The sequence below is a fragment of the Gorilla gorilla genome, chromosome 23 (assembly GCF_029281585.2).
Source record: "Gorilla gorilla gorilla isolate KB3781 chromosome 23, NHGRI_mGorGor1-v2.1_pri, whole genome shotgun sequence".
Lineage (NCBI taxonomy): Eukaryota > Metazoa > Chordata > Mammalia > Primates > Hominidae > Gorilla > Gorilla gorilla.
The window spans coordinates 19,652,467-19,724,555 of NC_086018.1; the positions used below are offsets into that span (position 1 = coordinate 19,652,467).

A 72,089-nucleotide genomic window follows, 5' to 3' on the forward strand; every position below is an offset into this window, starting at 1 on the left:
TTAATCACAATTTCAAAGACATGGAGACAGCATAAGGTCCACTAATCATTGAATGTTTACAGAAAATGTGGTGTATAGCTGCAATGGATGCTGTTCAAATTCAAGAAGAATTAGGCTGGGCACGGTGGCTCCCGCCTGTAATCCCAGCACTTTGGGAGGCCAAGGCGGGCGGATCACAAGGTCAGGAGTTCAAGACCAGCCTGACCAATATGGTGAAACCCTGCCCCTACTAAAAATACCAAAATTAACTGGGTGTGGTGGCAGAAGCCTGTAATTCTAGATACTCAGGAGGCTGAGGCAGGAGAATCTCTTGAATCCGGGAGGCAGAGGTTGCAGTGAGCTGAGATTGCGCCACTGCACTCCAGCCTGGGTGACAGAGGGAGACTCTCTCTCTCAAAAAAAAAAAAAAGAAGAATTAAATTTTGCTATATGCAGCAACAGGGAAAACCCTGGAGGATATTACACTGAGTGAAATAAGCCAGTCTTAGAAGGGGAAATGCTGCACGGCCTCATTTATATGAGGTATCTAATTTTTTTTTTTCGAGACAGAGTTTTGCTCTTGTCACCCAGGTTGGAGTGCAATGGCGCGATCTCAGCTCATTGCAACCTCCGCCTCCCTGGTTCAAGCGATTCTCCTGCCTCAGCCTCCCGAGTAGCTGGGATTACAAGTGCCTGCCACCACACCTGGCTAATTTTTATATTTTTAGTAGAGACACGGTTTCACCATGTTGGCCAAGCTGGTCTCGAACTCCTGACCTCAGGTGATCCGCCTGCCTCGACCTCCCAAAGTGCTGGGATTACAGGCATGAGCCACCACGTCCGGCCTATAGGAGGTGTCTAATATACTCAACCGAACAGAAATGGAGTAGAATGCTGGTTGCCAGGGGTAGGGAGAGAAGGAAATGGGGAGTCACTGCTCAAGGGCTATGAAGCTTTAGGTTTGCAAAATGAACAAGTTCTAGAGATGTGCTGTACAACACTGTGCTTACAGCTGACAACACTGTTTTATGTACTTAAAATTTTATTCAGAGGGTATATCGCACATTAAATGTTCTTATTAACATGAAAAAAGGATAGAAAATACCATGAAACCACTTACAGAAAGCTGCTGTGCCTACACTAGTGTTACCACAAAGTATGGCAATTCTCTGTCCTTTGTCTTGGGAGAAAGTTTTGGCCAAGAGACAATTTAGACAAAAAAGATAATTTACTGAAGAAAAACAGAGAGCAAATAGTTTATTTAGAGAGACAGTGTACTCTGGAAGATAAGGCAGAGCGGGCTGCTGATAGAGAATGAGCCAGCAGCCCGAGAAATGTGCACTGAGTTTTTATGATATTGGACTTTTTCTTGGAGTTCCCACCTCTGTTTTAAGTCTCCACCTTTTTTTCTTTCTCTAGTTTTTCTGCTTCAGCCTTAAGTCCCTGCCTTTTCCCCACATAGTTTCCAGCCCAGGCTGTGGGACCCTCCCTTAACACACACATGGGCCCAGTGTTTGATAGGAATTCTACCTAATGGCTGCATTGCTCATTACCGCCACCCCAGGAAGGTTGTATGGTGGTCAAATCTATACTTATTGTACCTGCATCTCTCTTAGAAATTTCTCCTTTGCTCTCACCCCCATTGTCAGCATGCAGCTAGCTACATTCTCACAGGTTAACTTCAGAGTGAGTGAATACTGGGTGTCTTAAGGGGCTTTGTTCTGGCATAGGTATTTACCCTAATCTCTGTTCGTATCTAGCATGTGTGCTTTGGGTGGTCTCTGGGGCGTGAGATTTTCCAGAACTCCCTTTTCTCAGGGGCTGCCCCTCCTGCTTCTGTCTAGCTATCTGCCTACTCTAAAGTTAGTATTAGTATGAAAACTTTTATGAAAAACATTTTTTTCCAAGAAAAGGGAGGCATTTTATACTGGTGAAATAAGGTGTTCAATGACAACACATAACAACTGTAAATTGTATGCACCTAATAAAATAGCTTTAAAGTATTTGAAGCAAAACTGTCTCTTTTAGCAGAAAAAGAGAAATAATCAATCCATAATCATATACACAGATATTAATACAACTCTCTTATTAACTGAGTGAATGACATGGGAAAAAAAGAGTATACATACAAATATGTGAAAACCATGATTAACAAAATCAATCCAGTGACACCAGGAACCCAAGCCTGAAGGGTAGTTGCTTGAGTATGCATTCATGGATGAATGCATCCAATGAATCATCACAGGAACAAACAATTGAGGCCTTCGTTTATTTATTTCTAACTGATGTTAAGTTTTTCCTTCCTATTCTGTGAGTAGAGGTGGATCCCTGTGGAAGGAGCTGCCCAGGTCTTTGCTCCAGAAGCTGTCTGCATTCTCCCCTCACTGTAGCCTCCTCACATTAGGCCATTGTTATATTTCCCATATGTCCTTCTCCTAGTAATCCAGGAGCCCTCAATGCAAAGGCTGTTTATTAATACCAGTAGCTCAGGACAGAGCAGGGGCATGGCTCATGGATGGTTTGGACCAGGCCCTTAGGTGACTGCACTCACATGATTCCCACTGAGACTGCAGTCTGGCCAGTGAGCAGCAGGGGCACTGTGGGTCTGTCTCAGGGTCTGCACAGTGGCTATTCATAGCTGTGCCAACCCCTAAACTCCCCAGGGCTGGGCAGTGGAGCCTGCACTCACTGAAGCCAACTCAGCTGCTGCATCTTCTCTGGGTGTGGTCCCAGCACCCACTTGCTCCCAGGTCCTGCCAGACTCTCTCACCCACCAGTCCCCAGGTCTTGAATAAATGCATAGAGTGGGGTGGGGGCAGGCAGTGGGTGGGACACATTTGCATCCATAACCCTTCCTCTGTGAGGCCAGTGGAGGGGATAAGAGAGGCCTAGGGCAGCCACTCCAGCTCTGGACCTCGGGAAGGCTGTGTCCACCATGGCCGGGGCCCCTGCTCCTCCCTGCTGCTCCCCTCTCACTTATCAGGTAGGGACAGGCCTCAGATTCCTGGGAAAGCCTCCCAGTCTGAGTTCTTGCCCCGTGTGCCACTCTCACATTTCATCCCTGCTTACTCACCCATGAGCATTTGTGTTTGCAGGTTCCCCCCACCTCGGCCTGTTCTGACTCAGCCACCCTCCCTCTCTGCATCTCTGGGAAATTCTGAGGCTCACATTTACCCTGAGCTGTGGCTTCACTGCTGGTGGCTAGCACATATCCTGCTACCAATAGCAACTAGGGAGTGCTCTCTATTATCTCCTGAGAGATGATATATCTCCAGTGGGATAGATATCTCAAGAGTGGGCTCCTGATAAAAGGATAAAGTTCAACCCTATTTATTCATTTTCACACTCTTCTTTGCCCTTTTTCCCTGAGATAATGCAGCAGAAAGACCCTTGCCAGATTTCGGCATCTGCTTGTGGACTTCTCAGGCCACAGAAATCTCAACCAAATAAACTTTTAGTCTCAGTACGTTACCCAATATATGGTATTCTATTATATCAGAAGAAAATGGAGAAAATGGACTAGGACAGCACGTGTAGAACAGTCTGCTAATCTGACTCAAGTAAACACCATGGCTCCAGGGTCCCCAGTCACTTTTCTAAATCTAAAGATGCCTCAGCCAATGCAGTAATTCTGCACATCTCTGGGCTGCAGCCGGAGGATGAGGCTATTACATATCTCAGCAGCCATGGCACTTCCACATTGCTCCAGATCCCCAGGGAAGTGAGACTAGGACCTCCCCTGTGTTCTCTCTGCCTGGTGCAATCACCACTGTCCTGCCTCGGACCAACTCTGGCTCAGGGATTGACTCCTGTTATTACTTTTTCATCCAGTGCCTAATTTTCCTAGGATATATAGATGTAAAATGTATTCTTTTTTTCTTAGTTAAAAAGTTAATTTGATATATTTTTCATATCTTTTCCCCTTATGATGCCTACAGTGGAGTAGGTCAGTTCTTAGAGCTAAGTTTCCCTCGAGGGAGATTACAGAAGAGGAAGGAGATGAATAACCTACGCATGCTGTCCTAGTCCATTTTCTTCTGATAGAATATCATATATTGGGTAACTTACTGAGACTAAAAGTTCATTTGGTTGAGATTTCTGTGGCCTTAGAAGTCCACAAGCAGATGCTGAAATCTGGCAAGGGTCTTTCTACTGCATTATCTCAGGGAAAAAGGGCAAAGAAGAGTGTGAAAATGAGTAAATACGGTTGAACTTTATCCTTTTATCAGGAGCCCACTCTTGAGATATCTATCCCACTGCCAGGATAAGGGCACTAATCCATTCATGATGGTGGAACTGTCATGACCTAATCACCTCTTAAAGGTCCTGCCTCAAACTACTTTTACCATGACAATTAAATTCTACCATGAGTTTTGGAGGGGATATTCAAACCATATCACATGTCCAAACTAGGGCCTAGACCTGACTTAGGGATGTGTGTGGTCTGAGAACTTCTGATCAGCTGGTTGGTCCAGCATGCCCCAACCCCAGCTCCACTGACCAGCTCCAGGAGTGAGTGAGGTCACCTTCCTCACAACTGCTCATTCCAGACTGTCTCTGAACTGTTCATTCCTCTTGAGGTTCAGAGGATGCAGGTCTTTGTGGTTCCAGGGATGTTGGGCAAACAGTCTTTTCCACAGTGGAATATGGCTGTGCTTGTGACTTCGCAGTGTGCAGAGGACACTCAGCACCTGCCTCTCTCCCCCACTTTGTCAGGCCCATGATTATCACCCTCTCCTTCATCCCAAGTTCGTCTGATATGCATGCCAAGACTTCAGTGAGCCTGGGGACACATAAGGATGATGATACTAAAATGAACAAGTTCCACTTCATAATAGTGGCAGAAGATCAGAGATCTGTAAGGGAGTTGTGTCCCCTGGGTATTTAGGAAGCAACTCTAGGGACATCTTGCTCTGCTTCTCCCTTCTCTGCACAGGTGAGAGAAGGAGCCTGTGCAGACAATTGTTCATTAGAAGCTCCTGCCTTCTTCCTCTTTTCCACCCCCCAGGACTGGATGGGGCCTTTGTAATGGCTTCAAATTATAGTGAGAGTCAAACAAGACAACTGGTCAATGACTCCAACATCCCTCTCAGGGCTGCCTGACATGAGACAGGATGGATTGCATCTGATACACCCCCCACCCTTCTTTCTTATCGGTATATTAGGTTTTCCTTATTGATGTGAACACGCTCTATATTATACAAAATAAGTTATATTTATATTTCAAACCTGTGATGATTTTTAAATTATAGTAAAAATATACATATAAAATTTACCATCTTAATCATTTTAGGTGTACAGATCATAAGTATTAACTATATTCACATTGCTATGCAACAGATCTGCAGAAATTATCCATCTTGCAAAACTATAGCTATTGAATAACAGCTCCACATTGTCCTGCCTCTTGTGGTGGTTTTAAATACAATGCAATACATACTAGCTGAAAATGGAAAAAAGAAGTATATGAAAATGTTAAATGCATAGCACAAAAAATGAATAATAGGGTCACTTTGGTTATAACTTTAAATGAGAAAACTCAAAGTAAAACAACAATCATCTATGATATATCATATAAAATGCACAATAATTTAAAAAGTTTTAAATTTAATATTAACAAAAATAAATGTAATACACCACATAAGTAGGTATTCAATAAAACTAAATACAATTATGTTTAATTTTTTTAAATTGTGAAAAAGATCCTATTAACTTTTGAATATTTAGGCAAGGAAACCAAGTACATCTCTTCTTGAAAAAGTTTGATTCCAATTTTTTTTTTTTTTTTTGAGACAGAGTCTTGCTCTATCACCCAGGCTGGAGTACAGTGGCGTGATATCAGCTCACTGCAAGCTCCGCCTCCCGGGTTCACGCCATTCTCCTGCCTCAGCCTCCCGAGTAGTTGGGACTATAGGCGCCCGCCACCGTGCCCAGCTAATTTTTTTTGTATTTTTAGTAGAGACGGGGTTTCACCGTGGTCTCGATCTCTTGACCTCGTGATCTGCCCGCCTCGGCCTCCCAAAGTGCTGGGATTACAGGCGTGAGCCACCACGCCCAGCTAGTTTGATTCCAATTTTAACAGACAGGTGTTTTTGACAACCAGTTTATTTTCTTACTGAAATTTTCTTTTTCTTTTTAATTTTAAATCTTTAATTTCCGTTTTCACTTATTTTCTTCTTGCTTCCAAAAGGAAAGGAGTGCGTAGCTCTGTTGCCTGTACATCGTCCACAGGCCCTGGCTCGGGGCAGGGTCCCCTGGGCCGCCCGGGGGTCCACATGCAGCCCCTGGGGGCCGGCGCGGGGTGAGGTCCGGGGGCCGCCTTATTGCTGAGGTCCGGCCGGTTGGGGCCGCCGCTAGGCGCGCTGGCTGGGCAGCTCCTGGGAGATGAAGCGACGCAGGCGCTCCAGGTACTGGCTGTAGAGCTCGATGTCGTTGTGCCCGGCGCCCTCCACCCACAGCGGCTCCACTGCCTTGGGGCAGCGCTCGTAGAGCGCCAGCCCGTGCGAGAAGTCGATCACCTCGTCCTCCGTGCCGTGGATGATGAGCACGGGCGACGTGATCTTGGACACCTTCTCGATGTTAGGGAAGGCGTCGAAGCAGTAGGTCTTGGTGTCGGGGAAGGCGACGCGCATGCCCGAGGTGAGCGGCGAGTGCAGCACCACCGCGGCACACTCGTAGCGCGAGGCCAGGTCCACGGTGGGCACCGTGCCGATGCTCTGCCCGTACAGGATGATGCTGTCCGGGCTGATGCCGTACCTGGCGGCGCCGGAGCAGGGTCAGCCGCGGCCTCCGACGCGCGCGCACCCTTCCCACCAGCGGGCGTCCCCGGGCCCAGCTCCCGATGCGACCCTCTAGTCTCCCCACTCAGCCAAGTCAGTGGGTCAGGCCCAGGCTCCACATCAGTCCCGAGGGCCACCCCCAGCCCCCAACACTGCGGCGGTGGGCGAAGCCAGCGGCCCCGCCCCGTTCCCTGGCGCTGCAGTTCACTGGCGTTTCCTAGCTAGGATCTGCAGGGATCCCGCCTACGGAGTGCCCCTGGGGCGGGGGTAGGGGAGGCCCTGGCACCTCTCCTCCTGGTCACCCCTAGGTGCACACTGGGAACTGTGTGCCCCCCACATCCTGAATGCTTCACGCCTTCCTGCCCGGGTTAGAAAGCCGTTCCTGGTCCACTGGCCAGGACAGCGGACACTCTTCATTCCTGCAGCCCTTGCCCACCCCCTTGGCCATGAGGAATTCAGGCAGCTGTGTCGCCAGATGTCTCCACCCAATTTTGGACTCTCGGAGTCCCCACGCCCAATGAGATGCCAGTGCAACCCAGGTCAGCATCGAAGGTGGTGGCTGCGGAGGTGGCACCCCCTCCCACCAGCACCTTCCCTTGGGAGTGGACAAGTCCTCGGCCACCTCAGCACCACCAGCTCCCACCCAGGGCCACCCCCACCCCCAGGTCATTGGTGTGCGGCCCCTGACCCAGCTGATCCAGCACCAGTTACAAGGCCTCCTCGTGCCCAATCCCAACCACGCGGGACCCACCTGCCACCCTGCCCATGCCGGGACCCCACAACTCTCCTCCCACACGCTCCAGGCTCTGATCCCAGGCAGACGCCCGCTTGCAAGGCAGGAGCATGGGCAGGTGTGCGTCCCCTCTGCCTGGCATTCGGACTCCACCAGCAGGGCTGTCCCTGTCCCTGGCCTGGAATCCCAGCCTCCTGGCAGCACTCCACAGCTCACCACTCACCCATGCCCCAAAGGATGCTGCCTCGCTTGTGCCTGTGGCCCCAGCTCTGCCTCAGCCTCCCTGGCCTGCTCCCTGGCAGCCATGGTCAGTAGTGTGCTGAGCCAGCCCAGCCCTGTCACCTGCTACAGGCAGGAGCCCCAGCTGCCACCTGGATGTCACCACTCAAACGAACAGGACACATCCCCAGTGGAGGCCCTGGGCACGCTCTGGCCTCCCCCTCACAGCTCTGGGCCTAGGTTCCTGCAGGACAAAGTGGCAGCAGGACAGATGGCCGAGCAGACAGAGCTCAGAGCTGGCCATGGCGGGTGTGACTCTGCCAGTGGCCCAGGCAGTAGAGACAGGAGGGGCCGAGGAAGTCGCATGAAGTGGTACTTGGTGTCAGCGCCCCACACTGCTGGGAGGCCCCCAGAGCCAGGGTGGTGCCAGGGGACCAGCTCCCAGGCCCACAGCAGGGACTGCCTGCAATATCACCAAGGCAACGAGGACCCCACCTCCCCAGGGCCTCTGACTTCTCAGAGTTGTGCCTGGTCCCCTGCGGGAGCAGGTCAGACCAGTGGGCTGGGCAGGGCCAGGACGAGACAGCCCCAGTGGATGGTGAGCAGGAAAGGCCACCAGAGGCCCACCCGGGTCTCCTCGTCCAAAGCAGCACTGGCCCAGGCGGTGCTCAAACACTGGTGAAGGGACCAGGCAAGCGCAGGGCTGGGGACCTGGATGACTAGGAGGGCTGGATCTGGAATCCAGGCTGGCCCAGACCTCGGGTGTGTGCTGGGGGTCTGCACCTTACCCTGCAGGCCCTGCCCCAGGATGGCCAAGCTCTGCAGCCACAGGGCCTCATGGGCCAGGCTTCGGGACCTGGATGCAGCAGCCTCACCTCACTTGGCCCCAAGTGCTGCCTCGGCCGATGGGCTCCCAGCCACACGTGCACAGACCCCCAGACCACCACCCACTCCCTCCCGCCGGGTGGCATCCACGCCCCTGTGACAAGCTCAGCCCCTTCCCGTCCTCAGGCCAGGGGTTCCCAGGGAGCCTGGCTCCACAGGCCAGGGTGTGGGAGGACCGCCTGGCCACACCTCAGCCATGTGGAGGTGGCACCTGCACACCCAAGCTCGCCTGTCCGGCTCTCTGGCCCTGTGCATCCACTGTGGCTCCCCTCCTGCAGCGCCGCCCCCCTTCCTCCCAGGGAAGCCCGCCCCCCGGCCCCCGGCCTGGTCCCCTCTTCGGTGTGCCCAGGCTGTGCTGCCCCCAGGGTCGCCCTCACCTGGTGCGCAGGGCCTGTCAGGCGGCGTCGATGTCCGCCTAGAGGTTCCTCTCGGAAGGCCTGCCCGCACTGGCACCGTTGCCGGAGTAGTCGTAGAAGATGTTGCAGTGGAGGCGGGAGCCCAGGCCAATGTAGAAGCTGCTCATCTGGCCCAGGTCCATGGCGTTGCCGTGCGAGAAGAGGACCGTGTACCTGGCACCAGGCACGCAGCGAACATACATGCAGGAGACGCGGTTGCCGCGGGCGCTCTTGCTGGGGAAGACCTCGATGGTGTCCAGCTCGCGCTGGCTGTACTGGAAGTCGGCGCGCTCCGTCAGGTGCAGCTTCCAGCGCCCGGGTGCGCCCGAGGAGGCCCGCAGGGTCCCCAAGGGGGCGGCCCCGGCCCCACTAGGTCCCGGCTCGGGCTCAGGCACCACGGAATAGGTGGCCTCCGGCGGCAGGAAGGCGAGCTTGGCAGCGATGCGGCCGGGGCAGGGCGGGCAGCAGAAAAGGCAGCAGAGCTCACTCAGCGACAGCCCATTCATGGCGGGCGCCGCGCGGGCCGGACCTCCACCGGGGCCCCAGCCAACAACGCCGCCCGGCCTGGCCCTGCAGGGGAAGGGTGGGGGTGCTCCGAGTCGCGGGCAGAGGGGAGAGCGCCCCCCCAGCTACCGCCCCAGACGGCAGCCCCGTTAGGAGGCCAGGGCCCAGCCCCATCGCGGTCCGAGCCGAGCCCCAGGGAGCCTCGCAACCACAGGTCTCCATGTCGTGCCGTGGGAAGCCCACCCCGGCCCGCGCCCCCGGGCCCCAAGGCCGCGCTCCATGGCTCCCGGCCGCCCGCCCGTGCGTCCGTCGGTCCCTCTGCGCCCCGGCCCGGCCTCCTGCACCGCCACCGCCGCAGCTCCCCCACGGACGGAAGTGAGTTTACTGAAATTTTCAAGCCACAGAAAGAACAAAAGAAGTAATATCCATTATATCTTCCAAAACAACAGTACCTGGAAGATCTGGAGGCAAAAATGAAGCCTGAGAATAGCAGGACATAGACATACTTCATAACATAGACTCACAGCAGAATAATGGTCATGTTGGTTCATTAGGGAAGAAAACACTAAACAGCTCTTGCAAATACACTCAATATACAGTAAGATAGCTTGTGATTTTAACGAGTTAGCAAAGCAGAACAATGAGGCAAAAGCAAACAAAAACACTAAAAGAAATCCATTCTCTAGAAACATTTTTAAAGACTTTGCTAGATTTACCAAAGAATTCAGTATTGACTTATTCTGTCTCCATTTTATTTCATAATGGAACCTGTCTAATTTTATGCTAAATGTATGCTGTAAGGACACCTTGCTACTCTGAAAAAATAAGAGATCAGTGGATAAAAGACCATATTCTGTTAAAAAAAGAGTGTGTTTTGATGCATGATTTTGTGACTCTACATTTTTAAGTTAAGGATGAAGAACTTGGTGATTAATTAAATGATTCCTCAGTTGCTCATCAATGCCATCAGATGCCTTGAGTATACTGTGAGGACAGCATCTGGAAGAAATGGAGGAGATCTGAGTAATAATTCAGATGGAGCCAATTTCCACAATCTTATTTTCCCATTACCTGCAGCTCTGAATTTAAACTAAGTCTCTGTTAACAACTTGTATTGTTTATCTGGGTGAATGACCTCAGAAGACACCAGGCAGCTGGATGCCTGCACTTCTTTCGTGCTAATGGTTCATATAGTCTCCTCACCCCCAACACTTTGATACTTCCTTGAAACTGGATTACATATGAAATAGAAACAAAGAATGCAGGTGCCATAATGACTCTCAGGAGTCACTGAATCTGTGTTCATGATGCATTACTGTGCCAGCTGCCTCCCTCTTCTTGTGAAGGCCCTTCTTTATTCCTTGAGATGTGCTCATCATGAAATAGCTACAAGCATATCATCTGCTTGCCTTGCCCGTTATAGCAACCATGAAAATAAATTTGCAGCATCATATATAGCCCGAATATTCTCGAAAGATGATCCTAATAGCTCTAATAACAAAGTAAGTTTTCTACAGAGTAGCTATATGTACATGCTCTCAGCTTATGTAAACTTGTGTTTTTATTGGTCTTAAAGCAAAATTTTTCCTAAAATTGAGAAAAGAACTAAACTTCTTTGTCATTATATGAAGAAACATACAGCATCTAATATTGTGAACTTCTCTATTTTAAGATGTTTTCAGACATCAAGACTGGATAATAGGCTGGGCGCGGTGGCTCACGCCTGTAATCCCAGCACTTTGGGAGGCCGAGGCAGGCGGATCACGATGTCAGGAGATGGAGACCATCCTGGTTAACATGGTGAAACCCCGTCTCTACTAAAAATACAAAAAAATTAGCTGGGTGTAGTGGTGGTTGCCTGTAGTCCCAGCTACTTGGGAGGCTGAGGCAGGAGAATGGCATCAACTCGGGAGGCGGAGGTTGCAGTGAGCCGAGATCATGCCACTGCTCTCCAGCCTGGGCGACAGAGCAGGACTCCGTCTCAAAAAAAAAAAAAAAAAAACTGAATAATAAAATTATTTAACAATTCGGAACATAAATTTAGAATTGAAAAAAGCTTTATACTATACTATACTACACTACTAACACATTTTGTTTGAGCATGGTTGCCTTTTAAGTTTTTGGCAGTTCAATGAAAATAATGGCTACTTGTGAGAAAACTGAAATAGACTAGGACATAGTAGATAGAGATAGAAAGAACAGGTAAATTAACTGTCTATGCCACATGGCAAAGAAAGTTTACAGTATGTAGTCATTAAATGTACATGCTTATAAATATATAACCAATGATGAATAATTTTAAATGCAGTTTAGTAGAATTCAGAACGTTTTATATTAAATATATATTTCTGAATGAAATATAAAATCTATTGAATGAGGGAGATACTTTATATGTGTAATTAATCTTATAAATAGAGAAGACTTTTACAATAGTTTGTACACTTTAGCTGTAAACTGTAATTCAAGAGATTCAGTAAGAGTAGCTTTTTGTAACTTAAATATTCTATATTTTCCTTGCATACATTTTTGCCTTTGATCATGTATTTTAGTTAACCTGCTAAGATGGTAGAGAATGTACATACAGTAAGCTTTTCAACCTGACACATAAATTCAGGTTATTTGAAAATGGAATGGTAAAGTGTTACTGAAGAACTTTTACTATGGTTCGCATTTGGTAATATTTCCTAATTATTCTAAAAACAAAATCCAAAAAAACCTTGATTTCATAACGTAAACTTCTGAGGTCTAAATTAATCAATAAAATATTTTTTGTTTTAATTAATTATATTTTATTTTGATGCTGTCTAATTTCATAATAGATTAAATACTAGCTGAGGCTCATTAGAGGTAAACTAGAGAATTATCATCCCATTAAGATAAATTTTGATTCAGGGAAGTAACATCTTAAGTTTACTAAATTTAAATTTAGGAGGAATTTACTAAATCAAGTACCAAGATTTTATTTCTGCACCAAATGGAAGACATATGTAAAATTTAAATACATTCCAGTACTCAATTTATTCTTTACTATCATGAGAATTAGTATAGACAGCATATTTTACACAGAGCATACAAAGCCTTATCTTCATTGAATTACAAGTAAAATATATGTATGTATATATAATTATATATGTAATTTAGATATTAAATGACAGAATTTACTTATTTACCTGTGTGTGATGGAATTTGATTCTAGTAATTATTCCAGGTATAGTAACTGGTTGAAAATGGGACATGAAGTAAACTGATATGCTTACAAGTAATTACAGCAAGCGAATTCATTGTAATGTCTCCAAGCAAAGCAAGACTACCCACATGAGATAAGAAATGAGAGGCTACTTATTTTGACCAAGTTAGCTCAATGACTTGGGGACCAAGGACTACATGCACATGGATGCTTCTTTTGTACCCCTACCCCTGCCAAAAAATATGTTTCCATGGCAATATTTGGGAACCCACTATTTCCCAATTGATGCTTTTATTTTCATATAAGACAACAGTTGATACTCCAAAATCAACTTACATTTTAATTAACCAAATACAATGTTCCTAAAGACAAAGAGAAACATTTCATAACAATAAGAGTTAAGCCAACAGAAAGATAGGGAGTATGAAAAAACAGAGAAAATCAATAAACCAAAATTAAATGCTTGAAAAGACAACACAATTGGCAAATGTTTATTTAGGCTAAGCAAGAAAAAAGCAGAAGAGACTCAAGTTGCTAAAATCAGCAATAAAAGAGAATCCATCACTGCTAGTAATACAAAATAAAAATAAAAGACAATGCAATGAAAATCTTATGCTAAAAAAATGAGATAGCCTAGATAGAATGAAGTCCTAGAAAGACACAAACTAAAACAGACTAAAGGACTAAGGAGAAATAGAAAATCTAAATAGACCTACAGAAGGTAAAAAGACTGGATTGTAATTTTAAGAACTTATAATAAAATTCCCATCTCAGGTAGCTATCACTCTGAGAAATTAGTATCAATTGTTCACCAACTCTTGCAGAAAATAAAAGGGGAGAGAACACTTCCCAATTCATCTTATAAAGCCAGGATTACTCTGACACCAAAGCTATATCACAAAACAATACAGACCAGTATCTTTCTTTTTTTTTTTTTTTCAGATGGAGTCTCACTCTGTCGCCGAGGCTGGAATGCAGTGGCCCAATCTCGGCTCACTGCAACCTGTTTCCTGGGTTCAAGTGATTCTCCTGCCTCAGCCTCCCAAGTAGCTGGGATTACAGGTGTCTGCCACCACGTCCGGCTAATTTTTGTATTTTTAGTAGAGATGGGGTTTCATGTTGGCCAGACTGGTCTTGAACTCCTGACCTCAGGTGATCTACCAATCTCTGCCTTCCAAAGTGCTGATATAAGTGTGAGCCTTATATCACGGTGAGCCACCGTGCCTGGCCCATTGTTTAAATAAAATTAAAAATCTTCAACAAAATACTGGACAAACTGAATCCAGCAACATATAAAATAGATTACACACTATATGCAGATGTGATTTACCCCAGCAATGCAACATTGATTTAATATTTGAAAATCAATGCATGCAAAAATCGTATTAATAGAATAAAACACAAAAATACATGAGCATCTCAACAGAAAGTATTTGAGAAAATATTACACATTTTCATCATAAAACACTCCAGAGTTATGGACAAGAAGATAACTTCCTGAAACTAGTGGTAGTTATCTATGAAACCCACAGCTATCATTATACTTACCAAGGAGAGAGTGAATGACTAATCAGAATGACCACTCTTGCAAATTCTCCCTTTTTCACCTTCCTGCGCTCATCACCCTCTTTTGCTCCTCCATCTTCCCAAAAACATTTTCCCCCATCTCTTCCCAAAGCCTTCTCCCCTCTCCTGCTGCTCACCACCATTTTATCCCCCTCCACCTACCCCAAAACTTTTTTCTCACACCCCCACCATCTTTTCCCAATGCCTTCTCCCCACTCCTGCTTACCAACCTCTTTTCCCCACTCCTGCCCCTCTCCCACATGCCACTCTTTTTTCACCCTCCATCTACCCCAAAACTATTTGTCTTCCCAATCCTCCTTCCCCTCATGCTCACCACCATCTTTTCCCCCTCCATCTACCCAAAAACTTTTCTCCCCACTGTCTTTTTGCAAATCCTTCCCTCCCTCCCACTCGCCCATTTTCCCCACCTTTACCAACCTCTCTTTACTCCTCCCACTTGCCACCCTCTTTTCCCCCTCCATCTGCCCAAAAACTTTTACCCACCATCTTTTCCCCACCCTGTTTTCACAAAACCTTTTCTCCCTCCTGCTCAGCCACCCGTTTTTCCCTCTCCTATTTGCCAACCTCATTTCCCCCTCCATCTACCCAAAAACGTTTTTTTTCCCACCGTCTTTTTCCTATTGCCTTTTTGCAATGCCTTCTCCTGCTTGCCATCCTCTTTTCCCGTTGGTACTCACCACCCTGTTTTCCTCCACCATCTACCCCAAAACTATTTTCCCCCTCTTACCACTCCGGTCGCACTGCAGTCGCCATCTCGGCCACCACCCACAGTGAGACGAGCTGCGGTGCCGCAGGCTTCAGCCTCCAGCATTTGGCAGGTGTCTTCCTTCCCCTTCTCCTCCGCCTTTAAGTTGGGCACAGAAGAGCTGTGTAGGCAAACAGGAAAGAACCTGGGATGGTCTGACTACCCCCTCAGCATACTTTATATGCGGAGTTATGCAAATGAGTTCTGGGACTACATGTTCTGATTGGATGAGAGAAAAACCTCTAGGCATACTCGGATTGGAGTTTGTTCTCATGTTCTGATTGGATGAGAGCGAGTCTTAAGATGACCAATCAGAACATGATAATAAAGTCCAATCAGAGTAGGCCTAGGGTTTTTCTCTCATCCAATCAGAACATGTAGTTCAGGAATTCATTTGCATACCCTCCCTATATAAAGTATGTTGAGTGGGCAAAGTCAGGGTCTTCCGTATATTCTCCCCGCACCGGGTCCGTGCTCGGCTTAGTGGAGGAAGAGGAGAAGAAGGGGAAGACAAGGGCGGCACAGTAGCTTACCTGCTGATGTTGGCTGTGGTGATGGAGCCTGCTACCGGAGCGGTAGGAGAGTGGCCCACAGCGGGAGCATGGCCAGAGTGGTGGAAAGACAGTGGGGCAGGTATGCTATCAGAGCTGCGCTGCCCACGGTGAGGGCAGATTGGGGGCGCTATCTGGGGTTGCATTGCCTAGACGGGTGCTGTGCAGTATCGGGGACTACGTTACTTGCGGAGGTGGAACAGGGGAAGGGGGGAAGGGGGGAGGGGGGAGGGGGGATGGGGGGGACACTATTGAGGATGGGATTAGGTGTGCTATCGGGGGCCGTGCTGATCATCAAGGCGGCTTAGGTGTGCTATCGGGGCGGGGGACACGCTGCTCCGAGTTGGGGGATGTTTTCCGGGGGCTACACTGCCTGTGGCTGGCAGGGGTTAGGGGCACTATCTGGGGCTGCACAGCTGGTGGTGGGTGGCGTGTTAGGGGCGCTATAAGCTACTGTGTTGTCTGTGGCCCAGGGAGGGTTGGGTGTGGGGTTGGGTGTGCTATCGGAGGCTACAGTGCTAGCAGACAGGTTAGGGGCACTGTTGGGTGTTGCACCACTTGTGCCAAGGGGTATGTTTGGTGTGCTATTTGGGGCTATGAGGAGCAGGTTGGGGGCACTGTCGGGTGCTGCACTGCCCATGGCAAGGGGTGGGTTGAGTGCACTATCAGGGGCTACACTGCCCAGGGCGGGGGGGGCGTGCTATCCTGGGCTTCACTGCCCATGGCGGGGGGCTGGTTGGGGACGCTGTCATAGGTTGCATTGCGGTGGTAGGGGGCAGGTTCGGTGTGGTATTGGGGGCTGCATTGCCAGCAGTGGGGGGTGGTGGTTGGGGGCACTGTCAAGCTAGTAGCAGGTTAGGTGCGCTATTGGGGGCTGCACTGCCCGAGGTAGGGGGGCGGATTAGGTGCGCTATTGGGGGCCAAACTGCCCAAAGCTGGCGGGGTTTGGGGGCTCTGTTGGGGGGTTGCAGTGTCAGAGGCGGGTTAGGGGCATTATCAGCTGCTGCACTACCCGTGGCAGGGATCAGGTTGCGGGCACTATCGGGTGCTGCAATGCCTGTGGTGGGGACGGGTTGTGGGCATTATCGGGTGCTACACTGCTGGCGGTGGAGTGGTTGGGGGTGCTATCGGGGTCACAGTGTCAGCGGCGGGGGACAGGTTAGGGGGGCTATGGGATGCTACACTGTGGTGGAGGGCAGGAGGTGGGGTGTTGGGGGCGCTATTTGAGGACTACATTGCTGGCAGCGGGGGGCGGATTAGGGGCACTCTCAGGGCTGCACGGCCGGCAGCAGGCAGCAGAGGTGGCAGTGACAGCAGTGGTCTCCACGGAAAGGACAGTCCTTTCCTCCCTGGACTCCAGGCTTTACAAAGCGATTTTCTCCTGCTTAAGTACAGAAGGCATACAGTGTTTCCGCAGGAATAGTGAGCACGGCAGGGCGCCCCACATCTGCTGTGGTTCCTTGGGTTACACCCTCTCGTTCTGTGTTGTGGAGACTGCCTGGGACCCCCAGGCACCGAGTAGCGTGCACCACGTGGGGGACGGGGCTCTCTGGGTGGAGGCTCAGGAATGAGAGCCCGCACTTGGGTGGGGAGAGCTGGCTGGGTCTGACTTTTTGCTGCTTCCGTTCCCCTAGGAGCGCAGCTCTGGTGGGCCCAGTGGTTCCTGCGGAGTGGGGAGCCGGGCACTGTGGTGTCTCCAGTCCCCACCACAGGCTCCGATTCATGGCCAGCTTGGGCCGAAAGGGGAGGGTGGGTGTCAGTGCCTTCGCTGAAACTGGCACCTGCCACCCAGTGGCCAGCATGACCAAGGTGAGGCTTTAATGCTACCACGCCCTGCATCTGTTCTAGGTTTTTCTGGCTTTGCCTGCCCAGCAGTCTGTGCCCACCTAGAGGAGGAGGAGGGGCCACCTTGCCACATGCTGGAGGCTGGAGCCTGCAGCCTGCAGATGGCACAGTACTACAGCTTGCCTCGCTGCGGTTGGTGGCAGTGATGGAGACTGCAGCTCGACCCCAGCGATAGGAGGCTGGAGGTAGGAGGGTACCTGGTGGTGGCCACGTGGTAGGAGCCTTGTAGGGTGGGGCTGGTGCATTGAGAGCAACAGCAGCAGTGGTTGTATTGGCATGGGCATTAGTGGTGGCAGCAGCAGCAGGTCTGTGAGCCGGGAAGGGGGTAGTAGGAGCTCTGCAAGGCCCAGCTGGCCTGGGGTGGGTAAGAAGCAGTGGGTGCTGCAGCGTGGGCCTCGTTGGCGGCAGTGGAAGTGCAGCCAGGGCAAGGAGTCCTCCCCCACTTTTATGCAGTCTCTGGAGGTCGCCCACCTCCTGCTGGCTCCTGAGCCAGGCATGAGTGGCAGCATTGTCTCATTCTTAACAAAATTTAGGGAATGACTATTTGTGTATCTTTTTGCTTGTTTTTTGTTGTGTTAATCTTGGACTTTTCAAATTTCATGAATCAGGGAGTGGATAAAAGGTATCATAATAGGCCTTCTAACTCTATCACCTGATTTTTTTCCTTTCTTCCAGTCTGTTTTTTCTTATCACCATCATCTTGTTCTTTATTTTCTTATGCTGCTGCCTATATTTCTGGTTTCTATTCTTGTTTCTCTTTCTGTTTCTCCTGCTTTTTGTTTTCTTTATCCCAAGGAATGGCCTTAACAAACTGAAACTGAGTTAAAAGTAAACTACTTGCTAGTGTGTTGTATTTTTAAAATAATTGGTCCATTACTGTGTTTTAGAGATGAGAAAGTAGTTGCATAATGATTTAGTTACTTGAATAGCTTTGCTTTCGTGATCCTGTTAATGCGTTGTAAGTAGTTATGCAAGGAATCAAAAAATGAAGCATCAAATAAAATATTGATAGCAAACAGTCATTTCATCTCTCTCCCATATAGTCTGGAGATAAATGCAAGTCAGGGGGTTAACAAGTTCCAAAAATTTATGAGATCATTAAGTGAACCACATTCCCTTCATTTTATTTTTCTGCCACAGTTTTCAAGAGCGTTGTCATTTGCATGAGCAAACCTTGTTCATCACCACATCTTTGCAACAGGGAAGGGAAGGGGAGGATCATGTGTATAATGTTTTAAGGCAAAAATTCACAACCAAAAGCAAGGCTTTATTAACTTTCACCTTCAAGAAGCTGCAGTGTTGAGCCCTGTTTTATTCCTAGTATTACTGCCTTTGATACGAACTCTTAAGTGATCACTTTAGAAGTTAATGCATTTTATTGACTGCTTTCAAGAAACAGTCTATATTGTATCATGTTTTTCAAGCCCGCAGAATTGTATAAGGCCTATATATACATAAGGCCTATAATTTTGACACTTTTTAATGATTTATAAGGTTATGATCATGTAAAATCCTGTTGACACATGTGAGAATATGCGTAAGTACCGCTAGATAGCTTATTTTGAAGAGATGGTTATTTTGAAGAGATAGAAATTGGTTGCAGTTCCTTAGGTGTATTTGTCAATGCATTGCCTCAATGTTTTAAAGCGTATAGAAGTTTGAATATGCTTTAATCTCATGTAGTCCTTTGTTTATAGGGTGTTTAATATTTTTAAAGACTAAAGATGTCACAGCCCCCTTTAAGGTTCAGTAATATTAAGATTGGAGATTTATAGGGTTAGAATCCAACAAATTCAGAGGAAAATTGTTAAATTATATAGCTGTAGAGCAGGAAATGAAACCCAGGTTCTAAGCTCTAAGGGGACCATGAGCTGCCATACAAGTGCATCAGTGACTGGGGCATAGAGTTGGCAGAATTGCAGGATGGTTAAGAGAGTGAGCTGTAGAGCCTCACTCTATGTGAACATGAATTTTATGTAAGTATGTATGTATTTATTTATTTTATTTATTTTGAGATGGAGTCTCACTCTGTCGCTCAGGCTGGAGTGCAGTGGTGTGATCTTGGCTCACTGCAACCTCTGTCTCCCAGATTCAAGCAATTCTCCTACCTCAGCGTCCCCAGTAGCTGGGATTACAGGTGCACACCACCATGTCTGGCTAATTTTTGTGTTTTTAGTAGAGTTGGGGTTTCACCATGTTGGCCAGGCTGTTCTCAAATTCCTGACCTCGTGATCCACCCACTTCAGCCTCCCAAAGTGCTGGGATTACAGGCAGCCACTATGCCCGGCTGTGAACATGAATTTTTGAACCGCATGGTGCTTTGGGTCCCAGCTTCTCCATCTGTACAATGAGGACAGTACTAAGGTTTTCTTTTTCTTCTCAGTTGACTGAATTATTTCCATAGTCTGTCTTGCCACTCTTGTTACCCATATGAAAGGACCTAAGGTAATTTCTGACAGCTTGGGACTCCTTGTGCAAAACAGAAGGTGCCACAGACCTCATTTTAGTAGAAACCTTTGTTTTCCTCTTGGAACCCCAAGAACTGTAAGCAGACAGGTCCATCTCAAAATCTAAGGCTCTGCTCTGTTTTGCTTTGCTTTACCTGACTTTTTTTTGATTTGGGTGGGCATCAAAAATTAGTAGGGGAGAGCTAAAGAAAGTTGTGGATATGAACATGTATTTATGGTAAGGTAAGTTATGAAGGAGAGAAATCTTAGGATCTTGTATGGCAAATTCTTGCACTAACGTAGATAATGACTAATTAGGAAAGCAGGAAATATAGGACAAGTCAGAAAAGTCATAAGATGGGAAAGAAAAGCTTACACCTGGTAGATCCTCTCCTGTCTAGAAGTGTCGTTATGTGTGATGTTTATATGAAGGAGCTCTAATTAATTGGATTAAAAGATAATGAAAGCTCTTAAATTGTCAGAAAAATAGAAGCTCTAATGCCTTTTATTTCACGTGACTTCAGCAATCTTTGGGAAATGAGAGTTTTAAAATTATTGGTGGTAAAAAGTCTTCAAAATGTAGACATTTGGTCTAAATTAAGTCAGAGGTTAAATTGGCTAAGTGCTTTAATGTCATAAACTGCTTCTTTGACTTTGGAAAATTGTTCAGTTTACCTAGTTTGGAACTGTTAGATTTCTAGGTAAGGCCTGGGGAGAGGTGGAGTTAGCCATGTCTCCTAGCTATGCTGGAAGAGTTAGACTTTATCTGCAGTTCTGTCTTGTATCCTGGACTCTGCACCTGGTATGTAATTGAAACTGCTTACATTGAAAAGAAAAACTATGTGTTTTTGGTTTTAAAAGGGGTGGGAATATGGTTTTTTCCAAAAAGTGAGTTTTGGCAAATTTAGAAAGTTTAAGAATTATTTTTAGTTGTAAGAAAATAAAGTTTAAGCAAGTTATAGAAGGTTTATAAAAATTAACTTTGTAAGGAATTGTGTGTGTGAGCAAGTTGACTAAAGGGACAGTAATGTTAGATGTAATAAATGCAGGTACCCTTCCACTTTATCTTCTGTTTCTTAGGTTATAAATATTCACTACCTACATTTCTAAAAACTCTTTCACTATAATATTAACACATAACTCCATTCTCCTTGTATTGCCTGCTTTTTCATAGTATCCTGAAATTGCATTAGTAGATTTAGATTCAGAAGATGGTGGGGAAGCATCTTATGAGTGTTTTAAGTAAATTTAAGGCAAAGGGTTTTCTCTACATGGGTGGTTATCACAGCATAACTTGTTGCAGCAAAATACTGGGTAACAACGTTTATCAATGAGAAATTGTTCGGATAAATGATGATTTGTGCCTTGCGAGGCTCAACTATTCAAAAGCACCCTCTTTTCCTCACTTGCTTTACCTTTGGTTCTGGGCCTGGAGCCTTTCAGAGGTTACTCAGGACAATGGACTCCTGTTTCCTGTGACTAATCTGGACAGCGGCTTCCTATTTCATTCTTCAGCATCTTCCAAAAATTTGTGAAGATAATTTTTTCCTTTGTGACCCATACTCTTGGTTTACTTTGCAGTTAACAATTTCATGCCTTCACTAGATTATCTGTTTGAAGGTGTGGGGTGTATGTGTTCATCCTCTGGAGGGAGCAGAGGAAAATAGCCACAGCCAAATGAGTAATCTTGCACTAAATATTCATTATAAGAATGTTGATACATTCATAGATGGTAAATCTGTCAGTAATTATTACTTGTATGATTCTTGGTTAAGACTGCACTCACTGGTGATAAGTTGCTGAATGGATCATAGGTGTTATACTTATGTGTGGGAATTGCATTCAAACCACCAACGCCTGCCTACTCAAGTTTTGTTGCCTTTTGATTAAAAACTCTTGCGAATGTTTCCCTGGCATGCAAATATGGGAACTGCAGTTTGATTCTAGGTAGAAACTCTTTGGTGGTTGAAATGCCATAATAAGAGACACAGCTGTCAATGGGCAACAATTCACTGTTGGTAAGGAATTTACAGTGCTACTTGCCATATCCTTCTTTATCCAGACTTTGTGCCAAGAAAATGAAATTCTTTTTAAAAATTTTTTTCTAGAGTAATCGTACAATATTGCTGTTATCAAGCCTGATGCTGTAATTAGTAGAAAAGGTCTAGAAATTAAAAGAAAAGTAGTATTTTCCAACTACGGTTAAATTAATTGTAAAATAACATCCTCTTAATTGTCAGATTGGAGACAAGCTTATTAAGAGTGAAATAAAACATAATGTGTTGCTGGTGCTAGGTACCTCTAAAGCCTTTGAGCACTTTCTTCTTTACAAAGGCTCAATCTACTCATGTGTCCTGTAAATAATCCTGCTCTGCCAGCATCCTATGTAAATTTAAAAAATTATAGTTCTTATATTAGATTGTAACAAATGTTGTTGTTCTTTAATTATATGCAATGCAATCTTGCTATAGACTCACATTAGCTTGCCTTATTCCCTGTATGTTTGTTGTAAAATGTATAGTCCTTTTCAATATATGATAGCTTAAGGATGGACTTAATATTTTGTTTTAGAACCAAAATCTTTTATCTTATATACAGGAAAATTACATTGGAATTCAGAGATCAGCAAACATTTCCTGTAAAGGGTGAAATAGTAAGTAACTATTTTCAGGTTTGCTCAGCATGTGGTGTCTGACAACTAAACTCTGAAGTCATACCAAGGCAGCATCAGTAATGTTTAAATGAGTGAATGGCGCTGTGTTCCAATAAACTTTATTTACAGAAACAAGTGGTGGGCCACATTTTGACTGCAGGGTATAGTTTGTGGACCCCTGAACAATGGCTTTTTCTGAAACAACACAATTGAATTGAGGTTTGAAAGAATGTTGAAGCAGCATTGTTTGTCTGGGGTAATACCTGAGGTTTGTCATCTCACACCAGGGAAATCAGAGATGTGGACACACAAGAAGTGAGTTCAAGAGTGGATGATTAATAGGTGAAAGAAAGAGAAAAGAGAACAGCTCTCTCTCCTGCAGAGAGAGAGAGGGGCACCTGAGTGGGTCTTCCGGTTTTGTGGTGAAAAGCACAAGGTTTTATAAAGGAGCTTGAGGAGGTGGTGTCTTGATTTACACAGGGCTCGAGAGACTGGTTGGACCAGGTGTGAACGTTTGCATAGCACAGGGAGAAGCTGGCCATCGCACCCTAATCTTTTATTATGCAGACGGGTTCTCTACCTTACCAGCACCATATTGTCTGTTCCTTACTGTACCTGTGGTTGACAGAGAAAAGGGAAGATGGAGCCACCATGTTGAACATGCCTGGCCCACAGGTAGCCTTTTCCTATTGGCACAGCTGCTGGCATTCCTATGAGAGCTTATCAATGTCTGCAGCCCAATTTTACAAGATGCTCTTTGTTAGAAAATAAATGATATGGGTTTTTTTTTTCATTAATAGGAAAACTTTACACTAGGACTTCCTTACTCTCAGTATCTGCCTAAATAATTTCTTTTTAATTCCTACATCAATGTTGCATGTGCAATAGAGAAGGTGACATGTAGGGAGCTGTGTCAGCAGGGGTTGCATATTTCTTGATGAGCTTCCCGTGATGCATTCTTCTTCACTTGTGGCTACATTAGCATTAATTAATGTACAATAAAGTAGATGGGTCCACAGGTCATGGGACATACACTAGCTCTGCCAATTACATGTTGATTTAAATAATATCATTCTCTAAGGACAGCTTTTTCCCCCCCAGATCCTGGTATGTATGTGGAGTTGGGGAGAGACACCAAACTGTACCCCATTTCCTCATATATTGCTTGTACTTTTAGAAGTGTTTGAAAGATAATATCACATACTAGTAGTTTACTGTTTCTTATTCAAGTTAGTTTTAATAGTCGCTAGGGTGAATGTTTTCAAAATTGTATAGATATTTGGGTTGAGGCGATACTATAAATTATGAGTTCATCTCAGTTTTTTTGTGCTAGCATAATGACATTTTGGAGACATAATGCATATCTGCAAAATACTTCACCTCTCTGGAAAACAGTAAAAGGCTGCATAATAGGACAGACAAAAATAAAGGCTTGGCGTAATGGCTCACACCTATAATCCCAGCACTTTGGGAGGACAAGGCAGGTGGATCGCTTGAGCTCAACAGTTCAAGACCAGCATGGGCAACATGGCGAAACCCATGTTTACAAAAACTATAAAAATAAGCCGGGCGTGGTGGCATGTGTCTGTAGTCTGAGATACTTGGGGGACTGAGGCAGGAGAATCGCTTGAGCCTGGGAGGTCAAGGGTATAGTGAGCCGAGATCGCGCCACTGCACTCCATCCAGCCTGGGTAACAGAGTGAGACCCTGTCTCAAAATAAGTAAAAATTTATAAAACAAAGAATGTTTCTAACTGTAATAAAGGAGAAATGATCAAGCTTAAGTGTAGCTTAGATTTAATCTTTGATTTCCAGGTACTATATTACTTAAAAATATGATTTGGATATTTAGAAGTTGTTCAAATTGGAAACTCAGGAGTGGGGTCACTGGTCACTAAGGTGTTGAATATTTTTAATACCTTAGTGGATATGTAATCAACAAAGCCAATGGAACCAATAGAGCATTTGCTTTCATAAGAATTTAAGTGTTGCTGGGTACTCTTAAATCAAGCTCACATTATTGGTGCCATTTAATATAATTACTGAATTTCTTTGAACCCAGTTTCCACTTTTTAAAAATTATTTAGCTCATTAGGCTGAAAACTTCTCTTTGTTACATTTTATTACACTTCAGTGTAATATGTGTAAGATGTACATTGCTTCTCTTTAGAAAGGTGAGACAAGTTGAAGCAGGGTTGGGCGTGGGTGGTTCCAGTTCATAGGTAAATAGGAGACAAACGGTTGCATTCTTTTAAGTTTCTGATTATCCTTTCACTGAATACGCAATTTACATGGGAGATGCCATAGAGGAATAGTCACTTATGCCTGAGTCTGGCTTAGTGAATCTGCATTTTACATAAAAAACTGGGCAGAGAAAGCCATCAGATACACATTTGTCTCAGGTGAGGAGAGGGATGACTTTGGGTTCTGTCCTTTGTCCCCCACCTGTAAAGATAATCTATCAATTACCAATTTATATTGCCAGGGTCAAATTCAACAGAACTGTTTTAGTGTAAAGATCTTGAGGCCCACAAGAAATTTCCTTTCTGAGGAAGGTATTATGAGGGAGGTATATAGCTTTTGAAATCTTTGTAGTTATCTTATTATTATTTTATTATTTGGGTTTTTTTTCTTTATTGACAAATAATTGTATATACTCACAGGGACATAGTGATGTTTCAATACAGAAAAGTTATAGTGACCAGAGCAGGATAATTTCATATCCTTTGTTAAAGGAAAATAAATCTCCGGGACACCCCACTAAGCCAAATAATAGTTATCTTATTTAGAAATAAAATGGGAGGCAGGTTTGTTTGATGGAGTTCCCAGCTGAGGTGGGAGAATTGCTTGAACCTGGGAGGCCGAGGTTGTAGTGAGCCGAGATCGCGCCATTGCACTCCAGCCTGGGCAACAAGAGTGAAATTCTGTCTCAAACAAACAAAAACTATAGAAAAGCTATCTGTGAAAATGCTTTTTGATGTGCTGTTTTATGTCACAGAATGCAACCTGTGTTTTGATTCAGCAAGTTCAAAACACTCTTTTTGTGGAATCTAAGAATTGATTATTTTGATCCTATTGAGCTTTCATAAGAAAATACGAATATCCAGTTGTAAAAACTAGAAATAAGCTATAAGCTATCTGTGGAATGCTTTGTGAGGTGCTGTTTTATATCATAAAATTGAACCTGTGTTTTGATTGAACAAGTTGAAATTACTCATTTTGTAGAATCTAAGAAGTAACGTTTTGGAACTTCTTGAGCCCTTATTAAAAAATAGAAATATTCAGTCCTAAAAACTAGAAACAACCCATCCGTGCAAACGCATTGTGATGTTCTGTTTTGTATCATAAAGTGGAACCTGTGTGTTGATTAAACAGGTTCTGAACACTTTTTTTTGTAGAATTTATGAAGTGGCATTTCTGAGCCTATTGAGCCCTTATACAAACATCCAAACATACAGTTTTAAAAGCTAGAAACAAGCTATCTGTCAAAATGCTTTGGGATGTGCTATTTTATGTCACGGAATGAAACCTGTGTTTTCGTTCAATAGGTTCAACACATTCTTTTGATAGAATCTAAGAAGTGACATTCCCAAACCTCTGAGGCCTTTAAAAGAAAATACGAATATTTTCCTCTAAAAACTGGAAACAAGCAATGCGTGGAAACGCTTTCTGATCTTTTAGTGTCACAGATTGGAAACTTTGTTTTGATTGAGCAAGTTCAGCGCACTCTTTGTAGAATCTAAGTACTGACATTTCCAAACCTATTGAGCCCTTATAAGAAAATATGAATATTTAGTCCTAACATGCTCTCTGTGAAAATGCTTTTTTATTTTTTTTGACACAGCCTTGCTGTGTCACCAAGCTGGAGTGCAGTGGTGTGATCTCGGCTCACTGCAACTTCTGCCTCCTGGGTTCAAGCAAGTCTCCTACGTCAGCCTCCCTAGTAGCTGGGACTACAGGCGTGCACCACCACGCCCAGCTAATTTTTGTATTTTTAGTAGAGATGTGGTTTCACCATGTTGGCCAGGATGGTCTTGATCTGTTGACCTCGTGATCCGCCTGCCTCAGCCTCCCAAAGTGCTGGGATTACAGACGTGAGCCACCATGCCTGACTGAAAATACTTTTTGATATGCTGTTTCATAACACAGAATTAAACCTGTGTTTTTGTGAGACAGGTTCCAAACACTCTTTGTAGAATCTAAAAAAGTGATGTATCCAAACCTTTTGAGCCATAATAAGAAAACATGAATATTTAGCCCTAACTGCTGGAAACAAGCTATCTGTCAACACGCTTTGTGATGTGATGCTTTATATCACAGAAATGAACTTACGTTTTGATGAAACAGATTCAAAACACTATTGTAGAATATTAAGAAGTGACATTTCTGAGCCTATTATGACCTTATAGGAACATACAAACATCCAGCCCTAAAGTCCACAAACAAGCTATCTTGGAAAACACTTTTTGATGTGCAGTTTTATAACACAGAATTGAACCTGCATTTTGATAAAAACAGGTTCCCAACTCTCTTTTTGTAGAATCTAAGAAGTGACATTTCGAATCTATTGAGCATTTACAGTAACGTATGAATATCTTGTAATAAAAACTAGAAACAAGCTATCTGTAAAAACACTTTGTGATGTGCTATTTTATGTCACAGAATGGAACCTGTGTTTCGTTTCAGCAAGTTCTGAACTCTGTAGAATCTAAGAAGTGACGTTTTTGACCTTATTGAGCCCTTATAAGAAAATACAAATATCCAGCTATAAAAACTAGAAACAAGCTATCAGCGAAAACACTTTTTGCTGTTTCATATCATAGAATTGAACCTGTATACTGATTAAACAGTTTCCAAACACTTTTTTTGTAGACTCTTAAGAAGTGATGTTTCTAAGGCAATGAGGCCTTATGGGAACATATACATAATCCAGTTCTAAAAACTAGAAACTAGCTATCTGTGATAACCATTTGTGATATGCTGTTTTATGTCAGAGAATGGTACCTGTGTTTTGATTCAACAACTGTGAGACACTCTTTTTGTATAATCTAAGAAGTGATGTCACCAAACCTATTGAGTTTTATAAAAAATATGAATAACCCTAAAAATGAGAAACAAGCTATCTGTTGAAAATGCTTTGTGATGTATTTTTTATATCAAATAATGGAACCAGAGTTTTGATGAAACAGCTTCCAAACACTCTTTCTGTAGAATCTAAGAAGTGACATTTCCAAGTCAATTGAGTTCTTACAAAAAAAATGCAAAATCCAGTCCTAAAAACTAGAAACAAGCTACCTGTAAAAATGCTTTGGGACATGCAGTTTTATGTCACAGAACGGTTCCTGTGTTGATTCAACAAGTTCAAAACACTCTTGATGTAGAATCCAAGAAGTGCTGTTTCCAAACCTATTGAACTTTTATTAAAAAAGTAAAAATATCCATCCCCAAAAACTAGAAACAAGTTATCTCTGAAGATGCTTTGTGACGTGATGTTTTATGTTACAAAATGGAAACTACGTTTTGATTCAGCAAGTTCTAAACACTTTTTCTAGAATATAAAAAGTGACATTTCTGAGCTTATTGAGCTCCTAGACGAACATACAAGTATCCACTCCTAAAAATGAAAAGAAAAACCTGTCTCTGAAAATGCAATGTTATGTGCTGTTTTACATCACAGAATGAAACCTGCATTTTGATGAAACAGCTTTCAAGCACTCTTTCTGTAGAATCTAAGAAGTGAAATTTCCAAACCTGTTAAGCCCTAATAGGAACATACGGATATTCAGTCTTAAAAACTAGAAACAAGCTATATGTGAAAATGCATTGTGAAGTGCTGTTTTATGTCACAGACTGGTCCCTGTGTTTTGATTCACCAAAGTTGAAACACTCTTTTGGTAGAATGTAAGAAGTGATGTTTCCAAACCTATTGAGCTTCTATAAGAAAATATGAATATCCAGCCCTAAAAACTAGAAATAAGATATCTGTGAAAACAGTTTGTGATGTGCTGTTTTATGTCACAGAATGGAACGTGTGTTTTGAGTTGACAAGTTCCAAACACTCTTTTTGTAGAATCTAACAAAGTGACATTTCCGATCTTACTGAGCCCTTATAGGAAGATGTGAATATCCAGTCCTAAAAATGAGAAAAAAAGCTATGAAATTGCATTGTGACGTGTTGCTTTATGTCACAAAATGGAATCTTTGTTTTTATTTAACACTTTCAAAACTTTTTGTAGAATCTTTTTTTTTTTTTTCTTTTTTTTTTTATTTTTATTGATCATTCTTGGGTGTTTCTCGCAGAGGGGGATTTGGTAGGGTTACAGGACAATAGTGGAGGGAAGGTCAGCAGATAAGCAAGTGAACAAAGTTCTCTGGTTTTCCTAGGCAGAGGACCCTGCGGCCTTCCGCAGTGTTTGTGTCCCTGGGTACTTGAGATTAGGGAGTGGTGATGGCTCTTAACGAGCATGCTGCCTTCAAGCATCTGTTTAACAAAGCACATCTTGCACCGCCCTTAATCCATTCAACCCTGAGTGGATACAGCACATGTTTCAGAGAGCACAGGGTTGGGGGTAGGGTCACAGATCAACAGGATCCCAAGGTAGAAGAATTTTTTCTTAGTACAGAACAAAATGAAAAGTCTCCCATGTCTACCTCTTTCTACACAGACACGGCAACCATCCGATTTCTCAATCTTTTCCCCACCTTTCCCCCCTTTCCATTCCACAAAACCGCCATTGTCATCATGACCCGTTCTCAATGAGCTGTTGGGTACACCTCCAAGCCGGGGTGGTGGCCGGGCAGAGGGGCTCCTCACTTCCCAGTAGGGGCGGCCGGGCAGGGGGCTGACCCCCCCCCCCCCACCTCCCTCCTGGTCGGGGCGGCTGGCCGGGCAGAGGGGCTCCTCACTTCCCAGTAGGGGCGGCCGGGCAGAGGCGCCCCTCACCTCCCGGATGGGGCGGCTGGCCAGGCGGGGGGCCGAACCCCCACCTCCCTCCCGGACAGGGCGGCAGGCTGGGCGGTGGGCTGACCCCCCCACCTCCCTCCCGGACAGGGCGGCTGGCCAGGCGGGGGGCTGACCCCCCACCTCCCTCCCGGACAGGGCGGCTGGCTGGGCGGTGGGCTGACCCCCCCACCTCCCTCCCGGACAGGGCGGCTGGCTGGGCTGAGGGGCTCCTCACTTCCCAGTAGGGGCGGCCGGGCAGAGGCGCCCCTCACCTCCCGGACGGGGCGGCTGGCCGGGCGGGGGGCTGACCCCCCCACCTCCCTCCCGGACGGGGCGGCTGGCCGGGCGGGGGGGCTCCTCACTTCCCAGTAGGGGCGGCCGGGCAGAGGTGCCCCTCACCTCCCGGACGGGGCGGCTGGCCAGGCGGGGGGCTGACCCCCCCACCTCCCTCCCGGACGGGGCGGCTGGCCGGGCGGGGGGTTGACCCCCCCACCTCCCTTCCGGACGGGGTGGCTGGCCGGGCGGGGGGCTGACCCCCCCACCTCCCTCCCGGACTGAGCGGCTGGCCGGGCAGAGGGGCTCCTCACTTCCCAGTAGGGGCGGCCGGGCAGAGGCGCCCCTCACCTCCCGGATGGGGCGGCTGGCCAGGCGGGGGGCCGAACCCCCACCTCCCTCCCGGACAGGGCGGCAGGCTGGGCGGTGGGCTGACCCCCCCACCTCCCTCCCGGACAGGGCGGCTGGCCAGGCGGGGGGCTGACCCCCCACCTCCCTCCCGGACAGGGCGGCAGGCTGGGCGGTGGGCTGACCCCCCCACCTCCCTCCCGGACGGGGCGGCTGGCTGGGCTGAGGGGCTCCTCACTTCCCAGTAGGGGCGGCCGGGCAGAGGCGCCCCTCACCTCCCGGACGGGACGGCTGGCCGGGCGGGGGGCTAACCCCCCACCTCCCTCCCGGACGGGGCGGCTGGCCGGGCAGAGGGGCTCCTCACTTCCCAGTAGGGGTGGCCGGGCAGAGGCGCCCCTCACCTCCCGGACAGGGTGGCTGGCCGGGCGGGGGGCTGATCCCTCCACCTCCCTCCCGGACGGGGTGGCTGGCTGGGTGGGGGGCTGACCCCCCCACCTCCCTCCCGGACGAGGTGGCTGCCGGGCGGAGACGCTCCTCACTTCCCAGACGGGGTGGCTGCTGGGCGGAGGGGCTCCTCACTTCTTGGGCGGGGCAGCTGCCGGGCGGAGGGGCTCCTCACTTCTCAGACGGGGCGGTTGCCAGGCAGAGGGTCTCCTCACTTCTCAGAAGGGGCGGCCGGGCAGAGACACTCCTCACATCCCGGACTGGGCGGCAGGGCAGAGGTGCTCCCCACATCTCAGACGATGGGCGGCCGGGCAGAGAGGCTCCTCACTTCCCAGATGTGATGGCGGCCGGGAAGAGGCGCTCCTTGTTTCCTAGATGGGATGGCGGCCGGGCAGAGACGCTCCTCACTTTCCAGACTGGGCAGCCAGGCAGAGGGGCTCCTCACATCCCGGACGATGGGCAGCCAGGCGGAGACGCTCCTCACTTCCCAGACGGGGCGGCAGCCGGGCAGAGGCTGCAATCTCGGCACTTTGGGAGGCCAAGGCAGGCGGCTGGGAGGTGGTTGTAGCGGGCCGAGATCACGCCACTGCACTCCAGCCTGGGCACCATTGAGCACTGAGTTAACCAGACTCTGTCTGCAATCCCGGCACCTCGGGAGGCCGAGGCTGGCAGATCACTCGCGGTTAGGAGCTGGAGACCAGCCCAGCCAACACAGCGAAACCCCGTCTCCACCAAAAAAATACGAAAACCAGTCAGGCGGGGCGGCGCGCGCCTGCAATCGCAGGCACTCGGCAGGCTGAGGCAGGAGAATCAGGCAGGGAGGTTGCAGTGAGCTGAGATGGCAGCAGTACCGTCCAGCTTCGGCTCGGCATCAGAGGGAGACCGTGGAAAGAGGGGAGAGGGGAGAGGGGAGAGGGGAGAGGGGAGAGGGAGAGCTGTAGAATCTTAAGAAGTGACATTTTCAAACCTATTGAGCCCTTATAAGAAAATGCAAATATTTAGTCATAAATATTGGAAGCTCTCTGTGAAAATGCTTTGTGATGTGCTGTTTTATATCACAGAATTGAACCTGCATTTTGATGAAACAGCTTCCACACACTGTTTTATACAATCTAAAAGGTGACATTTCCTAGCCTCTTGAGCCCTTATAGGAGCATATGGATATACTGTTTTAAGAACTAGAAACAAGCTAGCTGAGAACATGCTTCGTGACATGCTGTTTTATGTAACAGAATGGAACCTGTGTTTTTAGTCAACAAGTTCCAAACACTCTTTTTGTAGAATCTAAGAAGTGACATTTTCTATTTTATTGAGCCCTTACAATAAAATATTAATATTTAGTCCTAAATATTAGGAAAAAACCTACCTGTGAAAACGCTTTGTGATGTGGTTTCATATCACAGAATTGAACCTGCGTTTTGACAAAGCAACTTTCAAACACTGTAGAATCTAAGAAGTGACATTACTGAGCCTATTGAGCTTTTATAGGAACATACAAATATCCAGTTCCAAAAACTAGAAACAAGCTGTCGGTGAAAACGCTTTGTGACTTGCTGTTTTATGTCATAAAAATGGAACCTGCCTTTTGATGAAACAGCTTCCAAACAGTTTTTTTTTTAGAATCTAATAATTGACATTTCTGGCCCTATTGAGCCCTTATAGAAACATATGAATATCCAGTTCTAAAAACTAGAAGCAAGCCATCTGTGAAAATGCTTTGTGATGTGCTGCTTTTTGTCACGGAGTAATACATATGTTTTGATTCAACAGGTTCAAAACACTCTGTAGAATCTAAAAAGTGAAGTTTTTGAACCTATTGAGACTTGATTAAAAAATACGAATATTCAGCCCTAAAAGCTAGAAGCAAGCAATCTGTGAAAACAGTTTGTGGTATGCTGTTGTATGTTATGGAATGGAACCTGCATTTTGATGAAACAGCTTCCAAACACTTTTTTGTAGAATCTAAGAAGTGACATTTTGGAGCCTATTGAACCCTTACAGGAAAATATGAATATCCAGTCCTAAAAACTACAAACAAGCTATCTGGTAAAACGCTTTCTGATATGCTGTTTTGTGTCTCAGAATGGTACTGGGGTTTCAATTCAGCAAGTTTGAAACTTTCTTTTTATGGAATCTAAAAAGTGACATTTGAGAACCTATTGAGCCGTTATAAAAAATTCAAATATTAGCCATAAAAATTAGAAACAAGCTAGCTGTGAAAACGCTTTGTGGTGTGCTGTTTTATGTCAAAGAATAATACCTGTGTTTTGATTTGGCAAGTTCAAAGTACTGTTTTTTTCTAGAACTACGTAGTGACATTTACAAATCTGTTGATCTTTTATAAGAAAATATGAATATCCAGGCACAAAAACTAGGAAAAATCTGGAAAATGCTTTGTTACTTGCATTTTATGTCACAGAATGAAACCTGTGTTTTGATGAAACAGCTTCCAAACCCTCTTTTTGTAAAATCTAACAGTGACACTTATGAGCCTATGGAGCCCTTATAGAAGCACTCAAATACCCAGTTTTAAAACTGGAAACTGTCTCAAAAACACTTTGTGAGGCGCTTTTTTATGTCACAGAATGAAACGTGCGTTTTGAGTTGAACAACACACAGGTTTCCAACACTCTTGAATCTAAGAAGTGACATTTTCAAACTTGAGCCTTTATAGAAACATACAAATATCCAGTCCTAAAAACAAGCAAAGGCTATCTGTGAAAATGCTTTGTGATATGCTGCTTTGAGTCACGGAATGGAATCTGTGTTTTGATTCAAGTTTGAAACACTCTTTTTGTAGAATCTAACAAGTGATGTTTTGAACCTATTGAGTCCTTATAAGAAAATGCAAATATTTAGCCACAAAAATGAGAAACAAGCTTTTTGTGAAAATCCTTTGTGATGTGTTTTCTATCACAGAATTGAACCTTTGTTTTGTTGAAGTAGTTTCTAAACATACTTATTGCAGAATCTATGAAGTTATATTTCTGAGCATTTGAGCCCTTATAGGTACACATGAATATCAGATTCTAAAAACTAGAAAGGAGCTATCTTTGAAAACTATTTGTGATGTGCTGTTTTATGTCACAAAATGATAACCATGTTTTGATTCAAGAAGTTTGAAACACTCTGTAGAATCTAAGAAGTGACATTTCTGAGCCTATTGAGCCCTTATTAAAAAAACAAACAAAAAACGAATATCCACTCCTAAAAACTAGAAAAAAGCTATCTGGTAAAATGCTTTGTGTTGTGCTGTTTCATGTGACAGAATGGTGCCTGTGTTTTGATTAGACAAGTTTGAAACACTTTGTTTTTGTAGAATATTAGTAGTGACGTTTTAGAATGAATTGAGCCCTTATAAGAAAATGCAAATATTTAACCATAAAAATAAGAAACAAGCAGCCTGTGAAATCACTTTGTGATATCCTTTTTTTATGTCACAGAATGGTACCTGTGTTTTGATTTAACAAATTTGAAACACACTTTTTGTAGAATCTGAGATGTGACATTTACAAACCAATCTTAAGCCAGTTAGATACTCTGATGAGCCAGCTGTGTGTGTATGTGTGTATGTGTGTGTGATCTTTGATTATTAAAACTGAAAAAATAATCGTATATTCATGACTAGTAGACACAGTGTTTTAAAACTGATTCTGAAAGATTTGAGGGTTAGGCTTGTTTTAAAAACAATTGCATAGGTCCTGGAAACACCAAGAATTAGTGGTTTCTCATTCCTAGTCACATGAAAAATATTTTATTACTCTTGTGAATGGCCGTAAATAATATGCAGAATTTTTTCTGTGTCCTAACCTTTTATATAATTGGTTCTACAGTGTACATCACTGTGTGCAACTTTGTTTTGTGTGCTCAGACTTACATTTTCCAGTTTTCTCCACTTTGATACAATTGGTCCGTGTTTCATACATTTTATATTTTCTATAGCGTTCCTTTATATGACTCTACCACATTTTATTGAGTCTCCTCATGCTGACAGGTAAGTAGATGAATTAATAAATGAATGAATAAATAAAAATGAGAGCAAATTTCAAACAGGTGATTAATTTAGTGGTTGGTAACCATGGACTCAGCAGGTTAGAAATAAAAACTGAAAGATTTAGAATGCAAGCAGGCACATCGTACCTTCTAATAGCCATTGGAACTATGACCCACAAAGAATTAGCCTAGAATGATGGGACATATCTTGTCTCTAAAAAAAGTTCACTGTTCAGTTTTCAAAGAATGGATGTAAAAATGGCAGATACCATTCCACATTATTTTACTTCCTTTAACCTCTATGCATAAAACTTGAACTGCAGGGAATGTTACCTCCTGTTCTTAAAGACTGGTAGTTCAGTGAGGAACTCACTCCTTTCTTCATTCATGTGTTCAAATAATGTAGGGAAATGAATGGAAAAGTGAAGAGAAGTTGAAGACTATTATGGGGATAGCACAGGATTAGTCAGCCTCATGGTATTATTGATCTGCCTTATTCCACAAATATTTACCAAGCACCTGCTACATGCAATTTGTATACTGGGTGCTGGGGATACAGGAGATAACAAAGTCCCTGCTGTCAACGAAAGGGGTCAGTCCTTTGATTCATCTTTAGTTAATTTTAAGCACACAACAACTATCTCAAACTTTCTTCACACTTTCCAAGCTCCCGATCCTTCATGCACTCTTGGTAGATGCCTGACCTTACCTCTTACCTTACTAGAACCTAAGACCACCTGGCATAAAATCCCTTAAGCACACTCAGATTTGTGTGATTTTACAATGATGTCTGTTCCCAAAGCATCCTTACTTTCTTGTCTTGGAGCTGAGGGTGAAGAGCTCCTCCTTCTTCCCATCCGTGATCTTGGAACATGTACAACTGCACTTGTGACAGTAAATGCTTAATACAGGCAGAAGGTTTGTTCCTTATTTCTTCCCTGGGGCCTTCCTCCAGTGAATATCTCTTCTAGCATTGTCAGTTGTATCCAACAGAAAAGCAGAGATCTCTCCATTGGTCCAAAAAACCTAAGATGAACTCTCACTGCTAAACTTCTCAAATGAAAATTCCTCCACTTTAGTCCTGATTACCACTCAAACACTGTTAGACTGTGGGCAGGTCACTACCCCTGCCTAGTTCCGTTTCTCCATCTACATAACAGAGAAATAATTGCGCCTTATCTATCCTATAGAAGTGTGAAGAGGTTTGATGTGACAGCAGTGAAAGCAATTTAAAAAGCACAAAGTGCTATATACATAAGAAGACATTTTCATAATTATTCTGCTCTAACATGATATCTGTATTCATATGATCTCAAAGTACTTACCCAAGCATGGATTCTAACTCTTGTGTATGTAAGCAAAGGTGTAAGTCTGTCACCCTCCATGCAAATAGAATCTCCCCTCCCTTGGCCCCTGCATCTCACCATATACAGGAATTAACTCAAGATGAATCAAAGTTCTAAATGCAAGACCGCAAACTATGAAAATCCTTTAAGATAACCTAGGCCCTACCCTTCTTGACAAAGGCTTTGGCAAAGCATGTGTATGTCTAAGTCCCTAAAAGCAACAGAAATAAAAACAATTATTGACAAGTGAGACCTAACACATGAAAGAGCGGCTGCACAGTAGAAAATATTACCAACAGAGTAAACAGACAGCCTTCACAATGGAAGCAAATGTTCCCAAACTACATCTGACAAAGGTCTAATATGTATGATCTACCTTAAGTCCTTAAATCAGATCAAAAAGTCCAATTAATAAATGGGTTAGGGACATGAATACACACTGCTCAAAAGATGTAACAGCTACCAGTAAACATGAAAACGTGCTCAACCTCATTAATCATCAGATAAATGCAAATCAAAAGCACACTGGTCAAAATGGTGATTATAACACAGTCCACAAGAACAGATACCAGCAGGACAGAGGAGGGCATTGGGGCAATTGATCATGATTCTTACGGATAGTCATTTAGTGTTATTACTGAATTTCACAACAAAATGATCACCGTACAAAAAATACAAAATGTGTTTTCTTCCCTGAGAAAGGAAAATAAAAACTTGGAATGCCGATTCACTATGCCAAAAGGAAAAGTTAAGCTGAAAGCTGAGTCATGCAAGAAACTGCCTTTCTTTTTTTTTTCCTAAGCAGACAGCTACTGATAAATAGTTAAATTTCTCCACAGGTAGCTACTCTATGTTCAATCTTAACTTAAAGTGCTGATTTACTGAGCAGGAGAAAAATATATAACTGACTATTCCTTTACCTGTTTGTTTTCTCTTGCAACATGTGGATTCAGCAACGTGACCATACTCTCCCTCTTTTCCCCGCAGCCTGCTTTTCTCTTCTAAACACTGAAACCCTAAAATATTTTTGGAGAAAGGCACAGACCTCTGTCGCCCAGGCATGTCTTTAACCTCGGAAGAAGAAACTTCTAAATTGATAGAGATCGGTCTCAGACACTTTTTCATTTACATCCCGTTATCTCAGAAAGCAAAACAGGCTTTGTTCCAACCCAAAGTAATTTGTGAATATTCAAGCGGTATCATTCTGATGTAAAATTTACATAAATTCTTGGGTTTACCAAAATGCAAATGGGCAAGCAGATCACTATTTATAGATAATGGCCTAAAAAATGGTAAGAGTAAATGCTGTGGAGCTGAATGTTTCTGAGTCTGCCGTTTCCTAGTTTTGTAGTTTCTCGGGCAAGTTACCCAAAGTTGCTGTATGTTATTATCTTGATATTTAAAATAGAAGTAATAACTTTATTATAAATAATAGTTAATACCATAGGGTCGTTAGGAAAGTGTCTGGCATATAGTCACAACCCAGTGAATGCCATTATTGTTTTTGCTATTATCAGTATAATCATTGATACTAATTTTGATGCTGAGGTAAAATAATATCTGGCAGCTTTTAATTTGCTAATGTTAAATAACTGAAAATAGCTTTAAAAAGTGAAAATATCCAAATCAATGACAATATTTGATTTATATAAAATAAGCTTCATTTTTTTTTAGTTTTTTTGCTCCTAATTATTACTTCACTCATCACACTGATATCTGAGCACTTTTTAAAACACATCCACCCTTCTCAGTTGTACTACTTATTCCCTTTTCTTGTAATCCCAGCCTTCAAAGGTCCTTTCTCTTTTTTCTAACTCATTTCACGACTCCCTCACCTTGACCCCCAGTTATATCTCTCTTGAAGTCAATTCCATTGAATTGACAACTTGGCCCAGACTTCACCCCAACTCTGTCTCTCTTCAGGAAGGAAAGTCCCCACACAAAAAGGGATGTGTCTTTCAACTCATGTGCCCTTTTTGAAGAAGCTTTCCAGACAGCTCCCTTAGACAGTGATCTCCGTTATCCATCCTTTAGATCGCTGTGGAGTCCTACAGGGGCGCAATGTGGACAGTCATTCAAATGAAGCACACCTAAGTGCTTGCATTTTCTAAAGGCCCATTGATTCATGTAGCTCCCGTACCTGCACAGATAAGATGTTCCTGCCTGAATGCAGCAGATGGAAATGAAAATTGTATTCTCTGTCAAGGCTGATTGTATTACAGCTTAATGATTTGCATTTTAAAACTTGGAAGTTCTCATAAATATTAAAGTGAAAGAACAATTGGCTACATTATTAGGTAGGTTCGGGTGTTCGTATAACCTGGTGCTAACTATCTAACTGCCTGAGTGAGCCTCAGTCTTCATTACTGCAGCATTTGTAAGATATCAATGCCTGTTTGAACTCATGTCTTACTAAGAGTATGGCCAGGATTGAGTAACATATGGATATAAAAGCACTTGACAAATCAGAGTATTTCATAAATGTAATAATAATATGCTACATTTATAACATCTATACTCTTTTCCTGTGTCTATCCTCATTTAAACCTTGAAGTTTCTATCATAATCAAAGATTTTGTAATCAGGTTACAATGAGTACGATTTAACCCGTAAGCAATTTTCAAATTTCCTAGATATGTTTTCAGTTTTCACATTTATGTTGGTGACAAAATTCTGTTTTCAGTTTTGGTGTTTGCATCTTCTAAAACAGTGTCTTGGGTACTTGCTCTTTGATGAGACACCGTGCAAACATAAAGAATGTTAGAAAACAGAACAGTTTATCTCAGCTTTTTGTGGTCTAGATAACCTGCACACTGCTTTCTTGGCTCACTGCAACCTCCTCTTCCTGGGTTCAAGTGATTCTCCTGCCTTGGCCTCCCGAGTAGCTGAGACTACAGGCGTGTGCCACCACGCCCAGCTAATTTTTGTATTTTTAGTAGAGATGGGGTTTCACCATGTTGGCCCGGATGGTCTCGATCTCTTGACCTTGTGATCCCCCTGCCTTGGCCTCCCAAAGTGCTGGGATTACAGGTGTGAGCCACTGTGCCTGGCCTCCACACTGCTTTTTAATAAGCTGATCTGTCTTCTTGTTTACATAGGCTGTGCTATAGTCATTTAAAGTTCAAAATTACTGCTAAAAAGTAATTAATCCTTTACTGAAATATTCCTGCTGTTTCATGAGCTGTCTTACAATTTGGAGGAATCTATTTGTCACTGATGTTTAAAAAAGAAAGTCACAGCAGGGAGGCTTTACCTTCATTCAGGAACACTATTATAAAATAAAATGATCGAGGGCAATTTTTTTTTGTCCTTGTGGTACTGTTTCTGCAGATCTACATTAATCTGAGCATTTAAAGTAATAATAAGTTTGTTATATCCTCTTTATTATTCACTTCACCATGGTAGCCCCTAGTGGTAAAAGGAGATGTAAATTGCTCAGTGCTCACATTGCAGGGAATTTTTTCCTCAGTTGAATAAAAAGGAGTTAAGCCTCTTTGGAAATGAAGGCTATAGGCTGTCAATAACTACATATATTCCTGTTTTTAAGAAATCAGAATTCTGGTGTCCAGTAATTGTAGATGCGAGCATTATTAAAAAGTGATGAGCGGAGAAATGAATTGAATTTTTGACCCACTCTTGCCTCCGCCTTTCATGGGAGCCTATACAGGGGGATGATGAAGAGGGATATAAGAGAATCAATGATTGCTCTATTAATCTACTTTAATTGATACTAAAACCTGACAGCGAACTACAAGTTCCAGGCAGTAAGGCTTACCAATTCATTGGTAATTTCAAGGTTCTACTTTGCTTTCTTTTTGCCTTCAGCTCCTTGCGAAGGACACCTTTTTTTTGAGACGGAGTATCGCTCTTGTTGCCCAAATTGGAGTGTAATGGCCCTTAACATCCGCCTCCTGGGTTCAAATGATTCTCCTGCCTCAGCCTCCTAAGAAGCTGGGATTACAGGCATGCATCACCACGCCTGGCTAATTTTGTATTTTTACTAGAGACGGGGTTTCTCTATGTTGGTCAGGCTGGTCTTGAACTCCTGACCCCAGGTGATTTGCCTGCCTCAGCCTCCCCCGCCCAAAGTGCTGGGATTACAGGTAGGAGCCACCACACCTGGCCAAGGACAGCCTTTTTTAGTTCAGTTTCTCGGTTTATCTTTGACTATTCTTAATTAAGCTTGACCTGGTTCTCCACCACTGACGTTATTGGAGTTGCAAAGCATTTTGCTGTTATAGCTCCCCTGATGGCTGTTCATTATTAACTGGTTTTCAAAAGTGCTGCTTTTAACTTTCATTTTATAAATATTTAACTCAATTTTTATAAAATATGCATAGAATATAGAGGTTCTGCTTACCTGTTTAATACAGTAAAAAATCCCTTTTGTAATCTTATATAATATTAAGAATGTGCCCTTAATTCATGCTTAGCATAAATTCTCACACAACTTAGCAGTATCTCAAAAAATAAATGATTTAATAGTTTATGACCCTTATACATATAATTAATTGTAGTAAAATATCTTAGAAAATAGAATGAGTATTTTTTATAAAGATAAAAAATCCTGATTTTTTTTCTGGTCTTAATATAAAATTAAATGTGTTAAAGGGAACTTATAAATTACATAGTAGTTCATTGCTCAGGAAAAGAAATGACAAAGTAATTAAGAGTGTAAAATTAAAAGGATTAATTTTTCTTAAAGGCCGATGAGTTAACAACACGCATCAATCTCTTTTCCTTCTCCAAACTTCAGACAAATGATGGCAAAGTAATTTTTAAGAAGTCAATTTATAGAGGCAAAAAACCTGAAGTACAGAGAGTAGGAAAGACCGTAATAGAATTGAGAGCAGTTGACATCCATAACATTCCTATTATTACCTCCATTTTCTGGATAAGAATATGGAGAAGAGGAATCGTTAAGCAATTTGCTGATTGTCCCATATTCAGTAAGTGGCAAAGTTAGTATTGAAACCCAAGTAGTCTTGTTTTAAAGTCATACACTCAATCACTGTGCCATAATTCAATAAATTGTGAAGGATGGGAAGCAGATGGAGAAGTGATTGATGAAGCAGGACTGAGAAAGTGCTGCCTATGTGCCCACAGTGTGAAGACCCTGCAAGACATCAGAACATCATCCAGTGAAGCTGTGAGCAGCTCACCACTTGGAAAAACTGAGTGTTTTGGAAGGCAGGGATAAAGTGCAGTTCTGAAAAGAGAAAAATTCATCAAGTTCTAAACTGGTTGCGCTCTCTTACCCCACAGTGGGCAATGGTCTCTCCATTCATCATTTTCTTTTCCCTGAGTCCCTTGAATCTTAAATATACTATTCTGTGAATTAAACTTGGTAAACATTAGACTTTGACCAGCACTATTATCAGAAGTTCACATACCTAATCAAAGGACCTGTAACCTTCTTCCCCTCCTTAGTTTCTACACCACCAGTAGCCAATTATACTATCCCAGCTCCCATCCTAAAATCCCCTTCTAAAATATAAATAGAAGGCCAAAGATCATCAGTCATTTGAGCAAAATTTCAGCATGAGTAGTTGAGACCTATAGTAACTAAAATGGACTGAGATAAAACAAATAATGTTTGGAATCAAAGAACAGGAAAAATACTTACAACCGATATTGGAGCAGGAAAAAATAAAAAAATATGAAAAATAGATAAGAAATAGCTATTGGAAAGGTATAAGAAATACAATTTTAAAACCAGTGGAACATAAGACAAACCACAAAATGAGAAAATTCTATTAATAAAAGGTTGGGGGTCGGGGAACTGTATTCTTTTTTTTTTTTTAAAGACAGAGTTTCGTTCTTGTTGCCCAGGCTGGAGTTGCAATGGCTCAATCTCGGCTCACTGCAACCTCCACCTTCTGGGTTTAAGCGATTCTCCTGCCTCAGCCTCCCAAATAGCTGGGATTACAGGCATGCGCCACCACGCCTGGCTAATTTTTGTATTTTTAGTAGAGATTGGGTTTCACCATGTTGATCAGGCTGGATGGTCTTGAACCCCTGACCTCGGGTGATCCCAAAGTGCAGGGATTATGGGTGTGAGCCACCGTGCCCGGCCACTGTATCTTTTAAAAATGTAATTGTCGTGGAAGGCAAGAAAGGTTTAGGAGGCTTTCCATATTGAAGAGGACTGAGGAGACATGGCAACTAATTGCAATACATGATTCTAGACTGGATGCAATACTGGAGGAAAATCATGCTATAAAGAATTGGCTCAATTGATAAAATCAGAATACTAGCAGTAGATTACATCAAAGTATCGTATCGATGTTACATTTACTGAATCTGACTACCATACTATAGTTAAGTAAGAGAATATTCATATTTTTAGGAAATACAGAAGTGTTTAGAGGTAAAGGGTCATGATATATACAACTTAACAAAAGACTTAGACAAATATGGGGTATTTAAATAAAGGAGAATGACGTGCAGTCTGAGAACAAGAAGTCCAACAGAGAAAAGCAAAAATAGGGAGTCAGCGAGCAACCAGTGAGATGGGAGCAGAAGGATGGAAGGGTGGAGGAGTGACATCTAAACATATTAAGAACTCAAATATTTTGATTATTTTGTATATCTGAAGTTTGAAATTACCACTGACAATCTTCTAAACTTCAGGAAAAATGAAGATACTATGCTACAAATGTAAACTTAAGAACAATATTTACATAGTCATCATAATGTAATTATGAAATACTGATTTCACCAAAACCAATTTGATTTAACACTTTGAGAGAACAGTGGGAATAGAGTCCTGTAATTGGTGCACCTGTCCTAATTCCTATGTAGGTATTATAATAGAAAGTTAATAGGTAATGTTTAAAATTGATAAGATAACAATATCAGCATGTTAGGTTAAAAACAAGGTAATTACCAAAAGCACCAGATAAAAGAGCCAAACATTTGCTTTCTGTATTGAACGGGACTACAGCATAGAGAAGTGTTAAGCAAGCTGCCATTATTCTTTTGCTCTTATTATAAGCCTCTTAATACTATTTGATTACTAGCTCATGAGCTCCTATTTATAAAAATAAAAGCAAATTTTCAAAGTCAGAACAATTCATGCTGCTACAAAATCCCTAAAGTCATTTCAACAATACGGCATACTGATGATTATATAGACATTTTTCTTGTCTGAGTTCTTTGTCTAGAAACTTTTTAAAAGAAACGTGGTCCTGTATTACATGTAGCATGCTTTGGAAGAAAAACTATGTCCAATCAAAAAGTTTTTAAAAGAGCCCAGATGTTATCGTCCTTTGTATCTCTAAAAGCAATTGCTTTTATGAAATTAGGATCTACTCTTTGACCGAAATTTGAATGCTGAAGTTTTGTGGGTTTCAGCAAAAGATAGGCATAACATACATCTCTACATTTTATTAAATATGATGGTGCAGATGTTAAAAATATGTTTGAAATGAAGTACCTTCTGTTCTTGCTTTCAACTCCTACCCTAGAGTAAATGAAATGCTAATCACCTCTTGTGTTAGTGATAGAATTTGTGAGTTTCCACAGATAAAATATGTTTACTGTAATTCCAAATAGTTGATAGCCAGTAGCAATATCTTGACTTCAGCAACTGGTATGTAAGGGTCTATATTAAAGTGTTTATATTATGACTAGTATAACAGATGGTATTATTTGTTACAGCAGGTCATAACACTAAAAAATAAAACTATTACACATCTACAATTTGATCACAAATTTTAGTGGCAGTGATCACTTATTTTATGAAAGAGAGGCAGTAATTGCCGAAGTACTGCCTAAAAATGTAAGACAATTCTCATTACAGGGTAAGATAAAATTGTTGACTTATTAAACAGAAATTCACATCTATCCCGCTACAGGAAAAAAATGTGTATATTTAATATCTACTACAGTCAGTTGAGTTTTCAAAGTAATCTGTCATCTCTACCATCAATATGGGGAACAGGAGGATAACTGCTGGATTTTTGGTATTTGACACCTAATATATAGAACTTTAAAGGAGGTTATCTATTATATAAATAATCTTTGAAGAAGAGCAATTTGTGTTTTTGGACAACCAAAAAATTACTTGTTTAGCTTCACAGGAATTTTAAAGCATGTTTTCACTTATTACTAAACAGTAACATTGAATATACTGCTCTTTTATCAGTTCTCATTTTTTTTCAACATTCAGCAGATGACTTTAAAGAACTCTCACCTTCCTGGTTTTCTTTCTAAACTGAGATTATTTCTTCTCTCACTTATGTACCTATTTTCTAATGGCCATGTCTCAAAAAATTTTTATTCTAGCATCTTTTTTCCTTTTATCTTGGTTTTGCTGTAGTGCTAGATAGATGGTTACTTGTGAGAATCTCAAATCTATATACCAGGCTCCAACTTCTCTCCCTCTCCCTCTCTTTTTGAGTAAGGGTTTGGCTCCATCACCCAGGCTGGAAGGTCATGGCTGATTGCAGCTTTGGACTCCTGGGCTCAAGGGATCCTCCCACCTCAGCTTCCTGATTAGCTGGGACTCCAGGTGTACAGCATCATGACTAGCAATTCCATTGTTTTTAGAAGTGGGGTCTTGCTCTGTCGACCAGGCTGGTCTAGAACTCCCAGCCTCAAGCAATCCTCCTGCCTCGGCCTCCTAATGTGCTAAGATTACAGGCGTGAGCCACCACACCTGGCCAACTTCTAAGTTTCAGTGTTGTACTTTTAAATTCTTTCTCATACTTATCTAATATTTTTTCCCACCATGTCAAACCCTTAAAAACTCAGTATGGACAAAATAAATATTAACTTTTTTTGAGATTGATAATTGTATGATAGTGCTTATTACCTCAAAAGAATTACTGGGGCAGCAGTATAATCCAGTAGATGGGGGAAATAGCGGATATTAAGACTGAAATGGGATCATAACTTTTTAGTTGTATTTGCCCACATTAATTGTTTTAAAGGGGGTAAAGGCCTGGAATATGAAAAGAAAACAGGAGGATATAAAATATATGGAGGTTGTGAAAGATGACTCAGAACTTGAAACAATTGTTTCACTGCAGTAAATACATGTTGAATGCATAGAACAGAGAAAAACAGAAGAAGAAGGAAAAACAAACTCCATGATTAAAAATATTGATGAATGTGACAATAATTGTATCTTTAAAATAACTGAGAAATGGTAGAAATAAAAATTATAAGCTTCAACTGTATATTACTTATTCTTGACAAAGATGATAGTTGCAAGCTGAAGCCAAAATTTCTAATTAGGATTAATGCAAAGATTTCAAGAGAAACTTTAATAAAGAATTATTGATGCAAGCGCTTTCAGAAAGCAAAGGTAGGGACTACCCATTAGCTCTTGTTTAGAAAGATAAAGGTCACAAATAAAATTTGTGTTTTAATCTATACATTTTCAGCATTATGTCATCATAAATTTGCATGTTGTTTATTACAAATGGGAAAAGGTTTCCTGTAATATATCAAGATTAGTTTTAATAGTTTCAAGGACCATTGATTTGTAATCTTAAGACTATTATAGTGTTGTGGAAAATTAAATATAATTGGTGTTTTAGGAAAAGTTGTTCATTGAAGTTTCCATTTTATGTGCCTTAACAGATTAATTTTGCTTATTAATTCTGTGATATTTAAGCACTGCTGTAAACTTCACAGATTTGGCAATAGCCACTATATACTTAATGAGTACAAACTATGGAGTATTTCCATATTAAGGTAGAAGAAATATTTAAAAGCACTTCTACTTGTGATGTCATTGGGGGTGCAACACAATATAAAGTACGCACATTGCTGGGGGAGAAGCATAAAATAAAGAACTCATGGGGCAAAAACTTAAGACTCACCTAAATCAAATCTTTGTTTTCAGCATTATCTTTCATTACTATTCTTTGTTACAAAAAAAATTGCTATCTATCCTTTTCTATATGTCCTCTACATTAAAACTTATTATTTGTATACATACTATTCCCTACATCTGCAGTGCCATTCCCAGCTCACATATCTGCCCTCTTAAATTTATATCAAATTCAACTCCCTTCAAAAAGCCTTCTCAGTTGCTTTAACCCAAGCCAGTAGTCTGTCTTCTAGAAAACAGTTGATGCCGATGCCTCCTTTTCCTTTAGCAACTGAAAATAATACTATAGTTATTTAATGTGTGTGTGTGTGCATAACAACATCATACTATTTAGTAGTATCTATATCTATCAAGTATCTGCTACAGTGGATGATAGATGACTTAAAGACAGAAATATGTTATTCATATCTGTATTTCTCACAGGTCTAGTGCTGTTGCAGGATTTTTTTTTTAAGGAATCAGAGAGACTGATGGGGTTCAGGAGGATATTTATTATTTAGGTGCACCAGCCCAGTCGGATTAACATCCAAAGGACTGAGCCCTGAACAAAGAGTTAAGTTACCTTTTAAGCATTTTGTAGGGTGGGAGGAGATCTGTGCAGGGGGAAGCATGTTAGAGAAGTGAGAAACAAAGACAGTTATTCAATTAATTGAGAAATGCATTACATCATTTCTTACTTTTCAAGGAAAAGCATGTTTTGCGACTTTTGTTTATGTGTCTAGTGACTTTGCAGCTGCCCAGCTAGGGAATCAGGGTCTTCACAATGCCTGGGAATGGAGGGGAGAGAAAGCTCATTAGCCACAGAAAAGTAGGCCGTTAGTTTTTCAAAGGACTCCAGCTCTTTCTCTTTCTCAGGGGGAATTGGGTTTTCTTACATACAACTGAGTTTCTGCTTACACATTCTTTAATTTCTTTTAATTCCTGTTCCAGTGCAGTGCAATGTTCATAGTAGATGCTTAATATTTTTTGAATTATTGTATCTTTAGTCATTGAGAGCCATCATTTTGAGAGTCAGTCTCATTCTTTTAGCCCTAGATTATTTTTATTTTCTTGAGATATGTGAATAAAGGGCACAGGAAAAAAACACAGTTGAGAGTTTTGGATAATAGTAACCTAATTTCACCCAGATTTTACTTCATATTGGTTGGAACTCTAAGTTGAGTGCAACTAACATGAGACTTGTTTTGATTTATTGTAAACATATATTCTTGAATGACTAATGAACACTGCTTCATGTGAACAAATTTTCACCTTCTGATAATTTCCAATATTACACTTTGAAAAACGTTCCCATTGTCGTGCTCTAGAAGATATAATTTCAATTGTTAAAATTCAATATTACTGTAATTGTTGACAATATTAAATAACTTTTGTTGTTACATGATGCTAGCTGCAGCTTAAATTTCAGATCATGAGTGTTGTTAATATTATATAGTTGGAATTAGTTCTGAGATCAATGAATCAATGCTGTCTTAATGTTTTGTCTTTAATTTTTATACCACATTTATTTTGTGAGTGGATTTCATAAAAGGAAGTTGCTTTATGTTGCCAAGCTCATTATCTTGGGTTTTTGTCCAGCTCATTATCTTGGGTTTTTGTCCAGAGCTGAATTCCGTTTTTCATCAAAGGACAGAGAGAGCCCATTATAAACTATTGAGCAATGCTGATTTGATGGGTAGGCCGCTTACATTTAAGTGGAAGGGGAGGCCAGGTGCGGTGGCTCACGCCTGTAATCCCAGCACTTTGGGATGCTGAGGAGGGCGGATAATGAGGTCAGGAGATCGAGACCAGTCTGGCCAACTTGGAGAAACCCAGTCTCTACTAAAAATACAAAAATCAGCCGGGCGTGGTGGTGGGTGCCTGTAGTCCCAGCTACTCGGGAGGCCGAGGCAGGAGAATGGCGTGAACCTGGGAGGCGGAGCTTGCAGTGAGTCGAGATCACACCGCTGAACTCCAGCCTGGGTGACAGAGTGAGACTCCGTCTCAAAAAAGAAATTACACAAAAATGTTAGACTAATAAATATTAATAAACACTAAAGGAAGAAATTTAGTGGAACGTTTGTCAGAGGCAACAGACCGGGAAGTTATAGTTACCCTGTGAAAAGGCATCATCTAGGATTCATAGAAAACATTTGCAAATTGGCAACAACCACCACCACAACAAACTAAACCAAATGAAAGAAATAGACATTCATACAGGGAAAATATAAATAGATAATAAGTGTAATAAATTTTGTGACTTTCCACTTGAAAACAAAGAAATGGAAATAAAACCTATGTAAAGAAGTGGTGGAGTGAGCCGAGCTGGGGTGGGAGGGGTGGGGGCATCCCAGGCAGAGGGAACAGCAGATGCAAAGGTCTGGAGGTTGGAGCAGGCTGTGAGGGGTGAGAGCAGCAAGTACATGAAGTCTAGACCACAAATCGATGCTTCACCCTCAAAAATAGCCTCTCACTGGCCACCACTCAGGCCTAGATACATGTGTAAGGTGGGTAGCCTTCAGGAAAAGTGACCGCAAAAGTGCACCACATTGGGAATTCTGAGGTGTTTGAGAAAGTTACGGATGAAGGGTGAGGTGGACTCTAGTGGTGAATGTCCTCTTGCCACTTGGACTCCTCTGTCTATTTCATGGGCTGTTATCAACTTCTAAAGAGCCAGTGGTTTGGGTGCACATTTAGGTGTAAGTACCTCTTGCCTCAAGCCTTAACTATCTTTCCAATGAGTCAAGTGAGCTGTTGTGTATAAGTAACTTCTCTTTATTGTGAAATCTTTCCTATCACTTTAAGAACCTTCTTCTTCAGACCCAAGTAATCCCAAGGCACCTATAAAGTCCCTCCTGGAGAAGACAAAAGGGTGTCTTCTATTTCTGTGTGGCCCGATATTTCAGGGCCCCTAACCAGGTTAGTCCAAGGTGCTCAGCATAACCATGAATCTGGTACCCATGTTCCTCAGGTGGGTCATAGGCCCTGGAGGGATTGTGGCTGTGGACCAAGCAGGGGGTGCTGTGGGCTGTTCTGAGAAGGAGGGTTTTGGAGTGTCCAAGCTGAGAACAGTCTTAGAGGCCCCAGATGTTGTATGAGTAAATTTTCATCTGACAGAATTATATTTTCCTAACTGAAAACATGAAACAAAGATGTAACAACTGTGTCTCTTTGGCTCTGTCTTTGCATGCTGTCATCAGCCACTGAACAGGAGCTGAGAGGGAAGAGATAAAGAACAGAAAACCCATGAGGGGGATGGTCCATGTGGGTGTGGAAGTGAGGGTGAGTGGGGATTTGGCCAAAGAGGCCTAATCCACAGGAGTGGAGTCTCATGTGTGACTTTCAGAATGAGCAGGAGTGAGATAGGTGGAGGGGGAGTGTTGGAACATCTCATCAGAGGTGAGAATCCATAGAAGGAGACACTGGTCATTACAGTCAATGAGAAAAGTGACTTGAGCCTAAGGTCATTAGATCAAGGAAGGGGCCAGGAGGAGCTCCTTGAAGGGAAGCTGTGAGCTTGAGAGGCAGGCTGAGGCAGATCAGTAGAATGAGCCCCCGAGAAGGGCTCACAGAGTCACTGAAGGACTGTGAGGTGGCAGGGACAAGCTCACATGGCCTTTGGTCAGTGAGTCTCCAGCTGTAATGAGAATGAAATGGGGAAGATCTGGGACAGGAAGACAAGCTGGGGGCGCTGGTACCATCATGGGGAGATGATGGTGGGTGGGTCTAGGTTAGTTAGAGTTGGAATGAAGAGCAGAAAGCAGCTTCGTGATACCTTTATGTCACAAAATACATTCGGCATGGAGAGGACTTGGACTTTGTGCATGAAGGATATGGATGTTTCTAGGCTGACTCCCAAATGTTTCTAGGCTGACTCCCAGAAACTAGGATGTTTCTAGGCTGTTCCTGGCTGAGAATTTGGATGGTAACTATAGTCCAAAGAAACAAAGAACACTGAAATCATATCTTATTTTTTTTAACTCACAAAATGGAGGCAGGTAGATATTTATATGTGTTTTATTGGCTCAATGATTTTTTTTAGTAATAAACATATTTACTTAGAAACTACTGGGTGTCTGTACGCTCTGGGATTTTTTCTCCTGTCCTGATGACATCTCTTTCCTTTCTCTGGGTTCAGGAGTTACTTCCCAGGTTGTGGTGACATAGGAACATTCACTGTCCACAACTCCTGGAGGGGCAGTCACCTTCACCTATGGCTCCAAAATTGGGGCTGTCATCAGAGAGCATCTCAACAGCTGGACCCAACAGAACATCTGGCAATGTCCCCAGGGCAATGGTGGGCACAAGCAGTCAGGTCCTGGGACCCCTGCACAATCCCCTGGTTCTCTTCATGAAGAAAAAGCCACTCTGGTTATAATGAGGACTAGACCAAGAATGAGGCCCAGTATTACATGCTCGGTGTGGTGATCTGAAACGTCACCACAGGGACAAATACAAAAATACAAGTGGGAAACTACACTCAAACCCTTGGATCAAGCCTCAGTCCTATGCTTCTGAAGCAAATTTCTTGTTTTTGGAGTCTGGTTTTCAACCACTGTAGACTCAGATCATTTATTCTTCAGGCCCCCAATGGGATCATCACAAGCACTTTTTCTGTCAATCATGGCAGTCACTTGAGATCAAAGGTGAATTTCTTCTTCCTCAAGTTATAAGCAACACTTTGGCATATTTGGTGAACTTCAAAGAAAATGGCTAAGATAGAGGATGAGAGACATAAAAGGCCTCAGGAATATTTCAGCAGATGCAAAGCAGACTACAGGGTAACTCATTTCCTGTATGATTTGATTGATTGCAAAATGTGAAATTAAATGCATACAAAGGGGAATGTGTGTCATTTTTCCTCTTAATGACAAAGTAAAAAAAAGCAATAAAACAAAAACAAGCACTATTTCATATGTCTTGATAAACTTGTAGAGAGTCTTATAATATCCACAATATCTAGGATACAGTAAAATAACTTTCCATATGAAGAACCAGAAGAACACAGCTTAAATGAGAAAAGACAATTGATAGACACCAATACTGAAATAATTTAGGTGCTGATGTCATGTAACTGAGATTACTTAAGGAGTAATTATACAGTTCCTTCAGTGAGCAATTTTAGACATTATTTTTTGAAGTTTTAGGTTCAAGGGTTCATGTGCAGGTATGTTACATAGGTAAACTTGTGTCACAGGGGACATTCTTGAAACAAGTGGAAAAGAAGCAAATCCCGAAAAGAAAAATAAGTCATAAAAACAGACCAAATTAAAATTAGGAAACAGAAAAACGCAATAAATTAAAAACAACAGTCTGGAGGGACTCTGGAACAGGTAACAGTGAAATTAAAGTTCAGGCATTAGAGGAATTATTTACCGTTAAGTAGGGAAGAAAGTACAAACAATAGCCATCTAAGCCCAGCAGGGGGAGCTGTGGATCTTCTCAGAGGTGAGCAAGGCCGGAAATGAACTCGCGGGGCTCTCAATTTTGGCTCCTGGGCCCATACTCACTGGCCCGACCTGGGGCTTAGAGCAGGTGCTTTCTCCCAAAGGGCAAACTCAGAGTTCCCAGTAGCCCATCCTCCCTGACAGAGCGGCTGCTCCCTGGCTGAGCACTCAGAACTTACGGAGCTTCTGGTTTTGGTAGAGGACCCATGTTTGCATAATGTCCCAACCAAACACACATCTACCCAAGGAGCTGATGAGGAGTTAGAGGAACTGTCCCAGGGTCCAGAAGTAGCCGGGGGTTCTGGGGATCCTTGGAAAGTCCACACCATAGCTTGGATGTCTATCCTCCCCTCTCTCCCTCCTCACTGCCCAGGTTCATGTAGATTTCAAAGACAGGACTTTGGAGGGATCTGTCTGCTGTGATTCCTCACACATAACATGTATCTGTTTTTGTTTCTTGGTTCAGTTCTCAGGCTGTGGTGACTCAGGAGCCCTCACTGACTGTGTCCCAAAGAGAGAGACTTATTCTCATGTGTGGCTTCAGCACCACAGCACTGAATTCAGCAGAAGCCTGGTCAAGTCTTCAGGACATTGATGTGTAACACAGATAACAAACACCCCTGGATGCCCACTTGATTCTCTGGCTCCCTCCTGGGGGGGGGGGGGGGGAAGCTGCCCTGACCCCTCAGGGGCCCAGCCTGAGAATAAGGCTGAGTATACTGCGGGCTACACCACAGCAGTCCTTAGCACAGTGAGAGACCCAGATGGGGATACAGGACATGAACGAGCTTTTGGCTGATCCTGGGTACAAACATGAACGTAGGATATCAGGATCACATGGCCAGACACCTGAGCTCTCAAGGACACCTAAGTTTTAACTATCCATAGAGAGAAAGGTGGGTGGAGGGGTGTAAATTGATTCCTGTATCTGTTTGAATTTTAATGTGGAAAATATTTGTGAATTATTTGGGAGATGCAGATTCCCAAAAAGAAGAATTTATGTTTATATTCCAAAAAGAACAGTACTAGTGGGATCAACTGTAAAGACTAAGGTCAAACACACTTCATCCAGAAAGATGGATCTCAAAAGATTTTGTTGTTGTTTTGCCTATTAAAAGCTAAGAGAGGAAATTATATTAATAAAGTTTATTTCATGTTCTATGTTAATAGTGTGTATTTCATAGCTTTTTAAGCATTAAAAATTATAAAAGTGTTAAGAGGGATTCTCTTCTCTAATGTTATATAAGAAAGTATCCACCTAGGAAAATATGTTGAAGGTCTAACCCCCAGTACTTCTAAATGTGACCTTATTTTTAAAATAGTGTTATTGCTTATGTAATTCTTAGGATGAAGCCATCCTAGAGCGAGGTGGCCTCTTGATCCAATGTGCCTGGTGTCCTTATAAGATGATGGTAGTAAGGAGATTGGAAGACACGGAGAGAATGCCATGTGAAGACGAAGGCAGAGATTGAATTTACACAGCTGCAAGACAAGGAGCACTAAAGATTGCTGACAAACCACCAGCAGCCAGAAAGAGGGAAGGAAGGATCTCCCCTCAGGTATATATGGAAACATTGCCCTTTCTATGAATTTTGGGAGGCTAGCCTCCAGAACTGTGAGACAATACATTTGTGTTATCTTAACCAAACTTGTGTTTAATACATTCTGACAGCAGTTCTAGGAAACCAATACACCAGACAATAAATTACACAATACTTCTGAAATTGATTGTACTTCTTTCATCTTGGCAACCAGTTTTTCCATGAATATGATTATATCTGTGCTCATATTTCTAACTTTATAAATGTGCTTGTAATTTAAGGTTAATATAAGAAATCCTTGTGTCTTAAAAATCCCTAAATATATGAGAACTGAATAATAATATTAACATTATGAGATCTAATGGAAAATTGTAGCTTTTACATAATTCCACTTGTTCACTAGTATCAAGATGTGAAGGTGGGAAGATCACCTTGTTATTAACAAAACACTCCTGGTCATCTCTGTGGATGTGAGAGAGCAGGGGGAGACACCTACGTATTCTTTGGGAAGTCACAAATGAAGCATGCCCAGAGCATCATGTACAACAATGTGAGTTTGCTGGACGTGTGGGCAGGAAGCAGAACAGGCTGGGGCATGAGGAGCCACCTATCACCAAACCCACCAGCGCCTTTCTCCCTGGGTCAGCCCAGAGCTGCTCTGACTTGAATGTGCACATGGATCATGTGGGATCCTGGATAATGTGGATTCTGATCAGTGGGTCTGGACTGTGGACTGAAATTCTGCGTTTCTAGAAGGCCCCTTCTTCCAAAAATCCACATACATGTTTTAATATTACCATATTCATAAGAATGGTGGGAAATAAGGGAATTTGGTTTCAGACAGAAACCAAATAGAAATTTATCTGAGAGGGAGCTAAAGGATTATGATCAAAGAGAAATCCCCAATTCCAGGCAGGGAGCTGATCACAGAGGGCAGATGGGAAGTTGGGAGAGGTTCTTTTTTTTTTTTTTTTTTTTTTTTTTTAAGAAATAGAAATGAATGCAAACACAACTCAAACCTCCTCTTGATCCAACATCCCTGCTGGCTCCTGCCCAATCTCTGCACTGGCTTCTTCTCCAGTCTTTTCCCAAGCGTGGACCCTCCTCACCCTCTCCACTTCCCCATCTCAAACTCACAACTTCCCTTCTCAGTTCTCCTGTTTCTCTCCCTTTCATTCCATTTCCTTCTTCTCTGTGATCTCCTTAGACAATCACCAAAATATTTCTATAAGAAAAGCCATGGGTATTTTTCATCTTTTCTTGAAAGTTGTCACTCACATTCCCTCTTCGTTCTTGAGCCTCTCTTACCCCTTACTACAAAAGATGCCCGAGGCCACTGCTTCTCTTTTCCATCCCCTCAAATAGCTTCTCCTTCCAACCCATTTCTCTCCTCAGTTACTAGAGCATCAGTGAAGCACTCAGTCAGGTTAAAGGATCCTCCCAAATGCTCACCCTGCTCCCGATGTGTGATCTGAAGAATCAGGTAGGGAGATAAACATGGCTTCATGAGTTCGTGGGGAAGTGGGTGCATGGCTGAACTGTCCTTGTTCTCAGCAAATGTACTTTATTTCATGCACAGTTTGTATATGAGACAACCTTCTCCTGCGGACTCCTTATAAAATGGGAAGAATTATGTGTTGTGTTTTCACAGAGGAAGCCCAAATATTCCATGCTCATGGGTAGGAGGAATCAATATCATGAAAATGGCCATACCGCCCAAGGTAATTTATAGATTCAATGCCATCCCCATCAAGCTACCAATGACTTTCTTCACAGAATTGGAAAAAACTATTTTAAAGTTCAGATGGAACCAAAAAAGAGCCCGCATCGCCAAGTCAATCCTAAGCCAAAAGAACAAAGCTGGAGGCATCACACTACCTGACTTCAAACTATACTACAAGGCTACAGTAACCAAAACAGTATGGTACTGGTACCAAAACAGAGATATAGATCAATGGATCAGAACAGAGCCCTCAGAAATAATGCCGTATATCTACAACTATCTGATCTTTGAAAAACCTGAGAAAAACAAGCAATGGGGAAAGGATTCCCTATTTAATAAATGGTGCTGGGAAAACTGGCTAGCCATATGTAGAAAGCTGAAACTGGATCCCTTCCTTACACCTTATACAAAAATCAATTCAAGATGGATTAAAGACTTAAATGTTAGACCTAAAACCATAAAAACCCTAGAAGAAAACCTAGGCATTACCATTCAGGACATAGGCATGGGCAAGGACTTCATGTCTAAAACACCAAAAGCAATGCCAACAAAAGCCAAAATTGACAAATGGGATCTGATTAAACTAAAGAGCTTCTGCACAGCAAAAGAAACTACCATCAGAGTGAACAGGCAACCTACAAAATGGGAGAAAATTTTTGCAACCTACTCATCTGACAAAGGGGCTAATATCCAGAATCTACAATGAACTCAAACAAATTTACAAGAAAAAAACAACCCCATCAAAAAGTGGGTGGAGGAGATGAACAGACACTTCTCAGAAGAAGGCATTTATGCAGCCAAAAAACACATGAAAAAATGCTCATCATCACTGGCCATCAGAGAAATGCAAATCAAAACCACAATGAGATACCATCTCACACCAGTTAGAATGGCAATCATTAAAAAGTCAGGAAACAACAGGTGCTGGAGAGGATGTAGAGAAATAGGAACACTTTTACACTGTTGGTGGGACTGTGAACTAGTTCAACCATTGTGGAAGACAGTGTGGCTATTCCTCAGGGATCTAGAACTAGAAATACCATTTGACCCAGCCATCCCATTACTGGGTATATATCCAAAGGACTATAAATCATGCTTCTATAAAGACACATGCACACATATGTTTATTGTAGCACTATTCACAATAGCAAAGACTTGGAACCAACCCAAATGTCCGACAGTGATAGACTGGATTAAGAAAATGTGGCACATATACACCATGGAATACTATGCAGCCATGAAAAATGATGAGTTCATGTCCTTTGTAGGGACATGGATGAAATTGGAAATCATCATTCTCAGTTAACTATCGCAAGAACAAAAAACCAAGCACCGCATATTCTCACTCATAGGTGGGAACTGAACAATGAGAACACATGGACACAGGAAGGGGAACATCACACTCTGGGGACTGTTGTGGGGGGAGGGGGGAGGGATAGCATTGGGAGATATACCTAATGCTAGATGATGAGTTAATGGGTGCAGTGCACCAGCATGGCACATGTATACATATGTAACTAACTTGCACATTGTGCACATGTACCCTAAAACTTAAAGTATAAAAATAATTAAAAAAAAAAAAAGAAAAGGCTGAGATGAGGTAGGAGGCTGTCCTGAGGAAGGGTCTCATCCTCTGGCATCTGGTCACAGACAACGATGGGCCTGGGCCTGGTCCTGGGCTGCAGAGAGCACAGTGAGGCTGCTGGTGGGGGCTCTGTGGGGCTCTCAGCTGGGAAATAAAATCCATGAACTTGGTTTTGCGTCAAGGCTCACCGGGGCCAGCAGCTGGGTCCTCTCTGGGTGCTTGGGGAGCTTCAGGCCAAGCTCAGCCCAGGCTGACGACTCCTGGTAATGTCACCCAGCCACAGAGGCTGTACACAGGCCCAGGGAGGGTTAGGTTAAGCAGGGAAAGAGGAGCACATTTGCATGAAGGGCCCCTCCCTCTCCTTTGAGGCTAGAGGGTGGATAAGAGAGACCTGCAGTGTGGCTGTCTCATCAGAGCTCTGGGGAGTCTGCACCATGGCCTGGACCCCACTCCTCCTCCTCCTCCTCCCTCTCCTCCTCCACCGCACAGGTCAGGAGGACCCTCAGCATCCTCATGCCCCAGCTCACTGACACCACCTCCCAAACTCATACCAGAAATGTTGTTTCCTCTTGTCCTTCCTTCAGGCCATAATGAACGTCTCTGTTTTCAGGGTCTCTCTCCCAGCCTGTGCTGACTCAATCATCCTCTGCCTCTGCTTCCCTGGGATCCTCGGTCAAGCTCACCTGCACTCTGAGCAGTGGGCACAGTAGCTACATCATCGCATGGCAGCAGCAGCAGCCAGGGAAGGCCCCTCGGTACTTGATGAGGCTTGAAGGTAGTGGAAGCTACAACAAGGGGAACGGAATTCCTGATCGCTTCTCAGGCTCCAGCTCTGGGGCTGACCGCTACCTCACCATCTCCAACCTCCAGTCTGAGGATGAGGCTGATTATTACTGTCAGACCTGGGACAGTAACACTCACACAGTGATACAGGCAGATGAGGAAGTGGGACAAAATCCTCAACCTGCTCAGGCTATTGTTTAGTGACAGTTTTTAATTTTAAAACATTTTCTGTATGTAAAAAATCTATCTGGATGCATCCTCTGATTTAGAACAATTTTACTCACAATTTCCCATTTAATGTTTCAGAAGTCTCAGAAGAAATTAAAACATAAACAAGAACATAAGCCTCCTGATGACTCTGAGATGTTGTCTGCTTATCCTTATGGGCTGATACCAAAGTCTGTGAAGCTCACCTTTTCTCTTGAAAGAAAAAAAGAATGAGCCTTCCCTTGAGCAAATCTTGCTCAGAGCCCAAACTTCAAGCCCACAAATGGACAGTCCCCTGCAGCATGGGCTCTTGTTCTTCAAGGGGTCAATGAGGAGACCTCCCTTTCCCACCCCAGGTGTCTGTAGTCAGGGCTGCCTGATGTTCCCTGCATCCTGGGACTAGGCACTCAGGTGTGTAATACCCCAGAGGACAGGCCCGGGAGTAAAATTCCAAACACAGAGCTGGCCTGATTCACTTGCAGGTTTCTTTATTTTAAGTTAAAATGTCAGGATAGAAAGAAGTTGGGTATGGGGTTATTCATGAAACTGAGGCCAGAAAATGTCTTTGTGGGCTGTGAGAGGGTGACATGGTGGCTCCACCATTGCTAGGGGAATGTTGAGTGAGCTCCTAAGAAGTTTGGGGAAATCGGTCTTGTGAGTGTGGCTTCCCTTCAGCTCATCCCACTCAGAAACATGAGGACACCCATGGGTGGATTTTTCTGAACTCACAAACACTGACTTGTGTCCTCTTTTTTCTTATCCCATTGGAGATATTCAATAATCTACCTGTGAGGTGGGGTCTACAGGAGATCGGGGGAAGAAACTCTTCAACCTGTGCAAGTGAAACTTCCTTGTGTGAAGCTCTTGATGTGTCCAGATTCCAAGGTCACCTTCTGCACAGGGGTCAGCAGAAACATTGAATGTTACCATGGAAACTGGCCCAATGGCTCCAGAGAAATCCTGAATTTGTGACCAAGGACTGCAGTAATCAACCTTCAGGGATCTCAGCCTGATTCTCCTTTTTCAACTTGACTTTCCTTGACTGTGCAGCCCGAGGGTCAGGATGACTATCACTGTCAGAGCTGAATACAACCCGATGCTGCCATGAGCTCCCATTCCACGGGGAAGTGACATAAACATCTGTCCTCCATTTCCCCCATCAAATCCGTCACTGCCCTGTCCCTGCCTGTGACCGACACCTGCTCAGGTTGTGGATTCTGCTGTCACTTGTGATTCCAGCAAGTCTGATGCTTTTAACTTGGTGCATCATTATTAGGGAAGCCACTCCCTCTAAATCCTCAGAAGATGCCCCCAAGGAGTTCCTGGATCCCAAGGTGCAGGATCAACCTCCCAGTAAGGAAGGCTCTCTGGGCCCCATCACTGTTCATCTGTTCTACTTTAATCCTACGAACCTTGAGCCTTCATTATTTCCCCTTTCTGCTTATTTGGCTGGAACGTTGCTGGAATGCATCTCAGTTCTTTGGGAACTAGAGGGATAAAAAGCACAGACCATAGAAAGCTTTCACCTGGTTAAGTAGCATTTCCTAAGAGCCATGAGGGCATCTGCTCACTGCTCCCTGCTCATCCCTGCATCATAATGGGTTCCTGGACCCTGGGCTCTCCTGGCTCATTGAGTTTACCAATCCCTCCACACTCCACTCATTGCTAGGGCTGGCTAGAGGGAAGGATAGTAATTGTCCAATAGGGAGATAGTTTTAGGGGGGATTACAGAAACTACTCCCCATAGTCTTTGTTGATAACATCTTCATCTTGATGTTTGCTGCCCAGGATCTGATTGTGAGAGTGGAAGTCTGACACTTGAAGAAATGTAGGTTTACCCTTCTGAAAGGCCTGGCCCTGGCTTGGCCTAGGGCTGGAAGAAAGAGGTGCTGAGCTTTGGGCACCCAAGGCACAGCTGTCAAGGGGCTGAGCTCTCTGCAATGTGGGCCTCCTGCAGAGACATCCCTAGGGAGACTGAGACCTGACGATGATGCAGAAAAGCAAATTGAAGTGAGCAGGGGATGGTCTGTGGGGGAATCAGATGACGGGGGGCCAGATGTGATACAGATGGTGCAACATGAAGAAAAGAGTCTTTTGTGATTGTTCTGAGGAGAAGGGCTCAGTGCTAGAGCAGTGATAATGAGGCGCGGGAGCTGGGTCCTGAAGCCACAGGGGAACCAGGTCTTGGGTCTTTTTCTGAGGATCCCTAGGGAAGATCACATGACAACCAAGTCCCATGTTATATGTCCAGTGCTCGGTATCCCAGATGCTGTCCCTCCCAGAGCCTCTGGGTGTCCTCGTCCCACTCTTCCCTGTGATCTGTTTTCAGCTCCAGGAGCACGTTCATACTCTGTGCCCAGAGTAGGGCTTGCATGGCTGAGTGGAGAACAGATTTGCAAGAAGATCCCACCTTGCAGTCTGGCTCTGTGTCCTGGGTGTGGGTGGTAACTGAGGAGATGCAGGCATTTGGGCTCCACTAGAGACCACAGGGAACAGAGCTCACAGGGGCTCCCCACAACTCAGGCTCCTCCCTTCACCCTCCTCCCATTGCTTTCCTCACTGGGGTTCGGGCCAGGGGAGAACCCAGGGCTGCTTCAAGGGCCCTGCTCTGCAACCATGGTCTTCATCCAAGTCATTGTCTCCAAACTCTGTAAGGGCTTTCTCTGAAACTGTAGGAGCATTTTTTTTTCCATATGCCCAAGGCAGGCTTACAGGGTGCTGACCCCACCCCTTAAAAGTGCTAATAGCTTCTCAATGCTCAAGACAGGAGGGAGAATTAGGAATCAGGAGCCTACCCAGAGCTTCCCTCTTTCCTCACTTTCAAAATTGCAGTGTGTCTAGACATAGAATTTATGCCTGGGTTGGGAAATATTTATTTACTTATTAATGTATTCATTCATTAATCTCACTTTCTGCAATCTATGTAAGTGAGGGGCAGAAAGGAAGAGGGGGGCGCAGAGGGAGAGGTTGAACCCAAGGGCAGGTCCTGGCAGTCTGGGCACAGGCTCTGATCAGCCAGGGGGAAGGAAGAGGGAGCAGCTCCTGGTGCCCTGGAGGGAGGGGATGCCCTGTCCCTGCTGGGCCTCCCGCTTCGTTATACCCAGGGAATGCTTTTCAGAGAGGCAGAGCTCTTAGCAGAGTCCCGTAAACCATACAGTGAGTTGGGCAGGTGAGTCCAGGGGTAGCGGCTGTGTGGAGACCTGAGACCAGGTGTGGCATGGCATGGACACTGCCCAGCTACATTCTTTTAGGGAGGACAAAGTGGACAGAGGAAGAGACAGGAGACATGGGTGTGTCTGAGCTTTGGGCAGCAGGGGATGCTGTGGCCTAGCCCTGAGGGCTGTGCTGTGGATCCCAGCTGGGAGCCACCCCCTGGTCCTGGCCTGGAGCCCTCTGTCCCCTGCTCACTGGGACTAGCAGCTGTGTCCTCACAGGTCCCTGAGTAGCCACAGAATAGCCACACCCAGGTCCACACTCTCCCGGGGTTAGCTTTCCAGGCAGAGGTCAAGAGTCAGAACCCAAGGTGGGGTTTAGACAGCCCAGGAGAGGAGGCTGGTTTGCAAGTACCTCCTAACCCCCTTCACCCTGAACTGCTGGAAGGGTAGGAGGGACTTGAAGAATCCAGGCCCACCTGAGGGTCCTCAGGACACAGCTGTGTGGCGGGTCCCCACCATGGCCTGGGCTCGTGGCCTCTTTCCTTTTCTCCTTCACTGCTCAGCTGGCTGGGACCAGGCGTAAGGGCTGAGGATGAAGGGACCAGGGTTGCTGTGTGTGTCCCTGTCCACTAACCTGTGTCTCTTACTCTTTGTCTGTCATGATATTCAGGGTCCTGGGCCTGTTCTGTGCTGACTCAGCCAACTGCAGTGTCCAGGTCTGTGGGACAGATGACCCCAGCACCTGCACTGGGAGCAGCACCAATGATAGGAGTATGCATGTGTTTTGGTACCAGCAGTCCCCGGGCTGTGATGCCTCAGAAACCCTCCTAGTCAACAACACCCTGCCCAGCAGGAGCGGGCCATGCTCTGATTGCCCATCTGGGGTAGTGTCAGTGGGGCTCAGTGAGCAGCTGAGCTTTCACCCCAATATCCTCAACCAGGCGAGCATGGCAGGGCTAGTTTGAGCTGGTTTATCCTCCCATCCACCTATGCCTGATTTTGGCAGGGCCCAGTCAGGAACTGAATTTCAGCCCCCATTCCCAGCAATGAGTTGAATGAAATGGTACAAGGCAGAGCACACCAGCCCTCAGTATTCCCTCCCTGAACCCAGACTCTGGTGGTTATGGGGGCCAGGGAGGACCAGAGCTTTGTCTCCCACCTGGCAATGAGAATACTGGTTGGGGATGGGAGTCAGTGTCATTGGCATACCTGCGGCCCCCCTCCCTTCCCTGGTGTCAGTGAGTCCTCTTTTTCCCATGAAAGTGTCAACAGCACTGGAGTACTGAGAGCCAGGATTCTGCCTTTGCTTTGGCAGTGGGAAGCTGAACCTACAAACCTGTGTCCTTCAACAACTCGACAAGAAGATCACCTGATAAAAGGGAGATTAGTGGTGCCTAGAGGCTCAAAATACAGTATTTAAGGTGTCTGGCATTCAGTTCATGAAATCATTGTCACATCAAGAATTAGGACATTCAGAACCCAAATGAAAGAAGACAGTGACATGCATGGACACTGAAGCAAACTCAGATGCTAAAATCATATGACAGATTTTTAAAGCAACAACCATAAAATCCCTTCGATGAATAATTAAAAACACTCTTGAAACAAATGGAAAAGAAGAAAATCTCAGAAAAGAGAAATAAGTTATAAAATCAAACCAACTGGAAATTAAAGAACCTCATAAACTAGAGCACATTTAAAAAGAAAGTTAAGGCAGGACTCAAGAACTGGTTACATTTGAGATTCAGTCACTGGGTGAGGTGTTCCACACGACATAAAAATACAGTAAAAGTAAGTAGGTAAACACATGAAAATCAATGATTCTGGTTTGACTCGGGAAACATTAAAGTGGAAAATATAAAGAATAAAATAGCATTTATTTATTGAAAGAAAGAACTACCTTTAGCTTTTTATCGTTTCCCCATTAATACTCTCTTGAAGATGTTCCCAGGGGACACTGTGAGTCTTCTCAGAGGTGAGAAAAGCCTGAAATAAACTCCCACGAATCTCATTTAATGGGTCCTGGGGCCCATGCTCACTGGTCTGAGTTAGGGGTGATAGCAGGTGCTTCCTCTCAAGTGGTGAAATTAGACCTCACAGCAGCCCAGCCCCCCTGACAGTAGAGCTGCTCTCTCAGCTGAAAACAACAGAAGCAGATGGTGTTGGTGATTGTTTTGGTAAAGGGCTTATTAATGTGTGAACCAAATATATGCCCTTCATCTAGGGAGCTGCAGAGGAGATAAAAGAACCATCTCAGGGTCCAGCAGCATCTTAGAGCTGTGCAGATTTTTGGAAAGTTTACATCATGCCCTGGATGCTTCTCCTCCACTTCCCCATCCTGTTCAGTCTTTGCCCAGGTTCATGGAGATTTCAAAGACCGGCCCCTGGAGAGAGCCCTCTGTTCTTCCCCATTCCTGTCATGTGTCTGTTTCGGTTTCAGTATCCAGTTCTTAGGGTGTGGTGACTCAGGAGCCCTCACTGACTCTTTCCTGAGGAGGGACAGTCACTCTCACCTGTGGCTCCAGCACCAGAGTGGTCACCAACAATTTCTATCCATACTGGATGCAACAAAAGTCTGGCCAACTTTTTAAGACATTGATTTATGACTCAAGCAACAAACATTTCTGAATGACCACCTGATTCTCAGACCTTCCTGGGAACAAAGCTGCCCTGAGCCTCTGGGGGGACCCAACCCATAGGCTAGACTGAGTACTACTCAAGCTACACTACAGTGGGGGTTACTGCAGTGAAAGATCCAGATGGGGAGCCAACACGTAACCCTGCCTCTGACAGCCTGGGTAGAAAATGATCACGTGATATCAGGATCACATGGCCAGAAACCTGAGCTCTCAAGGCAGTCTAAATGTTGCCTATCCTTAAAGACAAAGGTAAGCAGAAGGGTCTACATCAATATTTATTCCTGTTTGTGTCCAAAAGTTGAGGAAATCCATCAATGAGGAGGAACCGTTTCAGAAAAGCAGATTCCTAATATTTTGTAATCCAAAAGGAATAGTATTGCCTACATCAGATCCAAGGAATAAATTTAAATATATTTTTTTCGAGGAGGAATAATCTTCAACGATGTACTTTGCCAGCTAAGAACAAAAGGAAGAAACGTCCTTTGGTATATTAATAACGTTTTTTATTAGGTTGTAATTAAGGTGTATTGCACAATTTAAAACATATTAAAATGATTTTTTGTAAGAAATTCTTTTTTCTATATGTTATGTGTTATATTGGACTCTAAAGAATATATGTTAAAGCCCTACACCCCAGTATTCAAGCACATAAAATCATTTGAAAATCGGATCATTGAAGATATAATAGTTAAGATGAGGTCATTCTGGAGTAGGGAGGTCTCTTTATCCAGTGTCCCTGGGTCCTTGTAGGAAGTCAGCCATGAGAAGACAGAGAGGCACAGGGAGAACGTTCTGTTAATATGGAGGCATGGAGTGAAGTTACTCAGCTACAATACAAGGAACACCAAAGATTACCAGCAAAGAGGAAGAGCTGCCAGGAAGAATCCAGGAAGGTTTTCTCTACAGGTGTCAGAGGGAACATGGCCCCACCCTATGGATTTGGATTTCTAGCTTCCAGAACTGTGAAACAATAAATGCCTTTCATTTTAAACCACATGTGTAGGGTTATTTTTATGGCAGCTCAAGGAAATTATTACACCAAGCAGTCATTGTAACTATTTCTGAGTTTGCATGCATTCTCTCATCTTGTTTCTCAGTTTTTTCAACAAATATGACCATATCTGTCTTCATATTTCTTCCTTGTGTAACTGGCATTGAAGGTTGATGTAAGTTATTCTCGCTGTCACAAAAATTATATAAACGTGTAAATAAGGCTTAATTTTATTTCGTTCATAGGTACAAATGCAAAACTAATTCCAATTGTTTTGTAAGAAATTTTTGTAAATATTTTTCTCATGTAAATTAGAAGGGTCTCTTGAGTTACTGAAACACTTCTGGCCATTTCTGTGATCTTGTGGTGTCAGGATGAGATGGCTACCATGTTCAATGAAAGCTTCAAATACATTATTATTTTTTCTAGGTTTTAAAAATTTAATACAGTCTAATTAAATAGTAACAGCAGTAACTAAATGCACTGAAAAACAGACAGGTGCCTGCCTATATCTGGAATAAAATTACATCAAACTAGTCTCCATGGTAAAAAAAAAAAAAAAAAAAGACAACTGCTGATATGCATGGTTAGACAAGTCAAGGACAACTTGGAATTTCTAAAGCCATTTTTCTAAAAATCAACAGCAACAGGGACACAACTACTTCAAGGGGTAAAATATCTATATCTACATTGTTTTTTATTAACAAAGATTGAGTTGCACCTAAACAGCATGGCATTCTTATCTTTAGCCTTAAAGGAAAAGTGAAAGTATTTTCCATTTGCACCAGTTTGAAATATTTCTGAAATAAGGATTACTTCAAATGAATTATTACATTACTTATACACATAAGAGAGTCTCACATATAGTGAAAAGGCAAACCCAGGATTTTAACGTCAACTTTTTAAAGTTGATTTGATTGCATAAAATGAGAGAGAAATTCTCACATGCATAATCTGTTTAACAAAACTCCTTGGTGAATCAGGATGCAAAATATAAAATGTCCTAAGGAGACTCTGATGAGCAGGCATATAAAATTGAAGTGAAACCCATGTCAGCTTGGTTCCTCCCACTTCTTTGGTGCTTCTATGAGGAGCTCTTTCTCTACTGCAAGAGCCTGGACTTTTGACCTAATGGAGAAGAACCTCAGGAAGGCAAGGCATTCTGATAAAATGCCCCTTCAGCCCTTACTTGAGACCTTTTGTTTTTTAATTTAAAGGGATCAACTGGTCTTGTTCAGCCTTAGGAAAGAAAGCATCACTCAGATAAAAGTATTTGGGGAAACTTTAAATACCTGACTACCTCTTGATTTATTTAAATTAGATTGACTTTAGCTGTTCTTAGAAAGCATTCTGCATAGTTATCCAGAGCAGCCACTGAAGTTCTGGTTCTCCTTACATGGCTGCATTCAGAGGTACTCCACATGAGGCATGTTTAGAAAAAGAAGGACCCTTATACTTGGGAGTTATTGTTCTTCCACGTAACCTGTTAGTACTGTTGGTAAAGGCAGTCCCCAGATGGCACCAGTGCATTTTGTCAATGGTGAGTCTAGACAATGTTGCAGGGGTGTTGCTGATGAGTAGAACAGTGAGCAGATAAAAGTGAGCAGTGTTGAGCTAAAGGCTTTGGGGCCATCTGCTTATCCTTGCACACCTGAACAAAGTCATCAGATGTGCCACACCGTCAAACTGTTGAAGCTTGGACTTGATACATGATAGAGTTCCATGCCAATTGCCCATCTTCATATTCAACTTGCAGATTAGTTGGTCCAGTTGATATTTTAACAGATACTGTTAGTAGATCATCTGAATGTGAACTATCTCTAACCAAGAAATTTCCTTCTGGTGTCTCTTTTAACTTTTCTTTGGCTTCATTAACAATCATCCTTCCCCAGTGCCATCCTGTTTGAGCTCCTACAGGGACTTCACCAGATGCACCACCTCCAGGGAAGGTTCGTGTGCTGACCCCTTGGCTCCTCACTGGCTCTGCATCTATTCCCTGCCATTCCCAGAGGGCTGGAGACACCACAGGGTCATGGAAGTAAGGTTACTGAGGCAAGGACAGATGGCCACCCAAACTGGGTGAGAAAGGAGCTTTCATTGTTCCTGGAAGTTAGTGGGAACCCTCCCAATCAACCCTATGGGTTTCTGAAATGGTGGAAGATGGGGAGGGAATGAAAAGCTGCCTGTTTTTCTCAACAGGTCCAGGCTGAGGGATGACAAAGTTCCTTGCAGATGCACCACCCACAGATCACCAGCAGGAGGATCCTGAGGCTGTGGTCAGTGCCCTGGCACAGGACACACAGGCCATGTCCCATTCAGCATCGGTGGCTCCGAGTGAGAGGGCTTATGCTGCAGGGGAAGCCAAAGATTCCTGAGCCACAGCGGTAAGACATGAGATGACTTAAATGTCTGTCCCTCGAGTATATTATTCTTAATATTTAATGCACAAAATAGTGAAAGAAGAGATTAGCTTGCGGTGCAAATTGAACAGATTCAGTATAGCTTGAGGCATGAGAAACAACAGCTCTATTACCATTTACCAAAAATAGACCCTGAATGGACAGGGGGTGCCTGTGGGCTGGAGATAGGGTGCTCCAGTTGAGGAAATATAAATACTGGTTATCAGTTAAATTTGAATTCATGTAAACAACCATTTAATAGATTTTTATTTTTAGTATAATTATGTCCTATGCAAAGTTATTTATCTTTAATTCTAATTTGACTGGATGTCTTGCATCTTGTGAGATACCATTCCCAGCAGTCCCAGCTGGGCTCTGACATCTGAGTCTATGCTATTTACCTCAAAAACAGAGTTCCTGTAACAAAGTTATCCCCAAGTAAGTACTTCGGTTAGAAATAAATATGTGTGGGCTGGGTGCAGTGGCTCACGCCTGTAATCCCAGCACTTTGGGAGGCCAAGGCAGGCAGATCACTTGAGGTCAGGAGTTCAAAACCAGCCTGGCCAACATGATGAAACCCTGTCTCTACCAAAAATACAAAAGGTAGCCAGGCGTGGGGGCACCTCTGCAGTCCCAGCTACTGGAGAGGCTGGGGTGGGAGATTCACTTGAACTGGGAGGTGGAGCTTGCAGTGAGCCAAGATTGCACCACTGCACTTCAGCCTGGGTGACAGGGAAAGTCTCTGTCTCAATAAATAAATAAATAAATAAATATATAAATAATTTATAAATAAGTGTGTCATCCCATCCACCTCAAGGCTGTAAAACCTAGCATGCCTTATCCCTCCTTTCTTTTTTTTTTTTTAATTGTACTTTAAGTTCTAGGGTACATATGCACAACATGCAGGTTTGTTACATATGTATACATGCGCCATGTTGGTGTGCTGCACCCATTAACTCATCATTTATATTAGGTGTATCTCCTAATGCTATCCCTCCCCCTTCCCCCCATCCCATGACAGGCCCCAGTGTGTGATGTTCCCCTTCCTGTTTCCAAGTGTTCTCATTGTTCAATTCCCACCTATGAGTGAGAATATGCGGTGTTTGGTTTTTTGTCCTTGCGATAGTTTGCTCAGAATGATGGTTTCCAGCTTCATCCATGTCCCTGCAAAGGACATGAATTCATCCTTTTTTATGGCTGCATAGTATTCTGTGGTATATATGTGCCACATTTTCTTAATCCAGTCTATCATTGATGGACATTTGGGTTGGTTCCAAGTCTTTGCTATTGTGAATAGTGCTGCAATAAACACAGGTGTATGTGTCTTTATAGCAGCATGATTTATAATCCTTTGGGTATATACCCAGTAATGGGATGGCTGGGTCAAATGGTATTTCTAGTTCTAGATCCCTGAGGAATAGCCACACTGTCTTCCACAATGCTTGAACTAGTCTACCGTCCCACCAACAGTGTAAAACTGTTCCTGTTTCTCCACATCCTCTCCAGCACCTGTTGTCTCCTGACTTTTTAATGATTGCCATTCTAACTGGTGTGAGATGGTATCTCATTGTGGTTTTGATTTGCATTTCTCTGATAGCCAGTGATGATGAGCATTTTTTCATGTGTATGTTGGCTGCATAAATGTCTTCTTTTGAGAAGTGTCTGTTCATATCCTTCACCCACTTTTTGATGGGGTTGTTTGTTTTTTTCTTGTAAATTTGTTTGAGTTCTTTGTAGCTTCTGGATATTAGCCCTTTGTCAGATGAGTAGATTGCAAAAATTTTCTCCCATTCTGTAGGTTAACTGTTGTACTTAGTTGTACTGAGTTTGATCGTAGTTTCTTTTGCTGTGCAGAAGCTCTTTAGTTTAATTAGATCCCATTTGTCAATTTCAGCTTTTGTTGCCATTGCTTTTGGTGTTTTAGACATGAAGTCCTTGCCCATACCTATGTCCTGAATGGTATTGCCTAGGTTTTCTTCTAGAGTTTTTATGGTTTTAGGTCTAACATTTAAGTCTTTAATCCATTTGAATTAATTTTTGTATAAGGTGTAAGGAAGGGATCCAGTTTCAGCTTTCTACATATGGCTAGCCAGTTTTCCCAGCACCATTTATTAAATAGGGAATCCTTTCCCCATTTCTTGTTTTTGTCAGGTTTGTCAAAGATCAGATGGTTGTAGATGTGTGGTGGTATTTCTGAGGGCTCTGTTCTGTTCCATTGGTCTATATCTCTGTTTTGGTACTAGTACTATGCTGTTTTGGTTACTGTAGCCTTGTAGTGTAGTTTGAAGTCAGGTAGCATGATGCCTCCAGCTTTGTTCTTTTGGCTTAGGATTGTCTTGGCGATGCGGGCTCTTTTTTGGTTCCATCTGAACTTTAAAGTAGTTTTTTCCAATTCTGTGAAGAAAGCCATTGGTAGCTTGATTGGGATGGCATTGAATCTATAAATTACCTTGGGGAGTATGGCCATTTTCACGATATTGATTCTTCCTATCCATGAGCATGGAATGTTCTTCCATTTGTTTGTGTCCTCTTTTATTTTGTTGAGCAGTGGCTTGTAGTTCTCCTTGAAGAGGTCCTTCACATCCCTTGTAAGTTGGATTCCTAGGTATTTTATTCTCTTTGAAGCAATTGTGAATGGGAGTTCACTCAGGATTTGGCTCTCTGTTTGTCTGTTATTGGTGTATGAGAATGCTTGTGATTTTTGCACATTGATTTTGTATCCTGAGACTTTGCTGAAGTTGTTTATCACCTTAAGGAGATTTTAGGCTGAGAAGATGGGGTTTTTTATTTTATTTTATTATTATTATACTTTAAGTTTTAGGGTACATGTGCACAATGTGCAAGTTAGTTACATATGTATACATGTGCCATGCTGGTGTGCTGCACCCATTAACTCGTCATTTAGCATTAGGTATATCTCCTAATGCTATCCCTCCCCCGCCTCCCACCCCACAACAGTCCCCAGAGTGTGATGTTCCCCTTCCTGTGTCCATGTGTTCTCATTGTTCAATTCCCACCTATGAGTGAGAACATGCGGTGTTTGGTTTTTTGTCCTTGCAATATTTTACTGAGAATGATGATTTCCAATTTCATCCATGTCCCTACAAAGGACATGAACTCATCATTTTTTATGGCTGTATAGTATTCCATGGTGTATATGTGCCACATTTTCTTAATCCAGTCTATCATTGTTGGACATTTGGGTTGGTTCCAAGTCTTTGCTATTGTGAATAGTGCCTCAATAAACATATGTGTGCATGTGTCTTTATAGCAGCATGATTTATAGTCCTTTGGGTATATACCCAGTAATGGGATGGCTGGGTCAAATGGTATTTCTAGTTCTAGATCCCTGAGGAATCACCACACTGACTTCCACAATGGTTGAACTAGTTTACAGTGAAGATGATGGGGCTTTCTAGATATACAATCATGTCATCTGCAAAGAGGGACAATTTGACTTCCTCTTTTCCTAATTGAATACCCTTTATTTCTTTCTCCTGCCTGATTGCCCTGGCCAGAACTTCGAACACTTTGTTGAGTAGGAGTGGTGAGAGAGGGCATCCCTGTCTTGTGCCAGTTTTCAAAGGGAATGCTTCCAGTTTTTGCCCATTCAGTATGATATTGGCTGTGGGTTTGTCATAAATAGCTCTTATTATTTTGAGATACATCCCATCAATACCTAATTTATTGAGAGTTTTTAGCATGAAGGGCTGTTGAATTTTGTCAAAGGCCTTTTCTGCATCTATTGAGATAACCATGTGGTTTTTGTTTTTAGTTCTGTTTATATGCTGGATTATGTTTATTGATTTGCGTATGTTGAACCAGTCTTGCATCCCAGGGATGAAGCCCACTTGATCATGGTGGATAAGCTTTTTGATGCCCTCCTCACTTTCAAACAGTACAACAGTTAACATTTCCTAACCATTGGAGATATTAAAGCACAGATCTTTTACATGAGATTAGTTAAAATTTGTATCTTTAATGCACAAGAGTTTGGGAACATTAGGAATTTGTACATATGCTAAATTATATGTAAATGAAATGATACGATGTTTGGAATATGTTATAAAGTTAGTTGAGTGTGTGGAGTGAGGGGTAAAGAGGGATGTAAGATGAATAAGACAATTTTATATTGATGATGATTTAGTTGGGATGCTGGTTCCAGGACATGCAATGGGCTTTTCTCCATAGATGTCTGCAACTTCAAAAACATCCACAGTGACAAATGTGTAAAAAAAATTCTGTGAACTCTTCTGTGGTGGTGTGTGTATTGAGGTGGATAAGGGACCCCCTATTAAGGGCCTGACTTCTCCCCCTGAAGCACGGAAATAAAGGAGAATCTTGAGTTTCTTCAAGGGAAATTTCAGGTACCTCACTGTCCCTGAGAAGAAAACCTGACTAGCAAAAAGGTTAAAGGAGCTTAAAACAACCAAGGAAGTTAGAGGCATGGGATGTCTGGGTCCCTATAGAAACTAAAAACGACAACTTAACATATGCCCCTGAGTTGTTTTTCAAATACTCAGACCACCTCCAAAAGTCTTGGCTGTCAGTAGGCCTCAGATAATGGGAAACTGAGGACTGAGGTCTGACTGCCCTTCTTTGTTCTAAGTCTCTTACTGAGGGGCCCTGAGGAAATCACGCCCATGAGCCAGAGCTAACATTTCTTTCTGCTGACCCCAAATTTTTGGACAAAGCTTTACGACCTTAACCAGTTGCAAATCAGGTAATTTCTAAATCTACTTACCTTTGACCTGAAAGCCCCTGCTTCAAAATGTTCTACTGTTTTAGGCCAAATCAGTGTGTAACCTCTATGTATTGATTTACAGTTTTGACTGTGACTTCTGTTTTCTGAAGATTTCCCCTGCTTTTAAACACCTTTGCTTTCAAGCCATCAGGGAGTTTGGGTCTTAAGCATGAGCTGCCCGATTCTCCTTGCTTGACACCTGTGAGAAATGTCTCATTCTCTTGCTGCAATCCTGATGTCAGTGCTTAGATTTGTATACCTGGTCAATGGATTCAAGTTTGGTCCATTAATAGTATGTCTTGCTTTTAACAGACACTCAGAGTTGCCAGATGGTGTGCCTCCACCCTGACCTCCAGCTGAAGCTCATCTCCTCCCCGCACACAGAGGAGGACTTGGTGAGAAGGCCACAGAATGGAAAGGAGCTCAGGGTTTCCCAGGAAAGAGAAGTGAGTGATACTGGAGGCCCCAGAGCAAGAAGAAGGGCTGTGAGGTAGGCAGGGGCCACAATGTGAAGGGCATGCTGGTGGGGCTGCAAGGTCCAGGGTTTATGTAAACAGCAATGAAGAACCACAGAAGGAGTTTAAGCCCAGGAGTAACATGAACAGGCTGAATGAGAAGGATGTCTCCAGCTGCCTCAAGGAGAAAGGCCTGAGGGAACCAGGGGATCCTGGTCATAGATTATTCACTAAAAGAACCTGTGAGTCTAGAAGTTTGAAGACTATTTGCACAGTTAAAGCAGATTTGCATCTGGGATACAGTGAAGAAGTGATAATTTCTGCATTAATCTGTCCAGTCATTCAACATTTCTGCAAAAACATTAAAAGGTCACACTTATCTTTCTTAGTAAGCCATGAAAAAAATGTAAGTAGGGAAAATTAGGTTTAGAATATAAACAGATTGTATTCTATCAAAAACAAAATTCTATTGAGAAGTAGATGAAACAGATAAACAGAAAAATAAAAAGGTAGGAAGACAAAACTCACTTCATAAAATAAGAAATGTGTTACACCATGAACTGGTAAATGTTATGCCTACCCAACTATTATTTTTTCACAAATAAAATCTAGCGAGTATCAACATGCTAAAATCATGGTGTGACTTAGGAAATGTTTTCTGGGCCAGGCGCGGTGGCTCACACCTGTAATCCCAGCACTTTGGGAGGCTGAGATGGGTGGATCACGAGGTCAGGAGATCGAG

At 43.3% G+C, this 72,089-nt stretch overlaps 1 long non-coding RNA gene, 1 pseudogene and 1 gene segment (V, D, J or C); 2 read left to right on the forward strand and 1 right to left on the reverse strand.

The window, feature by feature from the left end:
- Positions 1 to 5,173: 5,173 nt before the first annotated feature.
- Positions 5,174 to 10,172, reverse strand: LOC101145958 (alpha/beta hydrolase domain-containing protein 17A-like; annotated as a pseudogene).
- A 5,278-nt stretch (positions 10,173 to 15,450) lies between these two features.
- On the forward strand, positions 15,451 to 52,846 carry LOC129529597 (uncharacterized). Its single transcript, XR_008675137.2, has 3 exons — positions 15,451 to 15,646; positions 17,413 to 17,594; positions 49,817 to 52,846. It is a non-coding gene; the product is annotated as an uncharacterized lncRNA (long non-coding RNA).
- Positions 52,847 to 56,396: 3,550 nt separating this feature from the next.
- LOC101146301 (immunoglobulin lambda variable 4-60-like) lies at positions 56,397 to 57,210 on the forward strand. The segment is given in 2 exon segments: positions 56,397 to 56,463; positions 56,585 to 57,210. Coding segments are annotated over 2 exon segments (429 nt in total).
- Positions 57,211 to 72,089: the final 14,879 nt, after the last annotated feature.